At 37.1% G+C, this 72,089-nt stretch overlaps 1 protein-coding gene and 1 long non-coding RNA gene across 3 annotated transcripts; one reads left to right on the top strand and one right to left on the bottom strand.

Moving 5' to 3' along the window:
- Positions 1-9,917: 9,917 nt before the first annotated feature.
- LOC106880439 (uncharacterized) lies at positions 9,918-57,420 on the top strand. Its single transcript, XM_089362611.1, has 5 exons — positions 9,918-11,135; positions 31,264-31,282; positions 36,884-37,132; positions 41,872-42,111; positions 56,580-57,420. Exons 1-5 carry the CDS (start codon positions 11,085-11,087, stop codon positions 57,062-57,064), a joined length of 1,044 nt encoding a protein of 347 aa, XP_089218737.1. The 5' UTR covers positions 9,918-11,084; the 3' UTR covers positions 57,065-57,420.
- LOC106880440 (uncharacterized) lies at positions 11,532-46,280 on the bottom strand. 2 transcript variants are annotated; one of them, XR_016244271.1, is made up of 4 exons: positions 46,194-46,280; positions 42,604-42,692; positions 41,623-41,860; positions 11,532-12,578 (listed from the first exon to the last, which is right to left on the bottom strand). It is a non-coding gene; the product is annotated as an uncharacterized LOC106880440 (long non-coding RNA). The 2 variants fall into 2 exon arrangements; XR_001410747.3 differs by lacking the exon at positions 11,532-12,578 and having other exon boundaries at positions 40,875-41,860.
- Positions 57,421-72,089: the final 14,669 nt, after the last annotated feature.

The following is a 72,089-nucleotide window of genomic DNA, read 5'->3' on the forward strand; positions in this document are numbered from 1 at the left end:
GCTGTTCGGGTAGTGGAGGTATCAAGTTAAAATACATCATTATATTTGGAAAAATAGGAATAAATTTCAATGAGTATTACTTACTCGGGTATAGTCCAACCCTTTGTCAGCTATATTTGGGCTCCATGCGATGTCTTTATTTCCGATGTTTTTGGATAAGTTTCGGAGCAGTGATTTATCGTACTCACATGTTAAACTTCCCCGGTGTTCTCTCTTATTATTATTATTATTATTATTATTATTATTATTATTATTATTATTATTATTATTATTATTATTATTATTATTATTATTATTATTATTATTATTATTATTATTATTATTCTCTGATCAATTTGGATCAATCAAAAGCTTTTTACAGTCCATCTGCTGTCAACAGCCGCTGAGTGGAGGACTGAGAATGCCGTAACTAATGATGCACAGACACGCGTTGAGTCTGCAGTATCACCAGCGCTTTCTTAACGCTGAACAGGTCTGGTCGCTGTTTGTCAAGCAGGATTTTCCGCCGCTCGTCTCATTGACAGAGCTACAGTCTTGGATTAAGAGTAGACCAAGAAAGGGCGCTTGTCACCTGGAGTGTCGGCAAGCTCTCACAGATTTCTGTCAGTCGGGTAATGCGGTCGATGGAAGCTCCACCATGGGGTTCTATAGGGGATTAGTGGCGGATAAGAGCGACGACGTCTTGGGAGGAAACTCTTGGTGTCGGGAGGGATCAATTAACCTGTCTTTTCCGGAGGACTTTCTGGCCGGGGCCTATGGATAACTTCCAGAAATCCCTGTTCTAGACAAGCTCTACAGACATGGAAGTACTGTCAGACGGACGTGTTTGAGATGTGCGCAGGGGGACGAAACCGTCCTGCACGCACTTGTCCAATGTCCGTGCATTACTAAGCTGTGGAGCTTTGTCGAACAGCTGTTATCACGTGTAGGACGGATCCGGTTATCAACCGAGTCTACCGTGAAGATCGCCCCACCGTCTTCCTTTGGCCGGGAAAGGAAAAGCAATTTTCCTCCGTCTGGTGGCTGTTTTGGACGAGATTGAAAGAACTGAAGACAGATACTTTCCTCTTCGGCGAACCCCTCATTGACTCTTTCAAGTTACATTTGAAAAGGAATGTATGAGTAAAGAGGGAAATTCTGCCCACCCCCAGTAAATTTGTTGAAAGGTGGGTACGTGTGGCGAGGATGGCCCGTGTGAATGGGCCTACTCTGAACTTTCATTTGTAAACCGGAGGAGTTGAGAAGGAGGGAGGCGCCTACTGAGGTGAATCTGGCGGTCGGGATAACTAGAATGTGTGGGGTTCTTCGGTTGTCCCTGTGAGGAACTTGTCCCTTTTGGACAATTTTATTGCTTAATTGTATTGTTATTTTGTTTACTCTATTTTTGTGTTAAACCCCATGTGTCCCCAGTTTTGTATTGTCCCTATTTGTTTTGTGTTCGGCTCTTGTGGCCAATAAAGAAACGATTATTATTATTATTATTATTATTATTATTATTATTATTATTAAAAGAAGAGTGCTATTGTTATCTAGTGAACGATATTTCGACATCGTATTATTATTATTATTATTATTAATGTTCGGTAGTTTTATTTTTATAACGTGCTTTCACTTCACTACCGAGCGCAGCTCTGTGCGCCTTGGGTATGTGCTGTGGTTTGCTGTGGTGCTCTTATGGTTACTGTATTGAAAGTGTTTTGCGTAGGATGTGTGCAGTGCCCAGTAGTGCAATTTTCTGTATGTTATATATATTTGTAAGCCCTGGTGTTTTTGTTATGTATTTGTCTGAATATTTTTTTATTATACCTAAGGCACCTACTATGATAGGAATTGTTTCTGTTTTTAGATTCCACATTCGAGTTACCTCTATTTCCAGGTCTTTGTATTTTGAAAGTTTTTCCATTTCTTTGAGAGAAACGTTGTCATCTGCTGGTATTGATACATCAATTAGAAAGCATTTTTTTTCTTCATGGTCTTTGACAACTATATCTGGTCTATTTACCTTAATTTCTCTATCTGTGTGTATTGGCATATCCCAGAGTATGGTGGCTTTCTCGTTTTCTGTGACCTTTTCTGGCGTGTGTATATACCATCTATTTTCTGTTGTTATTCCATAGTGTTGGCATAGCTTCCAGTGTATATAGGTCCCAGCTCTGTCGCGTCTGTGAATATATTCCTTCTTAGCCAGAACTGGGCAGCCAGAGATAATATGATTTATTGTTTCTTGTCCATCTCCACATATTCTACAGTTACTTGTTATGTTTCTTTTCATTATATGTTTTTGGTAATTTCTGGTGGGGAGGCTTTGGTCTTGTGCAGCAATTAAAAATCCATCAGTCTCTGCTTTGAGTCCTGAGCTTCTCAACCATTGCTGGGATTTTTCTCTGTCTATTTCTTTTGCATTTAGTTTAGCCCAGTATTTACCATGTAGGGGCTTTTCTTGCCATCGTTTTATCATAGTCCGTTGCTGTTCTAGTTTTAGTTTGGATTTCATTTGTTTTATAGCTTTTCTTCTTCTTCTTCTTCTTCTTCTTCTTCTTCTTCTTCTTCTTCTTCTTCTTCTTCTTCTTCTTCTTCTTCTTCTTCTTCTTCTTCTTCTTCTTCTTCTTCTTCTTCTTCTTCTTCTTCTTCTTCTTCTTCTTCTTCTTCTTCTTCTTCTTCTTCTTTGTTAGGTAGATTGATTTCTTGTTTGTATTTGTCAGCTTCCTTAAATACTGAAAACAGTTTTTTGTTTTGCTCGTGATTTGTGGCTATTTGTATTAGTTTCCCTTGCTTCTGGAGTAGGGATTTTTGCAGTCCTATGGTGGTTATTTTATAATAGTTTTCCAGCTGTATAAGACCCCTGCCACCTTCTGTGCGTTGTATATATAGCCATTCTATGTCAGATTTTGGGTGGTGCATCCTATATCCTGTCATTATTTTTCTTGTTTTCCTGTCTATTTTAGATAGTTCGTTTAGTGTCCAGTTAAGGATGTTGTAGCTGTAGCTTATAACTGGGACAGCTGAAGTGTTGATACCCATTATCTTGTTTTTAGCATTGAGCTCTGTTTTTAGTATTGATCTAACTCGTCTATAGTACTCTTTCTTTATTTTTTCTTTCATTTGTGTATGTTGTATCCTATCTAGTTCATTGACTCCTAAATACTTGTATGGTTGGCTTTCGTCTAGTTCTCTTATTTCATTGGCTTTATCTAGTGTTATATTGCTACTTTTAACTAATTTTCCTCTTTTCAGGGTTGCTTTGGCACATTTTTCTAATCCGAATTTCATATCTATTTCCTTGATAAAGCCGTGTACTGTCTGTAGTAGTGTTTCTAGCTCTTTGTCATTTTTAGTATATAATTTTAGGTCATCCATATATAGAAGGTGGCTGACTGTTTTCCCATAGCATTTGTAACCGCATCCAGTTCTATTTAGCAATTCAGTTAAAGGTGTGAGTGCCAGGCAGAACAGGAGTGGAGAGAGCGTGTCTTCCTGAAATATTCTTCTTCTAATGGGGATGGCTTTCGTTTTCACAAGTCCCTCTTTTGTTTGGAGCTGTAGCACTGTCTGCCATTTGTTCATTGAGTGCCTTATGTATTTTATAATAATTGGTGCCACCTTGTTTATGGCTAGTGTTTCCAGAATCCACGTGTGGGGAACACTGTAGAAAGCCTTTTGGTAGTCCACCCAGGCCATACTGAGGCCTTTCTTCTTTCTGCGGCTGTCTTCAGTTATGGCTTTATTGATCAATAATTGATCTTTACAGCCGTATGAGCCCTTGCAGCATCCCTTCTGCTCTTCTGGAAACAGGTTGTTATTTTCCAGATGCTTACTCAATCTCTGCGATATTATTGCAGTAAAACTCAATCTCTGCGATATTATTGAAGTAAATTATTATTATTATTATTATTATTATTATTATTATTATTATTATTATTAGTCCTGACGGAATGCATGTATTTGTTCGCTCGTAAGCTTTTGCTCGAAAATTTTGTTTTCAAATGTTAATTGCTTATTTTGTTACCAAATGTTTATCCAAAGCACCACCTTTGCGTAGGGGGTTGCTTTGTGTTGTTAGTACCCCCTTTGGAGCCTGTAATATCAAAATAATTGTTCAAAAATTAATTTAAATAGAAAACAAACCATGCCGAAACAAGCCTTGTTGAAGAACATAGAAGAGGAGGTGAGAGGTGTTTCAGAAAGAGAGGTGCAAGACGCAGCAGTGCCCTCCATCCACTATAAACAAATAGAGGGTGAGGCAAGCACCCAACAGGTTTCAATTCTGGCACACTAAATTGCTGAGACACAAAAAAATAATAATGCCAACAACTTTAGCGACATCACAAACTACGAACCAGAATTCCCTCCAATTCAATGGAATACTCCAACACAAAACACAATTCAGAGCAGCAGTATCAAGATCTCAGACGACTCTGTCACCACCACAACTACAACGAATAAACAAAAGACAGCCCAAAGTGACAGTTTCTGGATCACAATCAACTCCCCCACTCACTACTACAATAAATAACATCGTTACAACAATATCAACCAAAATACGCTGCGAAAGTAGCGAGAAGCAAGGAATTTTTTTGTATGGCTCTGCTTCAGAAAGACATGTGACTAGCTGAGGCAGCTAAATTAATAAGACTGGAAAAGGCACAAGCCAGTATTGCCATCCTCCCCGAACTGTTGACAGAAGCAAAAAAGAAAACTGTGTTGTACAGATGCGTCTCCGTAAGCACGAAACGGCCAGAGATGGCGAGCCATGCGGATGTGGAAATGTCACTGAAAGAAATAATGACCGACATTCTGCATATTTCAAGATCAAAACATTTTGCGGGCATTTCAGTGCTCTTTAAATCTGAAGCTGTAGCCGCCAAACACTCCGTAGTTTCCTGTTGGAATGAAAAATATGCGTTCCATCCATCCTATTTAGGAAGGAGAATGGTGAGCATTAAGATCGCTGGGATACCACCAGAGGTAGACCTGTGGGGGATTCTAGCAGCGATCGTTTTAGAAGGAATTAACAACTTCTTGGAAGTGAAGAGGACACGACGTGAAAATTGGTCTGGGACCAGTGTGGAGGTTTTCTTCGGAACATCTCGCTCTTTAGTTTTAGTGGGAGATTGGAAAGCCATTTTGGATGCATGCCTGGATAGGTTGGGGCTAGCCGATAGGAGAGGAGGGTGCAAAAGCCTCACAAACCTGCTCATTCGTTTCCAATTGGCTGACAGATACCGACTGGATTTGCTGAATGCTCCAATGTGGACATGGGCAAACAACACCGGGTCTTCCAGATCGTATTTAAATAGGATATTCTGTAGGCCAGTAGATAGAAGTAGCATAGGTTGTCCACAATTCAAAGTCGTCAGTTACACAGACCACAAATTTGTGGTCTGCACGGTCGACATAGATAAGATCCATAGGCAAGGTCCCGGGTACTGGAAGTTGAACTCGTCTTTCCCAGCGCGTCAAGCATTACAAACTGGGTTAGCAAGCTAGTCCATCGGAAGTTGGCGGTTGGCGGGTGCAATCGTTAACAGCCGTTGGTAGATAGCCCTAAAAAGGGTATTAGAGCAGAGGCAGTAGGATTTGGTAAAGAAATAGCCTTAGAGGAATCTAGGATAGAGGGAGAGCTAGTTAGGAAGCTAGATGAGGCGCTTAGGAGTGGCATTGCGACTGAAGTGATGACGGCGAGATTGGCGTTTGATCAATTCTTCAATGCCAAGCGTGCTCTAAGACATGAGGGTACAAAAGCCGTTCGATGGGCCCGGGTGGCAGAGGTGCAACGTGGAAACAAAGCCACAATTCGGTCTTTGACTGACCGAGACGGGCGTATACTACACGAATCCAAGCAGATGTGTACGGAATTTCAGCGGCACTTCACTAAACTGCTCGGGCGTGCGGTGTGTCGGGGATGGAGGGGAATTTCACCTCCTACATCGATAGTATGCTGCGCCTTTCGGTCAGGGATGCGGAGTTCTGCGAAATGCCGATAACAGTCGAAGATATGCGGGACGCGATGACGAGCTGCACAAAAGAGAAGTCTCCGGGGATGGATGGTCTGCCCTTTGTGTTTTATCTTCATATGCCAGACTTGCTCGGTGATCTCTTGGTGGATGTCTACCGCAACTGACAACAGAACGGAAGAATACTCAGTGCTGTGAGCCGCGGCGTGGTGGTGCTGCCGAGAAAGGACCCGAACAAGGGGGATCAAATAGATAATTGTAGGCCCATAACTCTGCTGAATACAGATTATAAGATTTTGGCCACGGTGTTAGCCAAGAGGCTGGCGTTTGTCGTCAATAGGCTGGTCGGTGACGCGTAGACATGTGTTATCATGAAAAGGTCTATCCACAACTTCCAACTCATGCGCTACATCATAGAGAGGGTAGGGAAGAAACCAAGTATGAGTGGCGCCCTATTCAATTTGGATGAATCGAAAGCTTCTGACAGGATCGGCCATCAGCACTTTGAAGGTGACCTCGTAGCGGCCGACTTCTGTCCCGTTTTCAGAGGCTGGATCGTTGCAATGTATAGAGACATCTGTTCCGTGGTCAAAGTAAACGGCCGCCTATCGTAAATGTTTAGCATTGCTCGTTCGGTTCGTCAAGGATGCTCACTCTCTCTCCTTCTGTACGTGCTGGCTCTCGAGTCATTACTAAAGAAGTTGGATATTTCGAGGTGCATCTCGCGTGATCTAGGATGCAGAGGGTTCGTGTCGGCTTATGGGGACGACGCCACCGTAATAGTATCAGATAGCTCGGAAATCGAATTGATCGACACTACTTTAAGCGAATACGAAGCGGTGACAATAGCAAAGATTAATCAGGACATATCGGTGGGCCTGCAGCTCGGCACCTGGAGAAGCAGGTCTATGTCAACCGACGGACAGACCAGTTAAATTTCTCGAGGTGACGAGCAGGGTAGCCACTCTCACCCAAAAATGGGCAGAGAGGAAGCTATCTCTGAAGGGTCTGGCGGAGGTGGCGAATGCATACGTCGCTTCCGTCATCTACTATCGCCTGACCATCGTCCCTTGCCCTGTTTCGAGGCTGATCAAACTAGAGCGCTTGCTCTTCCGCTTTCTGTGGAAGGGACGTGTTCCACTCGGCAGACGACCCATCTGCTGTCAACAGCCACTGAGTGGAGAACTGGGTATGCCGTGACTAATGATGCACAGACACGCTCTGAGACCGCGACATCTCCAGCGCTTTCTTAACGGTGAGCAGGTGTGGTCGCTGTTTGTCAAGCAGGATTTTCCGCCGCTCGTCTCATTGACGGAGCTACAGTCTTGGATCAAGCGTAGACCAAGAAAGGGCGCTTGTCACATGGAGTGTCGGCAAGCTCTCACAGCTTTCTGCCAGTCGGGTAACGCGGTCGGTGGAAGTTTTACTATGGAGTTCTATAAGGGATTAATGGAGGGAGAGAGCGACGATGTCTTGGGGGAAAACTCTTGGTGTCGGGAGGGATCAATTAACTGCTTTTTTTCCGGAGGACTTTCGGGCTGTGGCCTTTGGATAACTACTAGAAATCGCTGGTCTGGCAGTGCTACCGGAGAGCTCTGCTGGCTCGAGTCAAGCTCTACAAACATGGAAGTGCTGCGAGACGGATCTGTTCGAGGTGTGCACAGTGCGACGAAACTGTCCTGTATACACTCGTCCAATGTCCGTGCATTAATAACTTGTAGAGCTTTGTCGAACTGCTGGTGTCGCGTGTAGGACGGATTCGGTTATCAGCCGAGTCCATCGTGAAAATCGCGTCGCCACCTTCCTTTGGCCGGGAAGGAAATGCAGTTTTCCTCTGTATGGTGGCTATGGCGAAGGAGATAGTGTGGTGGACTAGGTGGAAAGGACTGAAAACAGATACTTTCCTCGACTTTTTCAAGTTCCAGTTGAAAAGGAAAGTGAAAGTAAAGAGGGAAGTTCTGCTCCAGCCGGTAAAATTGTTGAATGGTAGGTGAATGTGGAAAGATGACTCCGAGCTTCAAAAACTTATCAATGGAGAAGAAAACTAAACTCCAGTATGATTCGATGTTGTGAGTTAATGGGCGAGAAGAACAACGTTGCTGTTAAACGAGGGTAAATTTGAACTCATGCACTTTGGGAAAGACAATGTACTCAAACAAGCATATTCCCTTCCTTCAAGAGAACTCATGGTATCCACTATCCAAAGCTTAGGAGTTGACAACAATCTCAGCTGGTGTGCTCACTTCAACAAGAAAGTCGATGTGGCTCCTCAGTTCTCAGAACTTTCCGGTCCAGAGAGCCAAATGTCATCATTTTCCTTTGCTGATCCTTTGTTCGGCCACATCTAGAATATTGCTGACCCTAATGATCTGTTTAAAAAGGAGTGTCAAACAGATCCACCGACGCAACTTACTAACGTTAGAATTAGATAAGTTCAGAATGTCCACAAGAAACGTTGTGGAAGACCATGTATGTCGATGAGCCCTACAAAACAAGAAAGGGTACTAGAAATTTATTTCCAGAGTTCAAGAAAAATTGTGAATCAAACATATCTTGAGACAGGAACTTCTAATATCAAGCATTGCATTGTGAAGTACTGTCATTGGAAAAGTTACATTCTAAGAATTGTCCATGCTCTCAATGAAGATCATCAGAACCGAAGATTGGAGCTTCGCGAGTGGTACTTAACAAAATGTGTAAATGATGCATACTTCCCAACAAATGTTGTATGCTGTGTTGAGGTTACAATTGAATTAAATGGTTCAATTCGCAGCCAGAATTTTATCTAGTGGGAATCTGAGAATCAGCATATTATAGAGGAACATCATGTTAATGTACCAAAAGTTGCAGTGTAGGCGGCTATACTGTGGCTTGTTCCATTTAGTCGAATTTGGTACAACAACCTATTATGCCAAGCAATCAAAAGAGGACTTTGAAGATATGGAGTTTTATTTCCAGCAAGATGAGGTACACCTCCAGTACGATAGCAATGCAAAGGCCTATCTTGATGAGATTTTTCCAATCGGACGAAGAGGTTCAGTAGAACACCTCTGGCATTCAACGAACCTCACACCATTATATTTTTATGAAGATGTCTAAAAGATAAAATTTACGGTACAAAACCGGCTATAATCGACGAATGAAGACAACCATTGAACGAAAATGTGTACATATATCAAACGAAAGGTTTATGTTTTGATGTTTTAGATCCCATTGCTCCTATCATTAGCTGAGCCTGGAGCAGAAGGGTCATTAGTATGGAACTAGGTGTTCATGAAAAATTAATTCTGTCTGGAGGCTCTATTAAATTTTAAAAATAAAGTGTATTTACATAATGTTTTATAATCAATGTGTGTCTATATTTTTGGGACACTCTGTGCATCCAGACACGTTTTGTTTTCTTTCTCTCCTTTGTTTCCCTCTTACCATGTTTTTTCTCCTTACTCTTTTCTGTAGAAGATCATGGGCTTCGAATATCAACAAATTCTTCCAGTTTTTTGAGCGTCAAACTAATACACATTGTATGTTTTCGTATTTTGTTTTTTTTTGTTGTACAATTTTGAACCATATATATATATATATATATATATATATATATATATATATATATACATATACAAACACACCCACACCCACATATTGATATTATCTTATCTTAACGATTTTGGTATCTGTATTATTGTCTACAATGCTTTCATGCAAACGCGCTAAGTCATGCATGCTCTTTTGTGTGGATGTTGTGTTTAAGTATCTCACTTTGTGTCTGATCTTTTTATCTGATGCGACTTTATTTGTATTTTTACTTTGTTTATTTTCTCTCCCATTATTTTATATACTAATCAAGTATTGGATTCAACTCAATCAATTACATCCTCTCCACATTCTTTTCTTCTCGAAAATATTTTTGTCGAATGTATCAACGTTAGCAACCATTTTAATTCATTTTTTTTTAGTGTAGCGAGCTAACAAAATCGTTAGAGTGTCGTAAAAATTGTCTAACAGAATGTATTTTAGCTCTTTACTAAGGTCGATTTCCCAAATATCCTGCCTTGTGTCTATGTTAGCTCTCATTATGCTCTTAACTGTTGCCTCACCTTTATCCAGTTCTGTTGACCGTAAAAAAAAAGAAACGGTTATGTTCAATTGGAACTTGTGATGGGTTGGATGCGAACAACAAACAAAGGTTGGTGAAAACAAGTGAATCTATAGAAATCAGAGAAGTGAACGTCGGAACTTCTTCCAGCTGTACTGAACTTGCGAGAAATAATAACCAAATGTTCTGCCTCAAATCACACATTGTTTTTTTTTTAACGAATAAATTAGATGATGTAGTCTTAGATTTTTTATATGTTTGGGGAAAGGATCGAACAGTTAGCTGAAAACACCCTTCCTTTATACAACTACAGACACACACACACACACACACACACACGCACGCACACACACACACACACACACACACACACACACACACACACACACACACACACACACACACACACACACACACACATGCATACTCGATGTAAAGCTATTCGCACCTGAATCCGAAAAAAAAAAAAGAAAAGCGAGAAAAACAACTATAATATCTTTGAGAATTCTCTCCACTACAAAACAAAACAAAATAATATAAAGACGGAAAAAAACTAGAAAAATACAAAACAAAAACAAAAAGATCTGATAACTCAGCAGCCAATAGGATAGTCAATCAATACTCCTTGAACCAACCATACATACATACATACATACATACATACACACACACACACACACACACACACACACACACACACACACACACACACACACACACACACACATATATTGATGAGATATGCAGAAACTGAGAAGTCCATAGCAACCAAGCCTTCAACCATTGTCCTCATATAAAAAGGAGTTCGATTCATAAAACTACAAAAATTATACATATATAGCCAAACTATTCACCCAGAAGAAGAGGAACAGCAAAGATAAAATTTAGGAAAAATAAATTTAAAAACTCGCTTTTGAATCGCAATTTTGAGTTGCAAGTTGCAGGAAATAAAATTACAAATTCAGATTTTGTTTCAAAAGATACGGAAAAAACCCAAGACAAGAACGAAACCAGAGAAATATCTTTTATTAAAAAAAATGGCACTTCATAGATTGTGTTTCCTGGCGATTATATTGATCTCTGTATTGGTAAGTTTAAGTAAAAATTGTTATATTTCATGTTTGCTCGATTGATTCTTACGTATTTTTGTGGTAGAAGGTGATTTGATTTTAAAACTTTGTTTTGTTAAACTGCATGACTTTTTACTTCTATTCACTGAACACGTACATAACTTGCCTCTCTCTTTCTCATATATATGATTATATATATATATATATATATATATATATATATATATATATATATATATATATATATATATATATATATATATATATATATATATATATATATATATATATGTGTGTGTGTGTGTGTGTGTGTGTGTGTGTGTGTACATGTGCGTGTATTTATATATATGTGTGTATGGTATAAAATGGTATGTATGTATATATCAGGTCATCCCATAAGTTCTGTCCGAATTTTGAATAAAGAGAACAAGTGATCAAATGTTATATTTCATTGAAATTTAATCGTCAATGCATCATCTATTTACAAGTTTTTTTAATCCCATCAATGTAAAACTCTTTTGGTTTCAAAGCGAAGAACTCTGAAATGTCAGTTTCGACCTCCTCCTGGCTTGCGAAAGTTATGTCCTCCAAATGATTCTGTAAACTATGAAACAAATGGTAGTCTGAAGGAGCAAGGTCGGGAGAATAAGGGGGATGAGGAATTTTTTCCAAACCAAGCTCTTCGATCTTCTGTGATGTGATCTTTGCAGTGTAGGGTCACGCATTGTCCTGATGAAATATCACTCCTTTTCGATTCACTAAAGCGGGTCTTTTTTTTTTTTTTTCAAAGCTTGGTTCAAACGCTCTAATTGCTGACAGTAGATTTGAGCATTGATTGTTGCATTAGGTGGTAACAATTCAAAGTGAATTACTCCTTTGCAATCCCACCAGATAGAGAGAAGAACCTGTTTCCCATGAAGTTCCCTTCTCGGTTGTGGTTGAGCTTTTTCCCTTTTACAAAGTCACTGTTTACGATGTTTAACATTTCGATAGATGATCCATTTTTCGTCACCAGTCACAACTCTATCCAAAAGGTGAAATGAGTTCGCGAGAATGGATAGAAGAGCAGATGTCAACTCGAGATTTGCGGCTGTTTTCGGACAATTCCTGAGGCACCCATTTTCCAAGTTTAGGAACCTTACCAAGTTGTTGAAGATGACGATGAACAGTTGTATGGTTTGAACTAAGCTTTATTGCCAATTCTTCAACTGATAATGCAGGATTTTCTCCAAGTAATGCCTCAAGGAGCTTATCATCAAACTCAACTAGACGTCCTGTTCGATCTTCATCTTCAAGGCTGAAATCTCCACTTCTGAATTTTGCAAACCATCTTCAGCAAGTTCTTTCATTCAAGCATTCTTTCCCATAAACTGAGTGTATGTTTCGAGTCGCTTCGGCTGCAGAGTTTCCTTTTTTTGTATTCATAAAGCATTATGTGCCTCAAATGCTCTTTGGATACTTCTATGTTAGAAAGGGTTTTAATCAAAGAAATTTTAATTCTGTAAAATAATATTTAATTAGTTTAAATGTACACAAATGCATAAAAATAATTTTAAATTCCATTAGACATTCTAAAATACTATTAAATTTCATTCAATTTTAAAAAAGGTAAAATCGGACAGAACTTATGGGATGACTTGATATATCACTAGGGGTCTGTCTCTCAACCCCGGTGGTTTTACTGCGCTCCCTGACACCAACCCAGGGTATTTCTGCATTCCCACGCTTAGATGATTTGTCATCATATTTGCTAGTTAAGCCATAGCTAGGACCCTGATAGGTGCTGCTACTCCGTGATAGAATACACTCCTCAAAACTTTGGAACTCCCGAACCAGAGCCCCGCTATCGGATACTCTGATGTAAAACCTGCGGTTTCACCTGATTACTGTTCATCTCGCTTCAGCCTGTCACTGGGTACTAATCACAGAAACTCAGATCGTAGTACACCTGTTGTCCAAGCGTTTATCACTACAATTCAATGACGTACAGATGTCTCTTTATGGTGATCTCATTTGTCAATCAATCTACTGAAAGTCCTATGGCAATGGAAGAGTGACGTGCTGATCTAATCAATTGAAAGCGCATAATAAATTACAGCTTTCGCCCGTTATGTATGCTTGAAACCACGCAGAACTGAAATGGGACTGAATAGTCATCTGAAAGGTTATGGACGGCAAGTCAGAAATGCCATTGACAATAAGGAAGGGCATCTGTGAAGATGGAGTGATCACCACACACACACACACACACACACACACACACACACACACACACACACACACGCACACGAACGCACGCACGCACACACACACACACACACACACACACACACACACACACACAGAGGGTGCGATGGATAAATTGTCGCCATTTTATATTTTTAATTTCGCGCATGCGCGTTGTTTTTGATTTTGTCGACTACACAGTATAGTAGGGTCAGTTGGGCATCGTCTGTGAGAAAAACAGCACCATGACGCAATTCACTCTGCCAGAATTTTAAAAACGATATGCTCTACCCAGGGACTTGTGAGTATCTGAGCTACTTATCAGGCAGGTATTGCATGAAGACATTCGGTATTCCTCATACAAGATGAGAAAGGGCGAATTTTTATCTCAAGCTATCAAAGATAAGAGGAAAGACCGCGTTACGAAGCTTTTCAACAAACTCAAGCATTCCCTCCAACCGAACATGATTTGGTTTTTCTCAGACGAGAAAAATTTCTGCCAGATCAGACAGTGAACACGCAGAACAACCGTTGGCTTGCCGTGTCCCCAAAACATGTACTGAGAGATATAAAAATCAATCATCTGGTCAATATCATGAATGCGAAAGAAATAATTGAATAACTGCAAACCTGCTTTTGGGCCACCCTATATATATATATATATATATATATATATATATATATATATATATATATATATATATATATATATATATATATATATATATATATATATATATATATATATATATATATATGTATATATATATATATATATATATATATATATGTATATATATATATATATATATATATATATATATATATGCATACATGCATACATATATACACAAAGTACGGATAAAACTGCGTCTAATGACGTAATGTAATAGGCATATACATTATGCTCGTGTTGGTTTGCAACTGAACCTCGTAACTTAAACTGCGACTAAAACAAAAGTGGTGTTGTAGAAGCTGCCGAGCAGGAATGGCTATAAGTGGTTCATTATTGAGTTGGAAGATATATATTAGAAAGTAAGAATGAACAGGAAAATCACGTGGTTTCACTTTGGTGCATAATTGTAGAGTTGTTATAATGGAGTTGTTGGAGTAAAAGGTATCATATAGATAAGAGAATAAGAATTTGTGATACTAAATGTTTTGGCTGTTCATTCTTTCTAATATAGTCGAAATCACGTGATTTGGTGGTCTCAGCGCTGGAGATAGCGGGGATTTATCTTCCTGCTGGTGATATAAACAAGTGGGCATTTTGTTCCAAAAGCCAATATGAGAGTTTTTCTCATGGCATCTACCTCTCGATATTAACACTGCCTCTGTCGCTAAAATATACATATTACATAAACGTAAGATAAACGCTTATGTATTTGTTTTGCAAGACTCCAGATGTGAAATCGTGTGTTGAAACAGATATTGTCATATTTGGAGATGGAAATTTTTTTTTTTCCAAATAACCATACCCAGCATAAACTCATTCTTCACTTCAGCTTTATTATTATTATTCCTATTTTAGTGTCCTTTGTCTGAAATCTTTCGCCACACATCCTGTGATCTCTTCAGCGACTCTCCATCCCACGTGTTTCCTCCTGTTCTGTTTAGCCCATTCTGTCTTTCTGTGGTGTGTACCTGTACATGCGTTTGTATCTGTAAATGTGTGTGTTTAGTATGTGGGTTGTGTGTGCGTGTATATGGGTTTGCTAACAACATTGTACCCGAGTCTTTTACTTTTTAAGTTTTTATTTTTTATTCGTTTATTTACTTGTTTCTTTATTTTTTTCTCATTTCGTCTTAAATATATAGGTGTCGTGTGTGTGTATGTGTGTGTGTGTATGAGTTTATGTATTATACTGTTTGCATTTCTTTCTTTTTTCTTGTGCCATTCTGTCTTTTATCGTCATGCTGCGCAGTGTAGTGGAGGTAGTGTTATTGTTTCATCCATGCTTTCTGTTGAGACTAGGTCTAGCTATAACTATGTGGATGGTCTCTGTGATCTGTTTCAGTGTCGTGTCTGTTATATATTCTTTTATTCTTTTACTTGTTTCAGTCATTTGACTGCGGCCATGCTGGAGCACCGCCTTTAGTCGAATCAAATCGACCCCAGGACTTATTCTTTGTAAGCCTAGTACTTATTCTATCGGTCTCTTTTTGCCGAACCGCTAAGTTACGGGGACCTAAGCACACCAGCATCGGTTGTCAAGCGATGTTGGTGGGGACGAACACAGATACACAACATATACACACATACATATACATATATACACATATACGACGGGCTTCTTTCAGTTTCCGTCTACCAAATCCACTCACAAGGCTTTGGTCGGCCCGAGGCTATAGTAGAAGACACTTGCCCAAGGTGCCACGCAGTGGGACTGAACACAGAACCATGTGGTTCGTAAGCAAGCTACTTACCACACAGCCACTCCTACGTCTTGTTGATAATATTTGTTGATAATATTTTAACATCTATGTTGTTAATGGAGCCTCTATGTTCTAATTGAGCATGTTGGCAGAGCACTGACAAGTATTTCTCTTGCTTGATCTCCCGCCAGTGTACGCCCATCCACTCCCCTATACTACGTGCTGTCTCTCTACTGTGTGTGGTCTTGTTTCTGCACCATCCCTCAGTACACAGCAATCTTACAGTTAACCTGTGGGTTCATCCTATGTACTATATAGTTGTTATCCGTATATAACATGAATGGAACAATAGCCCACATCAACAAAACTACGCAACATGACAACGAAAGATTGACTGAGAGAAGAAAAAATTAGTGACAATTATATTTTTCCTTTATGATCTTATTATGCCTTGTTGTTTATGTGGATTTTTAATATACACATTAGTATTTCATTAAATCAGCCATAGATTTATATTGTAAATATATATACTGACAGATCGATTTAGCCAAACCATCAAGCGACTGAACAGTCATTGTTGACGAGTCTACGACTGACAGACGAAACTATTCTAGTCCAGTGATCCTAGATTCGCTCATGGGGCAGTATCTCCTCTGTCAGTATATATATATATTGTGCGCTTCTAACAACATTAAGAGTTTGAACTATTATTTCTTGCAATATAGGTACTTCAGCTCCCTCAGTTGCAATTAGTGACGATTAAAGTTTTCCTTTATGGTCTTATATTACGCCTAGCTGTTTATATTAATTCTTAATACACACTCACACACACAGACACAGAGACACAGACACACAGAGATACAGACACACACAGACACACACACAGACACACACACACACACACACACAGACACACAGACACACACACACACACACACACACACACACACACACACACATCTGTCTGTGTAGTTAAGTATATAGACACTCTGGCGTATATGACCGTCTTATCTATCAATGCCCATTTTGTCTTCTCCACTTAACAAATTGCACAGACACACACACACACGGGTTGTTATCTTTACAATGTATCCTAATTCTTTCACATCCTCACCTCATTCCTTACCCCAAGTGGTCAATCAGGCTAAAGCTTTCGTCTAGAAAAGTTTTTAATGACCCTCATAAGCACTTTTATATTCGTTCTCCTTCTCTTTGCGTTCTTTCTTTTCTCTTTCTCTTTCTTTCATTGTTTCTGATCCTGCATATGTTATTCCATCTGTATCTCTTAGGACATGTGTTTGTATGTACGTATGCCATTGTCAGTTTTATTTCAAGATTTCTTGCCTATAGAGAAAGAGCCGGTTTCTAACCTAGATACAAGACCCCTTCATTGGAATTTCACCTCAACAGGGTGTTACATATCCCAGGACCCAAATAATTACAGGTATAAACTTGAACTTGTAATCTGGATAGAGTAACTGCAGATTTCTCAATATGTTAGCATCCGCTGAACAGCTAATTTCCACAACTGTACACAGTTTCTCTTCTCTATCCCAAATCATTATATCAGGTCTGTTGTGTTTACATTTTATTGAGGTCTTCACTAGGACTCCTTTTTATTATGAGTGGTTTTGGATTCTACCATACTGTGGGTTCTTATTTCTTTGTCCTCGGGGTTATCCTTCCGACGGATTTCATTATAGAGTGTCCTAGCTATAACATCATGCCTCATCGGTAGATAATACCGTGATGACATTTTCAGACAGCTGCTTATGATGTGGGTGTTATCTTTAGTGTTTACTCCACAAAGTCTGCATCAGTTATCAAATTTTACTGCTTTTCCTGCATATCTATCCCTTTTGTATATCAGGTACTTGGTCGATATTTCCTGTTCGTGGATTGCAAATGCATACCCTTCAAAGTGAGAAGTAGTGATCCGGCTATATGTATGTATGTATGTATGTATGTATGTGTGACACATATATACATATATATATATATATATATATATATATATATATATATATATTTATATAAAGGGCATTATTACAGAAAAATAATAACGCCACACAGTGGACTTCTCAAAATAGCCACATTTAGTACCTAATGCGAGGAAAAACAACCAACAGAAGACGACCAACTTTAAGTTGGTCGTCTTCTGTTGGTTGTTTTTCCTCGCATTAGGTACTAAATGTGGTTATTTTGAGAAGTCCACTGTGTGGCGTTATTATTTTTCTGTAATAATGCCCTTTATATAAATATAAACGAATAATTATATTCTTGGGAATAGAAATTTCCCTTATGAATTTTTTTACACACTGGCTTCTTGATAAAATTCTTGTAAAAGAGTTTTATCCCTTTTTGAATTTATTTATCATATATATGTATATATATATAAGTATAGTCGTCATTAAAGTGATTGAGGGTGTTAGTCAGCACCACCACTGCTAGAAATAAGAGTCAAAACAACTCTTAGCCACGTGAGAGCTCTTTTCTATCGACTGACAAGGGAGACAAGCTCCCTACGGCAAGCAAGATAGAATCATATCAACGTTGATTTCAGATTTGATTAATCTTCATGGTGCTGACTCACACTCTCAGTCACTTTAGTGACGACTGTACTTGTTGCCTTTCGGTTGTAAATTACGAATAGCCACCTTAATAATTTATAATTCTCACTTCATCATTTTCGAAAGCCGTCAATGTTTCATATGGTGTTCTCTGTAAGACTGACAAGGTGAGTTAAGTCTTTAACCGTCGGCGACGGAGTAATAGGTCATTGATGAAGATTAATCAAATCTGAAATCAGCGTTTTAGCCCTACTTTAATATAAATGATGTATCTAATGTAACAAAATAATGCTCCCAGGCTTTAGATAAACATTACCCTAAATCTAGCCCATATCAAGGGAACTTCAATAGACACACTGTCAAATCATCCTACTCTAACATGACTAATACTGTATATATAATATATCTAGATTTAATTATCGAAAACTAAGATATCTAGCTTCTAGTAATCAAACACATGATAATACATTCAATACAGCAATTAATACTAACGTAACTCATCCATCTATAATATCTAATCTAAATAATGATTATACTTAGGCTTCCAATTCCAGTAATAATAATGTCAATGTTAATGATTTAGCTGACCATATTATATAATAATTATGATAATAATAATAATAATAATAATAATAATAATAATAATAATAATAAGAAGAAGAAGAAGAAGAAAAAGAAGAAGAACAACAACAACAGCAGCAGCAGCAGTAACAACAACATCAACAACAACAACAACAACAACAACAATAATAATAATAATAATAACATTGTTTTGTCTTTGTATAAAAAGATGGGCTACAGCAAATATTCTGCTTAATTGCCCGGATGCAGTACCAGGCAATGGTTCACATGGTTTCTGATCTTAATTGATTGGAAGTGTTATCATGTACATTGTTTTGTCTTGGTATAAAAGATGGGCTACAGCAAATATTCTGCTTAATACCACAATTTTGCCTGTCAGTTATTTGACCTTAACCAGTTGAGCATGTCCCTTGGTGGCTGACGATGTGGGCATCTCTGATCATGAGCAGAAGTAGTGGGGGAGCATCATAGCCAAGTGTTGAGAGGAATTCTTTGGGGTTTGAATAATTCACCTTTGGAAACATAGGTGTTTTGCTCAACATCCTTAAACAAAACTTATTCAGGGACCTTTTGAGCAGGATGGGCTACTCGACTTGAAGAAAATTCTAACTGGGCCCCCACCTGCGAGGTTATGCGCTGCTTATCTTGATATGAGATCACTACGTCGCGCACATATGGTTGTGATGCATGTGCCTGGTGTACCCTTATCAGACGTGTAGTCATGATGGGTATACTGGGCTTCGTATATTTTACCCAGGTGTTACTTTGATGGCATGCACTGCTCTCTCACTCTCACTCAATAATAATAGAAAAAGCTAAGCGCATGAAAACCCGTGCTAAAACTGCTGCCTTAGATATTCTGACTGATAACTGGCAAGAAAAACCTCTCAATGGCAAATACCCAAAGAGAGCGAATAATGTCGATGTTGACAAAACCCTTACCCATCAATGGCTAATGGCTTCTGGCTTAAAATCAGAAACAGAAAGATCAATGCTTACTTACAAAGAACTACCAGGCCAACATATTAAAGTACAGCAGCTCCCCAGTATGTCGTGCATGTCAACAACAAAACGAGATCATTGATCATGCTGTCTCCATGTGCAGTTTTCTTGCGCCTACAGAGTATCTCAACAGGCATGATAGAGCTGCACAATATTTTCACTGGGTAATTTGCAAAAACCTGGATTTGCCCTATGATAGAAACTGGTGGGAACACAAACCAGCCCCACTGCTTGAAAATGATCACATCTCCCTCCTCTGGAACTTCACTATTCAAACTGACAGAAAGATAGATGGAAATAGGCCAGACATCATATTAAATGACTTCAGACAAAAATCACGCCTCCTCATTGATATGATTTTTCCCAATCGATATAAACGTATCTGTCAAGATCTACCAAAAACTGAGCAAGTATAAAGATCTTGAAATAGAAATTAGCAAAATGTGGAACCTGAAGATTAAAACAATACCTGTTGTCATAGGTGCCCTAAGAATGATAGCAAAAGGGGCTGATTGCTACCTAGCTCAGATACCAGGAAACCCCCAAATGGCAGAAATTCAAAAGATAGTGCTCACGAGAACTGCCCATATCCTACGTAAAATACTGTCTATGTAATCTCAAATTTTAAAACAAACTCACAATTCTCTTATGTTTTCTTAAACATTCTCTAGAACAACACTTTGTACAAAACCAAATATATGGTACCCTAGGCATAACACCTACATGAACTTCTAACTTGTTGTCTCTTGAGGTCTCTGGGTGAGACTTGGATCCAACTTGTACAAATGCAAAGCAAAAGTCAAACATAAAATAATAATAATAATTAATAATAATAACAACAACAACAACAACAACAACAACAACAACAACAACAACAACAACAACAACAATAATAATAATAATAATAATAATAATAATAATAATAATAACAAGAAGTGCGGAGTAATCTACATGGTGCTGCTGCTGCTGCTAATAATGATAAATGCGGCCCCTGTATGAAGATTAGTGGTAAAAAAAAAACATAAAAAAAAAGATTAATGAAAATTTAATAATAATTTAACTTTACTTAAAAAGAAAAGAAAATTTCAAACAGTACACCGAATCGCTTGTCCAATGGTTATACTGGAAGCGCGCCTGTCAGGAACCTGTCAGTCTGACGGCGAAAAATTTTCAAATAGCAGAATATCTTCTCCGAATACGAACCTGGAGGGTTACTTAAACGGTATTTGTCCCAAATTAAGCCCCCAAAGTTCACCACCACAACAACCACAAAATCAAAAATGTAAAAGAACTAAATGGAACCGGGAAGAATATAAAGAAGTAATATACGCTTATTACTTTGCATTAAGTAGGCCAACCCAAGAGAAACACACCGCAAACTCCTACAGAATTTGGAGGAGCCGGAATCCTGCAAGCAGACCAAATCTAGATGAAAACAGATTAGCAAATGTTAGAAGAGATATCTTCAGAAATACCAGACTCACAGATGCAGAATTAACCTCTATTAAAAAACTGGTAGAGAATGACCTAAATATAAGCCAGGAAAGAAATAACGAAGCAGAGGAGAGGAATGCAGGACCACAAGAATTGACTGAAAGGCGACCATCTGCCGAAACCACTCAAGAGCCTGAAGAAAAAGGAGAATATAATGACCCTAGGAAAAACAGCCAAGAAAATGATGTCGAAACAGAATTTGAAGACCACATATTTGCTGAACAACATAGAAAATCGATCATTGAAATGAAGCAGGAAGTTCTGAATGAGCTTGCAGTTGTAGGGCATACAAATATGAATGATAGGGAACCACTCCATAAACTCTCAAATGCACACCAACATAAAGCGCAAATAAGAATTGGCAACTGCGTTACACAAGAAATCATACAACTAAAACCCGATTTTAATAAGTTAAATGAAATTATTTACTCTGTTGCTAAAGTAATCGAAAGACGCTGTTTAACATGTTTGTGTACTACCTATAAGATTTTGACATCTATTCTAGTGGAGAAAACATATACGTGTATGGAAGAGAATAACCTCTTTCCCACTGAACAAAAATGATGCAGACGAGGCTCATATGGATGCAAAGATCAGCTCTTAATTAATCGCATGATCCTTGAGAACTGCCATAACAAGCGCAGAAATCTCAGCTCTTCATGGATTGATTATAAAAAAGCCTTTGATAGCATACCATATTCGTGGATTCTGAAATCGCTGGACATTTTCAAAATTTCTCCTGTGATTTCAGATTTTTTAAAGTATATATCACTATGGAACACGAAGCTGCAATTATATCATTCTAATGGAGTATTGCGCTCAAACAATATTAGCATAAACTGTGGGATTTTCCTAGGTGACTCACTTTCACCACTAATTTTTTGCATGGCACTAATACCACTCTCAAGTGAACTGAATAGAACAGGGTATGGCTATAAAATTGACAACAGGGAAATAAGCCATCTATTTTATATGGATGATTTAAAACTATATGGCAAAGATGATAAAGAGCTTGAAGGACTACTACATACTGTGAAAGGATTCAGTGATGCTATCGGGATGGAGTTTCGCCTTGAAAAGTGTGCCTTAGATGTCGAAACAGTAATAAAGGAACTTGAGCAGGAACAAACCTATAAATACCTAGGAATAAATGAAGGCTCTGGTATCCAGCATGCAATCATGAAAGAGAAGGTTAGGAAGGAGTGTTATAGAAGAGTTCGAGCAGTTCTGAAGTCCGAGCTGAATGCATACAGTAAGGTGTTAGCCATAAATTCCTTAGCAGTCCCAGTTGTTCTTTATAGCTTCAATGTGCTTAACTGGAATACCAGTGAAATAATGAAAATTGATAGAAAAATCCGCAAGTTACTGACTTATATAATACGATGCACCATCCAAAGGCAGACGTGGATCGCCTTTACCTTCCCAGAGCTCAGGGAGGTCGAGGCTTGTTCCAGCTTGAACTTACGTACAAAACCACCACAATCGGAATGGCCAAATACCTTGAAACAACCAACGATTGGATGCTAAAACTTGTTGAAAAACATGAAAGACCGAAAAAACTTCACTCTATTCTGAAAGCGAGCAAAAAATTCGCTACTGATCTCTTAGATACCCACCAGCTCGATCAGGTTGAAGGAAATGCGCCAACTGCTGCTGCAAAGAAAATAAAATTAATTGCAAAGACAAAAGCACATGAAAAATTAGCTTGCAGATGGGAACAGAAACCTCTGCATGACAAGTATGTGGCCCAGAAACACACGCATCAATGGTTACGAAGCTCATGGCTAAAAGCAGAGAGGGAAGATTTCATATTAACTGCTCAAGACCTAAACTTATTAACCCGGAACTACCAAGCCAATGTGATAAAAAATAGAGCTGACCCAAAATACCGATTCTGTAACGATGCGATTGAAACTATAGACCACCTAATCTCAGGGTGTAGAGTCTTAGCACCTGTAGAATATAAAGCAAGACATGACAGAGTCGGCCAGTATTTATACTGGACAATATGTCGGCATTATAAAATCAAAACCGCTGACAAATGGTATAAAGACCATCCTGAAGCTGTGACTGAGGGAGAAAATGTATCGATTCTCTGGGACTTCCCCGTATATACCGACAAACCTATAAAAGCTAATAAACCGGATATTATTACAATAGATCAGACAAAAAAGAAGTGTTTATTAATTGACATGAGTATTCCTTGTGATTATAATATAGCGGTGAAAGAATTTGACAAGATCAGTAAATATAAAGACTTGCTAATAGAAATTGAAAAAATGTGGCACCTCAAGGCGACTACCGTAACAGTGATTGTAGGATCTCTAGGAATGATAAAAAAAGGTACTGAAACCTATTTGAAAATGATACCAGGCTTACCATCCCTACAGGAAGTGAAAAAAATCGTGTTAACTGGAACGACTCATGTACTGAGAAGAGCATTATCGCTGTGAAAACAACATCCATTCTTGAATTTATTTATTAAGTTTTTTTAAATACATATTTCTCCTGTGGATTTGCGTGTGTAAACTGGGAATGCATACAATGAGCTTCTCTGCTCTAGGTGTACGGAAAACACTCGGCAAGAAAAAAAAACATAATAATAATTGCGAGGAATGTAACGTGTTTCCTGAAGAGAAGCATGGTGGGATGGAAGACTGAACTGACATCTTACAGAGAAAGCTTGGGCACTCTGGGTATCAACAGAGGGATTTTCCAGGGTGACAGCCTATCTCCGTTGCTTTTCGTTCTCTGCATGACACCTCTGACCTTGGCACTCAGGAAATGAACCTGGGGTATCAACTAAAGGTAAAATCCCAAACAATCAACCACCTCCTCTTCATGGATGATTTGAAACTGTATGGCAAAGATGGAACACTAGTGAATTCCTTGGTGAACACGGTCCACTGTTTTAGTACTGATATTAGAATGGAATTTGGACTCAAGAAGTGCGGAGTAATCTACCTAAAAAGAGGCAAGGTACAGTCCCTAGCAGGGATAGAATCACCGAAGAGAGACTTGATTAAACAAATTGAAACGGATGGATACAAATACCTTGGTGTACTAGAGTCCAATGAGATAATGAAAGAACAACTGAGGATGGAGTATTTCCGAAGACTGAGGTTGATGTTGCGCTTAAAATTAACTGGATGGAATAAAATCCAAGCAGTTAATACGTGAGCGATAACATCACTTCGGTATGGAGCGGGAATTATAAAATGGCAAAAAAGAGAAATGAAGAAAATGGAAACCAAGACTAGAAAAATGTTGACAGTACACGGAGCCTTCCACCCTACGAGTGACACCAATAGGCTGTACTTGTCCAGAAGAAAGGGTGGGCGAAGTTTGATCAGTTGCCAGAACTGTATCGAAGCAGAGAGAAACAGCCTAGGGTGGTATATAAGAAATGCCGTGGAGCCACTGTTGAAACACACGAAGAACGCCGGTGTCATCAAAACTGAATATTGTGTACCTAAAGAAAAATTTAAACAAGAAATAAACGAAAAAAAAAAAAAAGCATTGGAAGGAAAAAATGTACGGTCAGTTTGCAAGACATGTGAACGCCAAGACAGATACAGAGGACCGGTGGCTATGGATGAAGAGGAGGGACCTGAAGATAGAGACAGAAGCACTTATATGCGCAGCTCAGGAACAACTGCTAAAGACCAATTATATGAAATGCAAAATTGACAACACTACCGATAGTGACAAATGCAGAACGTGTGGTGAGAGGGGTGAAACGGTATGGCAGAACGTTAGCGAATGCCTGAAATTGGCACAATGCGAATACAAACGACACCATGACAATGTGGCAAGAACGATACATTGGGAGCTCTGTGGAAATCACGGCCTACAAAGAGCAAAGACGTGGTATGAGCAAACCTCAGAAGGAGTCACCGAAAATGAGAACTGCAAAATCCTGTGGGATGTAATGATCCAGTGCGATCACCTGACCGGACATAGGAAACCGGACATTGTTGTGGTGAATAAAATAGCAAGAACGTGCATGATAATCGACATAGTATGCCCCGGTGACAACAGGATCAATGTGAAAGAAGAAAAATAAACAGCTATGACGATTTAAAGTGGGAAATACGAAGGTTGTTGTCAATGAATAGAGTAGACGTGATAACAATAGCAATTGGTGCACTTGGAGATATCATTACTCAACTACCAACATGGCTGAAAAGATCGGTGCAAGTGTGAAGGTAGAGCACCTACAAAAACCAGCATTGCTTGGAACTGCAAAATTCTTCTCAGGGTTCTTGAAACACGACCAGTAAACAAGTGTCACCTTAGTCTGGTGGCTGTGGACAGCTGATACTGTCCATCATACCCAGCAAAATAAAGCTGTGAGTTTTCATATAATAATAATAATAATAATAATAATAATAATAATAATAATAATAATAATAATAATAATAATAATAATTTTACATTTTGTAACTGTTGTGATGAAGGTAAATGCCCTATTAATATCCAGTGTCTTAGGAAAAATATCGTACATAAATGTTCAATTATGGCTCTTGATAATGAACATGTATACATTGGTACATCTTCTTCACCATTTAAATTAAATAGAATAATCACTTATCTACATTTTGATATAAATAAAAGACTTATTATACATCCCCAGCAAATTTTGTACATTGATTAATAGATAATAATATTGAATATGAAATTTATTGGTCAATTCTAGATTGCGCACAACCTTATAATTATATTAATATTTAGCAGAGGTAATAGAGTGATTCAAGGTCTGGTGCCAACGTACTAAATTCTCGGACTCTGAGTCACTCTGTTACTTCTGCTAAATAGTAATAAAAAATTACATATACTAATTTTTTGAGTTTTGTTTTTCCTGTTTGCATCAACATGCATATACGCGCGCACACACACACACACACACACACACACACACACACACACACACACACACACACACACACACACACACTAGTAGAGACCCGATGTTGCTCGGGAATGAAATTGTTCCTTACATATTGGAAGAAAAAGACAAAATATGTTATATAAAAATTTGTTATTGTAAATTCAATTTATTCTTCAATTGGGAAATCAATTCTGAATTCATAATACAACAACCATAATAATAATAATAATAATAATAATAATAATAATAATAATAATAATAATAATAATAATAATAATAAAGCCATAACTGAAGACAACCGTAGAAAGAAGAAAGGCCTCAGTATGGCCTGGGTGGACTACCAAAAGGCTTTCAACAGTGTTCCCCACATGTGGATTCTGGAAACACTAGCCATAAACAAGGTAGCACCAATTATAATAAAATACATAAGGCACTCAATGAACAAATGGCAGACAGTGCTACAGCTCCAAACAAAAGAAGGACTTGTGAAAACGAAAGCCATCCCCATTAGAAGAGGAATATTCCAGGGAGACACGCTCTCTCCACTCCTGTTCTGCCTGACACTCACACCTTTAACTGAATTGCTAAATAGAACTGGATGCGGTTACAAATGCTATGGGAAAACAGTCAGCCACCTTTTATATATGGATGACCTAAAATTATACGCTAAAAATGATAAAGAGCTGGAAACACTACTACAGACAGTACACGGCTTTACCAAGGAAATAGATATGAAATTCGGATTAGAAAAATGTGCCAAAGCAACCCTGAAAAGAGGAAAATTAGTTAAAAGTAGCAACATCACACTAGATAAAGCCAATGAAATAAGAGAACTAGACGAAAGCCAACCATACAAATATTTAGGAGTCAATGAAGTAGATATGATACAACATACACAAATGAAAGAAAAAATAAAGAAAGAGTACTATAGACGAGTTTATCAATACTAAAAACAGAGCTCAATGCTAAAAACAAGATAATGGGTATCAACACTTTAGCTGTGCCAGTTATAAGCTACAGCTACAATATCCTTAACTGGACACTAAACGAACTATGTAAAATAGACAGGAAAACAAGAAAAATAATGACAGGATATAGGATGCACCACCCAAAATCTGACATAGAAAGGCTATATATACAACGCACAGAAGGTGGCAGGGGTCTTATACAGCTGGAAAAACTATTATAAAATAACCATCATAGGACTGCAAAAATACCTACTCCAGAAGCAAGGAAAACTAATACAAATAGCCACAAAACACGAGCAAAACAAAAAACTGTTTTCAGTATTTAAGGAAGCTGACAAATACAAACAAGAAATCATACTACCTAACAAATACGAAGAAGAAGAAGAAGAAGAAACAACAAAAGCTATAAAACAAATGAAATCCAAACTAAAACTAGAACAGCAACGGACCATGATAAAACGATGGCAAGAAAAGCCCCTACATGGTAAATACTGGGCTAAACTAAATACAAAAGAAATAGACAGAGAAAAATCCCAGCAATGGTTGAGAAGCTCAGGACTCAAAGCAGAGACTGAAGGATTTTTAATTGCTGCACAAGACCAAAGCCTCCCCACCAGAAATTACCAAAAACATATAATGAAAAGAAACATAACAAATAACTGTAGAATATGTGGAGATGGACAAGAAACAATAAATCATATTATCTCTGGCTGCCCAGTCCTGGCTAAGAAGGAATATATTCACAGACACGACAGAGCTGGAACCTATATACACTGGAAGCTATGCCAACACTATGGAATAACAACAGAAAAAAGATGGTATAAACACACGCCAGAAAAGGTCACAGAAAACGAGAAAGCAACCATACTCTGGGATATGCCAATACATACAGATAGAGAAATTAAGGCAAATAGACCAGATATAGTTGTCAAAGATCATGAAGAAAAAAAATGCTTTCCCGGTAGTGAAGTGAAAGCACGTTATAAAAATAAAACTTCTGAACAATAATAATAATAATAATGATAAACGAAAAATTTGATCATATGCACAGAAGTTTAGTTTCATGTTCATTCACAAATGCAGCCAAGTCTGTGATGTCATAATTTGTCTCCCTTGCTATGTCTCTTGAAGTTAAATGACTAATTTGACGGTTTGTTTTTGGCAGTCCAGAGTCAGACTCTTGAAAACTTTTGCCTCACATGACCAAAACTTGATCCTTGATCCAAAACTTGAAGCACAATCAGTGCTTCATTAAAGATTGTTTCAGAGAACTGAATATTGATATCTGGGTTTGCCTGTTGAACTGCATACTTTAAGTCCTCAGCCATCTCCTCACAATGTTTCATCCAAAGCTGCAGGGGACTGCCAAGTTGACACATGTTCAGTATAATTGCAAACTGTGTTTCCTGAGAGAATCTGATACTGATGCTTCAGTCAATGCAAGGTCCCAATGCTCATCATTTTCTGAAAAACCTTGTTGATAGCATCCTTTCCCATAAGTTTCACACACTCGACCATTTACCTTCCTAGAAACTTGGAATGATTTAGGACCGCATAACTTCATGCAAAAGGAGCCGTAAGTTGTAGCGTTCTGCTTGGCTTGGGGGTACACTGCGATCTCTTGCAAGAGCGTCAGCCCGTTTCCTCTTGTGTCATTTATTGTTTCTCCAGGTGTATTACTTTGGTAATTGTGGTAAAGGAGTTTTTTGCATTTTCATCTACTTGATACAACTTTAAAAAAGCTGTAAGCTTAGTTTCTTTTGAGGAAAGTGCTTGTTGCAAGGCTGTTTGTTTTGTAAAGATAACCCTGTGGCCATTTTCTAAGTGGACACTCAGAAGAATGATGGCTGGGTGCCTCTCATGAACGGGAAAATTAAAGATGCGCCAAAAGGTCTCATTGGTACTGATATATCTTCCTCTGTCATAAATTCTCGTCATTTATCTGTTGACTGCCATTCTGCATTAGAGTGTATGTTGCAGCATCTAAACCTTTGCTTATATATTTGCAAACATTCTTAATAGAGTTAACAGAGTTGCAGAATTCAACATTGATTCTAGCTACCTGTACTCGTCTTTGCTTCATTGTAGAATATGATCATCAACATCTACCCCGACTCTTCTCTACAAGAGGAGTCGGGGTACGCACTATGCACTACGCACGTACGCACTACGCACGTACGCACTACGCGCGCGCGCACGCACACACACACACACACAGAGTATGAAACAACTGATGAAATAGAGTGTGTATGTGTGTGTGTGTGAGAGAGAGAAGGGGTGTGTTGTCATGTATACGTACATACATAAATAAATATGCATACATCTTTTTTGTATGTATGTATGTGTGTGTGTGTGCACGTGAGAGAGAGTGAGTGTCACTTAGACATCACTTTCTCTGTCTGTCTTTGTCTCTCTCTCACACATACGCACACATACATACAAAAAATGTATACATATGTATTTATGTACGTATACATGACAACGCAGCCCTTGACTGACTTTTTCTCTCTATCTCTCTCTTTCTCTCTCAAACATGCACACATACATAAATGTATACAAACGTACATACAAAAACACACGTGTACGTGTGTGACTGACTTGTGTGTGTGTGCGAGAAAGATAGTGAGAAAACAATGAATGAAATAAATATGAAATGAAGAAATCGTATAAATAAAAGCTCTTGTACTAAATATTTAAACTTGTGAACTTAGTAGATATTTCTTTCAGTAATTTATCGTAGTTGTTTGCAAAAAGCGAATTAAAACTTGAAATGAAAACATTAAAATAATGAGTGAGAGGTTTTGCAAATGAAAACGGAAAATTTCGCCGTTGCTATGTCAATACCGGAAGCTGACACTGAGAAACCTTTTTAAAGTAGTGAATCATATATAGAAAACAATATTATTTAGAAATAATACATTTCTAAATCTCTCAGAGAGACTTAAGCAGTAGTGGTGCGATAAAGTAGTTGTATACTGCCAACTTAACGTGACAGTCCCAATAAGGGAATATACTACTGCTATTTAGCCCTAGGAAGCTGGACCGCTTCCTGTCGGCCTTGACACATTTCCTGTGTCCTTATGTTTGCGAGGGGGAGACAAAATCCTCCACCCAGCCCAGCCTACATTCAGGGACATGTTTTTGAGTTTTTGCTCGTCATCAGCCTGAAGTAGCATGACTAACTGGCTGAAGAAGCTTGTCAACCCTTCGCAAACATATACTATTTCAGTGAAACACATTCACTGATTACAAAAATTAGAAATAATACATTTCTAAACCTCTCAGAGAGACTTAAGCAGTAGTGATGCGATAAAGTAGTTGTATACTCAATAAAAAAATAAACTGATGACCCTATTAAGTATCCGAGGTCAAATTATTCACTCATCCCAAAAATGGAAGCATCCGTTTCTGCGTGAAGAGCGAATACACACACAGATGTCTATTTTATATAAGAAGAGACACACACACACACACACACACACACACACACACACACACACACACACACACAAACACACACATTTGTGTATGGGTGTATGTATCTATATGTATATGTATAATAATAATAATATTAGGGATAAAAATCCAAATTTACAGGTAAAAACTCAATTTAAATTCAATTTATTAAAAATTAAAATTAAATTAAGTTTCACAGTATAATATATATATATATATAGTTTTAGGGAAAAGAACCAAGGTTCATGAACTCATCGATGAACATCCACTGTCACATATAGAAAAATTAATAAGTAAAAGCACAATAAATAAGTATAATATAATACAAAGTAAATATCATAAGATAATGATAATAAAACGACTACACGTGTTCCATAACCAATTTTCAAATAGAAAGAATATTTAAATCGATTAAAACTATCGAAAATCAATTTTATTAAAAAATATAGCTAATCTTCAGGTCAAAATACAACAATGATAATAATAAAAGAATAAATAACAAATGAATGTATATAAAATACTTATCATATTAAGATATATATATATGGGTGCGTATATTTGTGTGTAATCCTCTTTTACAGGTACTAACAGATGGCAAATGTAAGTTCATTTTTCAATTATATCCTCGTTTTTTAAAAAAGGAACATTCACCTTGTCCTGCTTTTATGTTCTGGAAGCAAACTAATAAACTCTGATGCTTATTCTATCGGTCTTCATTTGCTGAAGTGCCTAGTTACAGCGACGCAAATAAACCAGCGTCAGACGTCGAGCGATGGCTGGGGGTGAACACAAAGACAAATACATGCACTTATAGATACATGCATATTATTCTTCTATTAATCCCGTTGTGCTAAATAGTGCACTTATATTTGCTAGGAAAAATTCTAACCTCAATTGAAGAGAAATTAAGTTACTTTGGAAGCAAGGAAGTCCCTTATTTGATTTGATAACAAGTATTGGGCCATAAAAAATATTAATGATTATTTTGATTCCGCCCAGGTTACAGACTTAGTAGGTATATACATATTATATCATTTTCATAATGAATTTGCAGACATTAAAGGTGTACTCTATAGAAATGATGCACTATTTTTGATTAATAGTCAATCCAATAGAAAACTGAATCTATATAAGAAAAAGATTCTATAGTTTGTTTTTAAAAGATTTAGTTTATCTACCTCTATAGAAAGTGAACATGATTCAGATAATTACCTGGATGTTAATCCGAACCTTGTTACTGGCCTATACAATCCACACACACACACACATACACATACATATATGATATTTTTGTATATATATATGCGGTATTATTATACCTTCTTGTATCCTTTAAGATTTTTTCATAACGTAGGAAATCTTTTTACGTAAGTTTATCTGTTATAGAACCAATTATCTCATTTTTTGCCTTTAATCTCTGGTTTTCAGTCAAGAGAAAATGTGTACCCCTTTCTCGTATAAAATCTGAATTTAATTATAGGTTCATTGTTGAATGGTTTTATCAGTACCACATTAGCAGTTTGCTAGGTTGAAGTATTAAGAAGCTTCTATTTTATGTAAAAGTACTCTACCTTTTTAGGGCTTAAATTAGTTTATATATCCTTCTTCTCTTACTAGCTCCTTATATCCATTTCTAAATTTTACTATTTATTATAGAGAATTTAATAATATATAAATTTTGCTAAATTTTGGATATACATTTTCCCGCTGTACCCTTAATGTTCATTTAAATCTCATTGTGACCTCCTTTGTTTTCTAATTTAGGCTCCTCTCAACTGATAATAATAAAATAGTTTACGTCACCCATACCCTCCCTCTTTCTGGGCATATACCACTATCTTACTGACATCTTCTGAGATTTGTTCCTTTATGTAGTCATAGCAAATTTATAGCCATAGTAAATTAGGGGTTTGGGAGAGTATCTGACATTAATTACTTTATCAATGTTTGCTTGGTTCCATTACTGGCTGCAAATTTTTAATTATAAAATAGCTCCGAGGTCACAGAAACACTTGTCGAACTCGCAACGCTCTCTCCTCTCAACTTCTTTGAGTGCATACAATTTAAGTAAGGTTGCTCTCTGTCTCTCTGTCTCTCTCTCTTTCCCGCTCTCTCCTCTCTCTCTCTATATATATTTACTTGATTGTTTATCAACTAAAAATTTTGAGTCTGCCTTCTCTTTTTACATGTATAATTGTATATATATTTTGTACATTAAAACGCAACGTTGTACCTTTTTATTTGAATCATTCTGTCTGCCTGTCACACACACACACACACACACACACACACACACACACACACACACACACTCTCTCTCTCTCTCTCTCTCTCTATATATATATATATATATACACACATATATATATATATATATATATATATATACACACATATATGTATATTGCCTTCATTCTTTCGTCATCAGTTTCTCTCACCCTCTCACTTCTATTCTAACCTTTCTACTAACTCCTTTTCTCTCTCTCCCTCTTGTATTCCTAGCCTTTCTCTTTCACCATCATCCCCTTCCCTTGTTTTGTTTTGTTTGCTCTTGTCCATAATTCTACGCACAAAGAATTTTTTTTGCGAGCACCACCAATTGGGAAGCACTCTGTCTTATCGTTAAAGGTGCGAAACTGAACAGTACCAATTGGTCGATAACTGATGAAGAATTACGGACCTTCTGTTTGTCTCTCGTTCGTTTTTACATTTAGTATACGTTATGTCATTTGTTTATACATTATTTCATTTATATATATATATATATATATATATATATATAAGACAAAAATAAAGAAATTATTGGTATTGTTTTAGATATTTAGGGTACGCTTAGGATAGAAAGAATGCCATTGTACCTATTTAAGGCATATACACAGTTAAATTCACTTTTTGTTTTCTAATATACCCTAATCATAATTCTTGTGAGGTTACCCTATATATACATCACTGAACGGTGAAGAATAGAAATATCAGTGATAAAACAGAAGAAATAAGCTTTGCTTTATAAATGAATTCCTTTGACATATTACTTTTGCATCAAATTATAGGCATTCCCATGTCATTCTATAAAATAATTTGACATTTTACAGCATGGTTGGCAAAGTCATTGCACACTAGCAAAGTCTCTAAAAACCTAAATGAAAAATTCATTTAAACGATTAGATTCAAATAGGAATTAAATGTTTTGAACACCTATGGACTTACGAAATAAATCAAAATATTTTTCACAGCATGGCTGTTATATCATAGATTCCACAGCAGATACAAAATTAAAGCCAAACTCACCGTGGTCATCCCATCATTTAAAAAAAATGTATCTAGCACTACATTAGTAAATGAGTTCTTCACGATTTTTTCTACTCTGCAGTAATAATTTAAAGTAGATTTTCTCTTTCGATAGCGCAACATTCTACCGTTACTTGATAGTTCGATCACCAAAGTTGATGGTGGCCAAGAGAAATGATAGATAAGTGCAAGATTATTGTTATAGGGAGAAAGAGCTGCACGCACATCAAACTCACTTTTTAGTTCTCATGCGACATGTTCAATCTCACGTCAAGACAAATGAGCTTGTCTGAGAATGCAGTAGCTTGCCAAAATGACTGCATAAACCCCTAGTTCTCATAATATCTTCAAACTAGCTACGAGTCCAGGCTAAACAGTGTGACTTCTAAGAACATGATGGTTGTTACTATTTGCGCTAGTTACACCCATTGACCTGCTGCCACCAGATTCGAAGATGTGGAAATAAATATTATTATTCATTCCTGGCATCATTTGAATGAAATGTAAACATTCCACTAAACATACAAAAATAGTTACCATGCCTATGTATACGTTATTGGATAGCCATTGATTCTCTTGAGTTCATTTGTATTTCGAAGTGTTTTGTCTTTAATCTTGTGTGGTAGACAAATTCACATAACAAGTTGTACTAGATTATGTTATTCGTAGCTCTCACAAGTGACTTATTATATATTTAAATAAAGATAAATAGAAAAGGGTAGCATTTTTGTGCTTTTTTCTGCTTATTTTAGTCAAAACAACTCACTATTACAGTTCTATATCTAAGAAATGAGGAATTATGTACATTATTTACATTATTTACATTTGACAGATATTTGTCTTCATATTGTTTGTTGTTAACATAACGTTTCGGCTGATATACCCTCCAGCCTTCATCAGGTGTCTTGGGGAAATTTCGAACCTGGGTTCTCATTCCTGAGGTATTTTTCGATGTTGTTGTTGTTATTATTATTATTATTATTATTATTATTATTATTATTATTATTATTATTATTATTATTATTATCATTCAGGTCACTGCCTGGAATCGAACTCGCAAACTTGGGGTTAGTATACCCACGGGCATATGGCGTTGTGGTTAAGAGCACGGGCTACTAACCCCAAGTTTCCGAGTTCGATTCCAGGCAGTGACCTGAATAATAATAATAATAATAATAATAATAATAATAATAATAATAATGATAATGATAATAAGTCAGGGACGTGTGAAAACGAAAGCCATCCCCATTAGAAGAGGAATATTCCAGGGAGACACCCTCTCTCCACTCCTGTTCTGCCTGGCACTCACACCTTTAACTGAATTGCTAAATATAACTGGATGCGGTTACAAATGCTACGGGAAAACAGTCAGCCACCATTTATATGTAGATGACCTAAAATTATACGCTAAAAATGAAAAGAGCTAGAAACACTACTACAGACAGTACATGGCTTTACCAAGGAAATAGATATGAAATTCGGATTAGAAAAATGTGCCAAAGCAACCCTGAAAAGAGGAAAATTAGTTAAAAGTAGCAATATAACACTAGATAAAGCCAATGAAATAAGAGAACTAGACGAAAGCCAACCATACAAATATTTAGGAGTCAATGAAGTAGATAGGATACAACATACACAAATGAAAGAAAAAATAAAGAAAGAGTACTATAGACGAGTTAGATCAATACTAAAAACAGAGCTCAATGCTAAAAACAAGATAATGGGTATCAACACTTTAGCTGTCCCAGTTATAAGCTACAGCTACAACATCCTTAACTGGACACTAAACGAACTATCTAAAATAGACAGGAAAACAAGAAAAATAATGACAGGATATAGGATGCACCACCCAAAATCTGACATAGAAAGGCTATATATACAACGCACAGAAGGTGGCAGGGGTCTTATACAGCTGGAAAAACTATTATAAAATAACCATCATAGGACTGCAAATAGACCAGATATAGTTGTCAAAGATCATGAAGAAAAAAAAATGCTTTCTAATTGATGTATCAATATCCGCAGATGACAACGTTTCTCTAAAAGAAATGGAAAAACTTTCAAAATACAAAGACCTGGAAATAGAGGTAACTCGAATGTGGAATCTAAAAACAGAAACAATTCCTATCATAGGAGGTGCCTTAGGTACAATAAAAAAATATTCAGACAAATACATAACAAAAACACCAGGACTTACAAATATATATAACATACAGAAAATTGCACTACTGGGCACTGCACACATCCTACGCAAAACACTTTCAATACAGTAACCATAAGAGCACCACAGCAAACCACAGCACATACCCAAGGCGCACAGAGCTGCGCTCGGTAGTGAAGTGAAAGCACGTTATAAGAATAAAACTACTGAACAATGATAATAATAATAATAATAATAATAATAATAATAATAATAATAATAATAATAATAATAATAATAATAGACCAGATATAGTTGTCAAAGATCATGAAGAAAAAAATGCTTTCTAATTGTTGTATCAATACCAGCAGATGACAACGTTTCCCTAAAAGAAATGGAAAAACTTTCAAAATACAAAGACCTGGAATTAGAGGTAACTCGGATGTGGAATCTAAAAACAGAAACAATTCCTATCATATAAAAATAAAACTACTGAACAATACTACTACTACTACTACTACTACTACTACTACTACTACTACTACTACTACTAATAATAATAATAATAATAATAATAATAATAATAATAATAACATCGAAAAATACCTCAGGAATGAGAACCCAGGTTCGAAATTTCCCCAAGACACCTGATGAAGGCTGGAGGGTGTATCAGCCAAAACGTTGTAACAACAAACAAGATGAGGACAAATATCTGTCAAATGTAAATAATGTAAATAACTCACTATTAATATTATTTATTTTTTCTTTTATAGGGGACATAATCTATGAAACAGTTATAAATAAAAATATAACTGGATTAAAACACATAAAGAAACAAAAACTGTTAATATCATGTGTGTATGCATGTAGAAAGAGTGAAAACTGTGACTGCTTATATTACCAACAGTTTAATTATTCATGCAGTTTATTGAATTTAAATGATTGTAATAACATTTTGAATTCTACATTACCGGAGATAAATGATACCTCTACCGTACTGATGGTTCGTCAATATTTGAATGGTAAGTGAATAACTTATTATATAGGGTTTCTCGACCTGATAGAAATTGCAGTCAAACCACTATCGAGATAACATGGAAGACACTATAGAATGTAGTTCTAGACTAGATGAGTATATGGTCATAATTGGAACGCCTTTGACCCTAGATTAGCTGCGGTCTTTATTTTAGGTGGCACGGTTTAATTTGTAGATAGTGGTACTATATTGGGGCACTCCATCAAAGGATCCTGAAACCATTTGATATCCGACATTCATATTCTACTTTATCACCCCTGCAATGTTCGAAGTAGTTTCTCTGTGGCTGCAATCGATTTTCCGATGGATATTGAAGAATATTTACAATTTAGAAGTTTTGTAAAACATTTGATAAATCAGCAGTCATATATTTCTTAATTGAATATCTCTGCCAACACAATCTATACTATAATGGAGAAAGCTGCTTATTAATTAGGTATGTAACAATTACTAAAAGTACTAAAAGAAAGCAATTAGTAAAGGGTTGACAGTCTGGAAATATTTTTATAAATTCATGTTCGAAGAAATTTCCTATAATTTCGATTTATCAAGTGTATTGAATTTTTTAACTCCAATTTCTCGCAAATTTAAATCTTAGTTGCATTCACTGTGTCCAATTCTTTACAAATTTAAATATTCCTTGCATTCACTGCGGAATATTCCATTTTCATCTGCAAAGTTATCTCACTTTCTCTTTTAAGTTTCAATATACTATTTGGAAAACCAACAGTTTATTCTATTAATGTATACGTAATGTAAAAACATTATTTATAGAATAAAAATTTTAAAATACCTGTATAATTTTTGAACGCGGGATAGCTGTGAGAAAGTTGGGTAATTACTATTAGAAGACGAGGAGAAAAAGGTCACCGACAAGTACTCGAAACTTGCACCTTCTTCACAGTTTCCAAACACTGTACCACTAACATTATTTACATTATTTACATTTGACGGATATTTGTCCTCATCTTGTTTGTTGTTAACACAACGTTTCGGCTGATATACCCTCCAGCCTTCGTCAGGTGTCTTGGGGAAATTTTGAACCTGGGTTCTCATTCCTAACGATGTTACTATTATTATATTATTATTATTATTACTATTATTAATCAGGTCGCTGCCGTGAATCGAACTCGGAATCTTGGGGTTAGTAGCTCGCGCTCTTAACCACTACGCCAGAAGATGGTTTAGCTATGGGTTCGCCATTATCACCAATATATACATGGAATACTTCGAGAATTTGGCTTTAGGATCAACACCACTAAAACCAACCCTATGGCTGCGATACGTTGATGACACCTTTATTCTCTGGCCCCACCAGCAAGATGTCCAAATGCTGTTAGATCATGTGAACTCAATAAATTCATCCATACAGTTCACCATGGAAAAGGAACAGAACAATCAGCTGGCATTCCTGGACGTATTAATAACACGCACCGAGTATGGATTCAGGACATCCGTATATCGCAAGCCAACCTTCACTGGACGATACCTTAACTTCAATTCCCACCATCCATACAGTGTAAAGAGAGGAATTGCTCAGTGCCTAAAACATCGAGCAAAGAATATAAGTAGCGATCGTGATACCCACCACGAAAAAATGATCAAGCTCAGTAACAATCTATTAAGAAACAACTACCCCAAAAACATACTATCTACTCCAATTATGAAGAAAAGAGAGGATGAAACCAATAAACTGTCTACAGTCTGTCTACCCTATGTGAAAGGCCTCTCCGAAAAGATACAAAAGATATGCGGCCCATATGACATGAGGGCAGTATTCATGTCATTTGGACATCTTGCTGGTGGGGCCAGAGAATAAAGGTGTCATCAACGTATCGCAGCCATAGGGTTGGTTTTAGTGGTGTTGATCCTAAAGCCAAATTCTCGAAGTATTCCATGTATATATTGGCTATTATCGGTGATAATGGCGAACCCATAGCTAAACCATCTTCTGGCGTAGTGGTTAAGAGCGCGAGCTACTAACCCCAAGATTCCGAGTTCGATTCACGGCAGCGACCTGATTAATAATAGTAATAATAATAATAATATAATAATAGTAACAAAACCACCAACAGAAGAGAATATGACCAAAAACTGCGTGTACTCCATCCCATGCAGCTGTGGTAGGTTATACAAATGCGAAACATGCCGCCCTCTCAAAATAAGGGTAGAAGAACATCGCAAAGCTGTGACACGAGGAGATATTGATAAATCGGGTATAGCTGATCATGTATGGCAAAATGGAGACCACCTCCCCCTGTGGGATGAAGTTAAAATAATAGACAGGGAACAACACTGGAAAATACGAAAACTAAAAGAAGCAGCACATATGCTAGGACACAACAACCTCCTAAGCAGACCGAGTGCAGATATGAATAGCATATGGGAACCGGTATTGAGGAAGGATAGAAAAATAATAGATTTATAAGCCCTAAAATTCACTCCATAATTGCCCACGGGAATATGGCGTAGTGGTTAAGAGCGCGAGCTACTAACCCCAAGATTCCGAGTTCTATTCACGGCAGCGACCTGATTAATAATAGTAATAATAATATAATAATAGTAACCCAGGTTCAAAATTTCCCCAAGACACCTGACGAAGGCTGGAGGGTATATCAGCCGAAACGTTGTGTTAACAACAAACAAGATGAGGACAAATATCCGTCAAATGTAAATAATGTAAATAATTCCTCATCTCTTAAATATAGAACTGTACTGTACCACTAAGCTAATATATACACAAACAAGTTGCACGAGCGACTTCAACAGTGACGCACACACACACACACGCACGCACACACGCTAACACACACACACACACACACACACACACACCAATACACACACGCGTGCACACATAGATACACATACACAATTGGCCAAAATAGGTCCGGAGTGGGGTGACAAGAGAGTGGAGTGTAAAAAAAGAGTTTTCAAAATTTTTTTCATACAAAAAGGCCCCCTCCTACTAACCCCATCATTTCGAAGGCTGTGGTTTTAAAAAATAGGGACAATCCCCGAAAAAATTTTCCCCACAAATTTCTTTATAATCGTAATCTATGTCGTTTGAAAGAGATTTGTATAAATTTTCATTAACGATATCCATCTTCCTGAAAGTTATGAGGGAAAAAATCAGATCGTGTAAATTTCCCGAAACTCCTCTCTCCACCCCCTCGCAAAACTTCTTTACCATAAATCCATATATACTCTGAAGCCACAACATCTAAGCGGTATTTGTAGAACAATTTTGTTAAAAAGTATCCAATTATATTGGTGTCATGAGGCAACAAAGTCGGGGGCGTATACATCTGTAGCAATGCCCTTTTATTTATGATTTTTTTCATTTCATGTTTATTTCATTCATTGTTTGCAATGTTCTCTCTCTCCCTCTCTCTTATACACACACACACACACACACACTGCAAAACTTACAGATGGGCTGCTCTATGTTGCTTTGAGGGGAAGGTAAAACTTGACAAACTGCTCCTTCCTCTATTGTTGGACTACCATGATGTTTGTTTAAAAAAGAGAGATTACGACTGATAAAATAATGAAAACGATATTTACTAAGCAAGTGATCACTATTATACAAAGAAATAATTAGATGTAGAATATAAAAAAATTATTAGAAATGGGAATCAAATGTGAAAATATTATCAAGGGACTAGCAGAAAACCGTCGGAGGGCGGTCTTTTTGCTAGTACTTCCAGTGTTTACTGAGTGATATTTCTGTAGTAAGAATTAACTGATGACGTTCGTCAGTTTTCGACTGAACTAAGATATATTATATTTGATACTTAAAAATATTTTGAGGACACAGATGGTGATTGGATGGCGTAGAGGACATTGAACTAGGAGTATGGCTATTCGCGTCTTGTTTTTATTAAAGTCAGGGGTGAAGGTTTAAGAATTTCACCTTCTAGTAATGAAACACCATTTTGGCTTCCTATCTACTACAACACCTTGAGTAAACGACTTATACTATGCCTTCGGGTCAACCTCTAAGTATAACCGGATTGGATCTGTGTGTAAGTACGTCAGACTGACTGTAGATGAAATTCAATGAACAGCCTTGTTACACACTGCGTTATGCTGATTCTGTTTGAACAAAATGTGTGGGAAGAAAATTCCAGAGGCTTGTTTGTTATGGGGATAAAGAAGGAAGCGAAACAATTCATGGGGTCACTGAGAAGAGTGAAACATAGGGGAGGTGAGGTGGGGAAGAGAAATAAGTGTGTCAAATAGGCTTGGTTGGTGGTGGAATGTCATTTGTTTGTTTAGAAGAGCAGCATTAGAAGAAGCAAAGAGAGAAGACAGCGTCTCAGTGGGTCAAAAGTTGTAACGTGTTCGTCGGAAGGTATTTTGGATGTTTTTGTATGTAGTAGCAACATTGTCCTAAATATGGGACTAGTTCTCTATTTTGGGTTTGTCGTTGGTTAGTAAGCAATCTGTGCTAAAGAACTTTTTGGTCCTTACCAAGAAAACTAGTCTTCGGGTGTTTAAGTTGTATAGTATATTTCTTTTACTTTCTTTTTACCTCTTCTTCCTTTCTTGATTTCTTCTTTTCTTCTTTTTCTTTCCCTCTCTCGTTTTCATTTTTCTTTTTCTGCTGTCTTACTTTCTAATATATTATTTCTTTTTCCTTTTTCCTGTCCATTTTTTGTCTCTATTTCTTTTCGGTTCTTGTCTGATGGTCCTTAATCTGTTTTCTGATCTTTATTGCAGGAAAAAGGAAGGATTACAGTGATTACCAAAAAATCAGCAACAGTGTAAAATATCCAAATATTACCATCAGGGTTTGGAATCAGAGGACTTGTGAAAATTTATGTTCTATGAGTTCCAACTGCTATGGTTATTCTTCTAAGTCTGACTGGTGTCAGTTACTTGTGATGAATGATTGTTGCAATTCCACACAAGTCCTCCTTTCCGATGGAAACTTTACTGACCTAACTAAACCCATAAGATGTAAGCGGTTAATTTTATGTTTATGCTTTTGTTTTTTTTTTAATGATTTTATAAGAAACGTCAGGGTAATACTTATGACCCTGCTCAGTGTATTTATGTCTGTTGACAAGGAACAGAGGAAGTTATTCTCAAACCAGAGACTTGGGTCAAAATGCTTGCAGCACACTAATCCCCAATAATGTTACCCAAGGACAAGGTGAAGGTGTAAAACTGGGTGATGGATTGTCTACTAGCCAACAATAGAATGTTCTCTTCGACAACTTGCACACATATTTCTGCTTAATAATTTCCACCTGTACGACATTTGCGTCTAGGATATGTGTGTGAGTGTGTATGTGTGTGTGTGTGTGTGATTGTGTGCGTGCGCGTACGTGCGTGTGTGTATGTATGATACGAGTAAAAAGATGAAGAAAGAATTTACCACAAATTTATTATTAGTTACAATTGTTTCAGTACCAGTTCGCTTCAAACGCCATTGCACGCAAAACTTACGTAGTATATGTGGTTGGTTGTAAAACTTCATCAGACGAGCATCATGTTCTGCGTTCTTATATTGTACGATGTACGTGCCTTTTACGTTCCTTATATGATGGGGAAACATGATAATAAATATAAAATAAGAATAAAAATCATGAATGAAAACATAAAAACAAGACAATAATAGTGAAGATAAAAAGAAGAAAATAAAGACGAGTAAACTGGAGAACAGTACAACTCCCAAAGAATAAAGTTAAATTAGAATAAGTTTCAATTAAAGTTAAGATTAGTTTATTAGTATGAATAAATATTAAGCGAACAAATGGCTTAATTGTTATCTAGTTAGTAGTTTAGTTAAAACCGCTGAGTTGAATAGAGAGTGGATGATAGTAACACTTGAATGATTGAAATGAGGCGATTTAAGAGGTCAAAGTGTGACGAAATTGAAAGTATTTTCTATGTTAGTCCGAAACGAGTGTCTCATCGATTGTTGTAAGTTAATAGAAGAAAGTGAAATGTAGCAGTAAAGCTGCATCTCAGTTATTTAACTTAGGAAGCAAGAAAATGTGAAGCTGCTACTGGATACAGTTGGAAGTGAGCTAAGTCGTGGAAGGGAATAATTGTGAATCAGCCGATTCTCTACTCCCTTTCGTATATACAAAACTCATGAGAGCGCTAGGGACTAAGAGTAAAGGAACCAAAATTTAGAGTGAAAGAGCAGAAAATGAGACCGTAGTGAGGAAATACATGAGTAGGATCCCCCCAAACATGTGCGTAATCCATCCACAGGTATTAAGAATGATACCTTAAATTTAAAGATAAAGTTTATGTATCGGGGTTAGAAATAAAAATTGCTGGATTGTGAGACGTTCTTTATAGAAAATTTGGTAGGGTGGATCGCCGAGGGTTGTGAAGACATTTGTTGAGAAACCTCTAAGTAAAGTATGGATTATATACTACTGTGGGGGAAATCCTGATACCCCTGTGCGATAGCAAGTCAAATGTCCTAAACCGTATAAAGGCGCATGCGCACTGTCAGCGAAGGACAGCGTACCATGTTTTTTTTCGCGCTGTTAGCATTATTGGTTAAATCACGTGTGAGTGAACCTAGGATCTGTTAAATTTGTTGAATTTTGAATTATTGTTGCTGTTTTGCTTGTTTTGATATTTGCTTTCTTCCCCAATTATGGGTGAAGTGGAGAAAAGAGGAGAGATGGAACATGAACCAACTGGAAGTTACGTATCAGCGATGAGTAAAAGAGTATCTACCAACGCCGTGGAAGTAAGAGAAATTAAGATAGAGCCCAGAAAGTGGAAGGAGGACAGTAAATTAATAGAAAGGGAAAGAGCCAGTTTGAGGCGAAGAGGACAGTGGTGTACAGAACGTTATCCACGTCCTCTAAAAAGATAGAGGTTGCCCCAGTAGACGCAATAGAGGAGTGCCTCAAGGACATAAAGAGGCTTACCACATTTTATACGCGTGGAAGGAAGTACGGCACAGTGGAAGTAAGGTTTGGCAACGAAGAAGACGCAATAAACCACTCCACTGTGCCGATAAGAACACCGGAATGGGTACTTCTGTCGACTTACTGTGGTAAACGCTTCGCCAGAGTAAGAATTGACAGAAACCCCCACGAGATTAAGGAAGCATGGCTGGTGGCAGCAGTCATGCACAAAATGAAAGATGAAGTAAAAATATTGAAGATTACGAGAACCAAAAAGGTTAATTAATGGGGGGGGGGGGGGTATGGCCTCGAGATGTCCATACAAGTGAGCTTTAAAGATTTGTACGAGATCACAGAGGAGATCATTCTCCCAGAAGACGTCAGACTAAGAGTGGTGGTGGAAGGAAGACCACCAACATGTTTCTTATGTGGTCAAAAGGGGCACATGAAAGCAAGGTGCCCCTAGAAAGAAAACGAAGAGGAGGAGCAGAAACATCATTGCAATACGATGTGGAAAGCTTAGACACTGAAAATCATTTTAGTGCACCACGAGAGGAACCAAGTGGAATGACTCGCTCGGACAGCCCATGTCCGTCGATGAAGCAAACGGATGTTAAAAAGAGAAAAACAAATGGCATATGGTCACATACGCCAAAAGTACGGCAATCGAGCGGAAGATCAAGTTTAAATCCATCATAAGAGTAAGGTTGCCACCGGAGAAATATTGAGAACACACCAAGGGAATAATTATTGACAAGGAGAGATACGAGAAATTGAAAGAACTGTTCGGAAGTAGTGAACCCTTTGGGGGTCGAAATTGAATTCGACGAATTACCATCTGTTATGGAGTACGAGGATTTGAAACCCTTGATGAACTGTTAAAAAGAGTAAAGTAAGTCAAATTATTCAAAAAAAAAAAAAAGAAATAAATAGACTTTCAAAAATTAAAAAATAAACGATGCTAAAAGGGGAAAAAAAAGAGTGTAAGAAGGACTTGTTAATTTGTATAATTTAACTGTTAAATAGTATTGCTTGAGAGTGGGGCTCAATGCAGGCATTTCATCCTCATTAATTTTATTATTTTTATACATCTTTCATTTTTCATTTTTCATTCGTTTTATGTTTTTGTCCCCACTGGGGTGTTCTGTCTGTTCTTGTGCTGTCCCCTCTATGTTATGGCCGTAGCGCCAAATAAAGAAATTCAGTGTTGTGTGTGCAGGCGCTTTGTGAAGACAATCGTAGAAGTCGTTGGGAAGTGATATTGTTTGTTACGTGTTGTTTCTGATTTATATTTGTATTGTTTTACGGAGATGTACTTGCAGAGCAAGCGGTCTGATCTGAGATCGTGTGCTGGAACGAAAACAATTGCAGCGTGGAAGGTGTTTATAAGTCATTTAAGAAACACACAAAATCCGTTAGATTCACTTCAACATTTAAATTTGATCTGCCAAAATATTTTCGTCGCTTTGAGACCGCGACCTGTTCACTGACAACACAGAATTTTGCCAGTGAACAGGTCGCGGTCTCAAAGCGACGAAAATATTTTGACACAAATTAAATTTAAATGTTGAAGTGAATCTAACGGTTTTTGTGTGTTTCTTAAATGGCTTATAAACACCTTCCACGCTACATTTATATTGTTATAACCTTGTTATAATTCCACGTTATAAAGTGGCATATACAATGAGTTCTAAGGACATAACAGTGTCAACGCTCTTCGGGTAAACTTATAGAAAATCGAGGAAACTAGAGGAAAGTTCGTGAGTTATAGAAGATAGCGTGACTGTGTGGTAAGAAGCTTGCTTCCCAACCACATGGTTCTGGGTTCAGTCCCACTGCCTGGCACCCTCGGCAAATGTTTTCTACTATAGCCTCGGGTCGATCAAAGTGAGTGGATTCGGTAGACGGAAACTGAAAGAAGACCGTTGAATACATACATACATCCATACATACATACATATATATATATATATATATATATATATATATATATATATATATATATATATATATATATATATATATATATACACGCGAGCACACACCCACACACACTCACACACACGTCTAATATATATGTGTGTGTGTATGTCTATGTTTGTCTCCCCACCATCGCCTGTAACTTAGCCGTTTTGCAAAAGTGCCCGATAGAATACGTACTAGGCTTAGAGACAAATTCTGGGGTCGATTTCTTCGATTAAAAAACCCTTTATGGCAGTGCTCCAGCATGGCCGCAGTCAAATGGCTGAAACAAGTAAGACAATAAAATAATGATAAAACGTGGTATGTGTCTTATCGGTCACGCTTGGGAAAGAAGTGTAAGACAACAAACGGAGTGGGAGTGAGTGACAGAGACACTAAAGCAGTTGAACAGCATTCAAATACTTTGCTCTGAATATGCTGGCATTTTAATCAAAATAAAACTGTCAATGTGTGTACATATATATATATGTGTGCATATATATATATATATATATATATATATATATATATATATATATATATATATATATATATATATATATATATATATATATATATATATATATATTTATTTATACACACACACACACACACACACACATATATATATATACAGTCTTAGAATTACTGCTAAGGAAACGAATGCGATTGGAATTTATATCAGAAATACTAATATTGTTGTTATTATTATTCAAAGGATGGTTTGTGTTAATATCAATGTTATTATTTTCAGTAAGTGGATTTGTATTTAGCAGCTTATTGTTATGCGAAGAGATGATTTGTGAAAGGTTTTTGTTCTTTGAAAACTCTATTCTAATTCGGTGTGAATTGATAATGGAATGGTATCTTGAATTTTTGGCGAAATTCGTATCTATAGCGTCACGAAACTGGTAGGGGAGGTTGGATTTGATCTGCTTACCATGTGGAATTTTCAACCAAACAGTTTTACTAGGACATACCTTGTTATTAGGTTAATTATCTTTAAAAGTCCTATATTTACTTTTATAACGTAAAAAAGTCTTAAATAACGGTTATCTCCCTCACGCTGCAAAATTACATTTTTCGATTTAGTGTTGTTATGACGTGTTTTCATGTTATGACGTGTTTTCATGTTCTGATTAATAGAGGTAGAATTGATGTCAATAGGGTTTAATATTGGTAATTTTTCCTTTATAGCCTGCTTTAAGTAAGGCAGAGTTATAAAATTCGGCTTTATCGTTGAAGATATAAACTTTGGCAGATAATCTACAAAGTCTAAGTGAAATATTTCCAACTAAATTCCTTGTAATGGATTTTGGATGATTACTGAAAGAGCTAATATATTTTAAATTAGTTGAATGTTTATGGTATGGGAAATATGAATCATTATATAAGTTAAGGGTAATATCCAAAAAGTTGGCTTTAGTTATATCATCATCGAAAATAACGTTTAAGCCCATGTTTCGGAAAAATTTAACCAATCTATTTTGAACCCTTTGTCATTTTTGGTTAGAAACATTTTGAAGGTAGAGTAGATAGCCGTCACGATACAAACCTCCATTGATGTTTGCGAATTGGTCAGCCATCTCATAAAGAATATATATACCGACCAAATCAGCCAATTGTGCTGAGTCAGAACTTCCCATCGTGACATCAAAACTGTCAGGCGTATATTTACGGATCCACATCTTGTTTTCAAATTTAATGATTGATCTTCTGGCGGCTGACACCACATTAATTTCATCCTGGGTGAGACCTGCTTTGCTGTGTACGAACCAGAGTGCCTTGTTGAGTACAATTGGGTTAATAGAGGAATAGGAACTAAAAATGTTGCATTTCTTGTTATTAATAGAATTAAACCAGTCGACTACTTGGAACGAATTAGACTATAAATAAATTAAGCTTTAATTTTTAAACTAAAGTAGGAATATATTTATCTAGAATATTTTTGCTAAGTACACCGATATCAGAGCGAGGAGGACAAATAATTCGTAAGGTTGAGTTATTAAAAAATTAGGTTTGTGATCTTTTGAAGTAAAACGAGTTTGTTTGAGGTCAAGAGGTTCAGTCTTCATCTGTAAGTCATATTTCTCCATACTTTTCTTAGCTTCAAGGTTGGCTTTCCTGATAGCACTTTTACCAGTAATCCTATAATCCTTTTGGATTTCTTTTCTAAGCAATTCTAGGTAATAATCCTTGGTAAGTCTGTATAAACACGTTTAAAGAACGCGTTTTAGTTCCTATAAGTAATTTCTATCAACCCCTAAAATTCGACTTTTAACTGTCTTACATTTCATTTCCTCTACATATATCTATTTCCACGCCCTTAAGCTTTATCTCCACCCATCTATCGCACTATATTTTCCACTCTTAATTTTCTGTTAATTTCTTTCTTTCTCCTCCTTCTCTTTCTCTAAATTACCTTTGACGTTAAATCTATTAACGCCTTTTTAAAAAAATAATCTACCAGCGTTCCCTCCATCATATACGCGGCAATCACATTCGGTTAAAATGGCTTATTGATGTGTTTTATTTCTCTTTTTTTCTTTGATGAGTTGATTACATTGTTTTATATCATTTTATTCCCCCAGGAATAATACCAATGTTTTCTTCGAAACATAATTCGGAAGTATAAAGATTTGATTAACACCTGCATTTAACTACATACATACATACATACATACATACATACATACATACATACATATAAATGGAAATAGAGCATTAATAATAAATTATATTAATGCTATATCTCCATTTTCTAAATTTTCTTTTGAATATTCATAAACCAAGATTTATATTTAGACCTATTATTTTATGAATATTACTATTCACAAAAAATAATAGGCAATGAATCAGTAATTCATTGGATATTACTATCCCTTAATGAGGCTATTTTAACCTCTAACTGAAGTTATATATATATATATATATATTCAGGATTAAATAAAAAGGCAACAAACGGAAAATATGACATGCCTATATATATAATTAAAAAAGTAACGTGTAGTAAATAAACAAACGAACATATACTAAATACACAGGCGAACAGAAAACACAGAAGGTCACCAATTCTTTATCAGTTATCGACCAGAGGATCAAACGCAATAATAGCCCTTATCGATAATATTGCTTCCACCCTGGAAGCACTGACAAGAAACTTTCCGGGAATGGGACCAAAACACAACAAAACGAGACGGGCTGGAGACGAGACCGTTAGTGGACGGACGAGGGACAAAACAATAAACAGAATAAAGGTTTATTGCCACACAAAGACAACAATTAATAATGATAATATATATACAACAAAAAGCCTTGGGGCTGCAAGACAAGACAAATGTGGGTAACGCGAAGGAAAAATGAAAACTGTCCTTAAGGACTATAGACACGGGAGAGGTAGAGCGAGGAGCTCAGAAAATCGTTTCCAATGCGGTCGAAGGCAACGCGTAAAAGAATGACACCGCCTTACGCCGTTATGAGTCACGTGATAGTGGGAGAAGGGCACTATTGCGAGAAGGAGAGAGAGAAAGCGAGAAGGAGAGAGAGAAAGAGAGAGAGAGAGAGAGAGAGAGAGAGAGAGAGAGAGAGAGAGAGAGGAAATTAAGAGAAGCAACGCAAACGAAAGAGACAGAATGGCACAAAAATATTCCAAGAATATTTCTACAAATGGGTAAAAAATTAATGAGTGCCTGCGTTACAGAAATATTTTCAGGATTAAATAAAAAGACAACAAACGGAAAATATGACATGCCTATATATGTAATTCACACACACACACATTACACACATGTATATATATATATATACATATGTGTATATAAATATGCATATATGCCGATATGTATGTATATGTATATATTCGTGTACACACACACACACACACACATACATTAGGTGGACGATGTTTTCAACTGAGACGGTACAAGCGTATCTGTTCCTTCAAGTGCTTCAATTCTTGGTATGTACATATGTTTACAAGAATGCTAACATTTATCAATGGTTTCTCCCATTGTGCTGATGTGCCATTTTCTATCATTAATAAAACTGCATGCATTTTTGACAACACAGTTATGCTAGTAGTATAATAATGTTATAGTTTAATAACTACAATACAGGCGTAGTATATGAAAATAAGGATCCAGCATATGCGGTTGAAATTGCAAACGGATGTAAATTTAAGAAATTGGGAAAGTTTATAAAGATACATCCAAAACATGAGTGTCCCAAAGTAGATATAAAGTTGACCTTTTAAAAATTATCCTAAATATAATAAAGTAAAGAGCAACGTCGAAATATAGCAATATGACACAAAAAATATGCACAAATATTGGTTTCAATACACTTTTCACTGTCCAATCACCAGTACTTGACTGGTACTTAATTTATCGACCCCGAAAGGATGAAAAGCAAAGTCGACCTCGGCGGAATTTGAACTCAGCAGGCGAAATACTGATTTTGCCAGTTCGCTGCCTTAGTAATTATAATAATAGTCCCCAGGTTAATCACCAAATAACTTATTTGGTAGCCTGCCTGGTGACTCATTGTTTATTTATGTCTTGCTAATAGTGAATTGTATGGAAACAATGAGCTAATCAAAATTCCCCAAAACTTCCATATGGGAAAAAGTGTGTAAATTACGAGCTTGATAAGTTATTTATTTTGTCGCATAGAGTCCATTCTTTGTTGTCTATAAAAGCCGCCTATTGCTTGAGGCTAACTTCTTACACTCGGATTCATAGATCATATATATATGTATATATATATATATATATATATATATATATATATATATATATATATATATATATATATATGGGAGAATATACAAATAATAACAACAGACGAGGACAGGTGGTGTAAATAACAAAAGTATATATTAGTATGACGCTCGGGAATACGGAAAGTCTTTGACGTTTCGAGCTACGCTCTTCAACAGAAAGAATACGGAGACAAGGAGAAAAACACGGAGAAAAAAAATTGAATAGTGTTCAGTCAACGGTCAATCATAATAATGGCCGATCATAATAATGGCCGATCATAACAATGACTGACCGGAAGTTAGAAATTCTTATTTCAGGAGAGCTAAGAAAGGGGGAGATAACAAACGGTGATCGGGAACGAGGGGCTGTGTGTGGGAGGTAGAATGCTGGTGATCTTGACGTATGTAGTGTGAAAATGGGGAAGGGAGAAAGGAAGAAAGGGAGTTAGTAGTTGGTCAGTTGTAGTGTGTGCGTGGTGTGATGCGAGGGTATTGGTGTGGTGTGCGTGGTGTGATGCGAAGGTATTGGTGTGGTGTGATGTGAGGGTGTTGGGAGGTGGGGAAGGCACGGGTGGAGTGTGGGTTAGGCTTAGGGTGGGGTAGAGGTAGGGGTCTGTGGGTAGGGGTGGGTGGTGGGTGTAAGGAATTGGATGGTGTGGAGTGGGAAGGTAGAGTAGGAGAGTAGGAGTGTGTTGGGGTGTGGTGGGATGAGCTTATGAGAGGGTGTTGACGAGGAGGGAGAAGGGGAAGGTGGATGTAAGAGAGGGGGAAGATGGGTATGGGAGGGGAGAGGAAGAGAGGAGAGAGGGTGGGTATAAGAGAGGGAAGGTGGATTAAGAGAGGGGGAAGGTGGGTATGGGGGGAGAGAAAGAGAGGAAGAGAAAGAGAGGAAGAGAAAGAGAGGAAGAGAAAGAGAGGAAGAGAAAGAGAGTGAGAGAGAGGGAAGAGGGGTATGGGGGGAGAAAGGGAGGAAGAGAAAGAGAGTGAGAGAGAGGGGAAGAGAGTGAGAGAGTAAGGGTGAGAGAGTAAGAGAGTAAGAGAGTAAGAGTGTAGAGAGTAGGAGAGTAAGAGTGTAGAGAGTAAGAGTGAGAGAGGGGGGAGTACGAGAGAAGAGAGTGAGAGAGAGTAAGAGAGAGGAGAGAAAGAGTAGGGGTGAAGAGAAGTGGGAGTGGAGAGAAGTATGAAGAGAGGTGAAGAGACGTACAAAGAAGTAGGAATCGGAGCAGGAGGTGGGGGAGGGGAGAGATGGGTGGTAGGAGGGAGGGTGGGGGAGAGAGACAGGAGGAGGGGGTTAGATGAAGAGTGGAGGGGAGTTGAGCCCATGTGGCGCAAAAGAGCGAAGATAGAAGATTAATCCCTGTTCACGGCGCAAACGGGAGTCCGGATGGCCCCTGTGCATGGACAATCCAAACACAGACAGGTGTTGCCGCAAGGAGTGGCCGGCAGAACGGAAGTGGCGTGACACCGGGGTGTCATTGCCGACGTTGATATCTCGGAGGTGTTCCGCGAATCGGTCGGCCAGGCGGCGCCCCGTTTGTCCGATGTACAGGGATTGGCAGAGAGAGCAGGAGAGGCAATATATGATGTTGGTAGACGTGCAGGTGAAGGAGTCGGTGATGGGTGCTGGTGAGGAGGGTGGTGTTGGAGAGGTAAGGGCAAGTGCGGCAGCGTGGGCGGGAGCAGGGGAACGAGCCAGGTTGGGAGGTTGGGTTGGGGAAGAAGCTGTGGACCAAGAGGTCCCGTAGGTTGTGGGCTCGTTTGAAGGAGGGGAGGGGTCGATTAGGGAAGATGTGGGAGGTGGAGGGGTCGGACTGGAGGCGCCGAAAAGCTCGGAGAATGGAGCGTTGGAGGGGTAGGGTGGTGGGATGGTAGGTAAGGGGAAAAGGGAGGCGGGAAACGGCAGGGCGGGTTCGGGGGGAGAGAGCAGATGCACGGTCCACAGAACGTGCTCTGGCAAGGGCGGTGTGGATGGTGGTGGGTGGATATATATATATATATATATATATATACACACACACATACCTAAGTCCCCGAGGCATCAGTAATGACGGTGCTATTGATGAAAACTGTACATGATGAAAATTGCTAATCAGAGTAGGAGGATATAAATAAAAATGGCAGGATAGTAGGAAATTATATTTACCACTTCCCAAATATTGTATAGATTTGATTACTTTTCATATGCACAATATTTTGTAGTCAATGATTTACTTGTTGTTCTACATTATATTATAGTCTACAATGAAGGTTCTAACGGTGTTCTCTAACGTTGTACATCTATATGTATTCAAAACTACCAAAATATATGCATATTGATACATGACAAACAGATTACATACATTTTCTAAGAGTTTCCAGGGGAGAACAGGTTTAGGTTATGCAAAAGCTGCGCATTTACAACAAATTTGACTCCCTCCGTGCAAAAGTAACAAATGTACATAATAAGCATTATTATTTACATTCATTGCAAAATTTCCTGAAGAACTATATTTCTTGTATGGACATGAGATGGTATCACCACATTTTTGGCCTTCTGAATTTTCAATGTGTAATTCCAAAGTATTTTTGTTTTTTCTTTTTTTTTTTTTTTGTTCTGCTTAAACCAAGTACTACATGTATGCAGTGTAAAACGGCTTAAGTTGAATACATGATGCCTTTTGTAAGTTGATTATAAAAACAATTGTGGAATATAGTGGAATAAATGGAGAAAAATGATTAATAGTGGAATACAGTGGAATATATAGTGAAACATATGAAGAATCTCATAATAATTCTGCTTGTCATTGCGTTACTTAGCCCGTCTGTAATGCTTTCATGTGATTAGAGAAAAAGAGGGAGAAAGAAAATAGGGAGAGAGTAAAAGAGGGAGGAAGAGAAAGGAGAGAGAAGCGTCCATGATGTGAGGTTGAGGGAATGTAATTGTAACGCTTTCACGTAATTAGTTGAAAGGAAAGAGAGGAGAAAGAAAAGGAAGAGAGAAAAAGAAGATAAGGTGAAGAGTGAGACAGAAAGAGGAGAAAGAAAAAGGGAGAAAAAGAAAAGGAGGGAGAAAAAAGCGTCCATGTGAGGTAGGAGGAGCATAATATTTATTATGGTTAAAGAAGTTATTAGAAGGTAGAGGAGGAGAGTTAAAATATAATTTTAGTAGAGAGGTGATGTTCTGGTGGCGAGGTTAATAAAAAGGCAGAGAGAGAGAGAGAGAGAGAGAGGAGGAGGAGGGAGAAAGAGAGAGAACAGTGAGACAGAGAGGGGAGAGAGAAACATGATGATGATGATGGTGGTGGAGATGGAAGTGGTGGTGATTGGATAGTGAAAAGTGTATTTTTTTAATTGAGCTAAGTTTTTTTTTATATCGCCTATCACTTAACGCATGCGCTTAAGTGCAATTGAGTGAAAAATCACGCTTATATACGTGGCAGATATATACAAAAGGTTGCATCATTGTACGGGATATAAATTTTGTTTTGTTTAGGGGGAAAATGGAAAAATAAGAGTTAATATTTATTTTATCGGTGCTGTGTCTATAAAATTGTGCATAAAGTAAATAATGTGTATATATAAAGTGCATTAAGTACTCATCGTATTCCAATTTCTTTCACTTTTCAATAAGTAGTAGATGAGCGACTATCCTTCGATACAGACACAACACACGCTACGTTTTCAGATTTTTTGGATAAAGCTTGCAGAAATAACCCAATAGGTTTACCATTAATTCCTTGAAATATTCATGGGCCCCGCTAGTAATAATTAATAGTGCAGTAAGTGTTAATGTAAATGTATAAAGTGTGTTGAATATAATTGATGACACAGCGTATTATATAGATTAATTAGATTTACTAATGATGAAAAGGAGAAAATTAATGTATTCACCAGGATTAATGAACATAAACACATTTGTTGTGCATTATGAAACAAAGAAGACAGCAGAATGAACTTTTGAATAAAAAAAAATGAACAGAAAGATTCTTGTCCGTGTTGAACAATTTAGAGTTCGTATCGAATGATTTAGAAAGTAAATCATATAAAGTGAACAAATTCAACAGCTTCAAATGGGTTTTACTCAGAAAAAAGCATTTGTACAAAGATGCGTAGCGTTGTCAACACGCACGCACACACACGCGCGCACACATATTGATGGATATATATATATATGTATATATATATATATATATATATATATATATATATATATATATATATATATATATATATATATATATATATATACTTACATACACGCATACAGTCACATGTTTATATGTCTGTTTTTATATGCGTGTTTCTCTCTCTCTCTCTCTCTCTCTCTCTCTCTCTCTCTCTCTCTCTCTCTCTCTCTCTCTCTCTCTCTCTATATATATATATATATATATATATATATATATATATATATATATATATATATATATATATATATATATAAGAATGAGATAAAGAGACCAATGGTATAAGTAAATTTATATTTTATGTAGAAAGTCTTACAGCTGTTTCAGGGAAAATTCAATGTATCCCTTCATCAGAGACGGTAAAAGTAGAAGAATGGATCATTACATCTATATGAGGAGATTTACAGTAAGAAATGAGAGCGATGCGTAGATAGAAAGAACAGAAGAAAAAAAGAAAAAGTACTTGGAGTATAATTCCATTCCAACAGTAAACATCCATGTAAAGAATCCGTGTGGGTATTTTCCAGAGATAATTATAGTTGCAATGGTGGATATATATCATATCCAGTTTACTCTGTGCGTTGTTTACTTAAAGGACAGTCCGAAGTGAGTGGAAGATGTGTGTAGGATTAAGAGGTCAAGCCTTAAGGCAGGAAGGAAAGGAGCAGGAAATAATTTAAGGTAAAAATGAAGGTACTGGTGCCAGCAGTAGGCGATTGAGAGGTCAGTTATACTGACAGGAAGGAAGTAAGAAGGAAAGAGAACAAAGGGAAGAAGATGGGGGTGGAAGCATAAGTTTAGTAAAGAAATGGATAGGTGGAGGAAAGGAGTGTGAGGAGGCAATGTGAAGAAGTAAGAGGGAGGTAGTTATAATTGTTTACAGGAACCTTGAGACAGGAACCTTGAGACAGGAACCTTGAGACAGATTAATAGTAACAGTGATTTTAAGGCCTAATTGACAAATAGTGTCAATGAAATTTTTCCTAAATCTATTGAGAGTCTTGACCATCCCAGCCATGAGATATTCCAAACCCATTGTCTTGAACATGTGGCACAGTAGCCTGTCACCGAGGAGTTGAAAATTCTTAAGGATAAGTTAAAAGAGCTTGCACTGGAAAAAAACTGTCCAAAACAATTCTTATTTTCTCACTGACCATCGTCCTTGTTTTTAAAAAATATATAATGCATCAACAGAGCCTGAAAGATTGCTTTAAGATACATGGCATATATATATATATATATATATATATATATATATATATATATATATATATATATATATCAATTTAATACACAACCGAAAGAGCTACTAATAGTTTCATGATTTTATGATACTTAAACAGGCATATTTATAAAATATGCCATGTATTTTAAAACAATCTTTTGCTGCTTTTTTAAGAAAGCATATTACTCTATCTCCGGTATTCGAGTACTATTTTTTACACCTTGTTTCGCATTTATGTCCTTTCTCTGGTATATATATATATATATATATATATATATATATATATATATATATATATATATATATATATATATATATATATATATATATATATATGAATTCAAGATTTGTAAACAAGCTGAAAATGTCTGTTCTCTGTTTCAATTTCAAGTTGTTTTCGGAGTTTGTATGTCTAAGTCTGTTTTCTTCCTTTGTAGGGTCATTTAACACTAACAGTTTTATACCTCAGAGTGGTGGAGAAGCACCCAACATTACTGATGATGACATTCCCGATGATGATTTAAATAGAACCAGTACTACAATAAATACCAGTGGTGTAACTGAAACAAGCACTAAGCCACAAACCAGTGACACAACAAAAACTACTGCAACACCGATGTGTCCTTGTGTTTGCGAAGATGTGACACAGCAGCCTCCCACTGAGAGGGAGTTGGAAATTCTTAAGGATAACTTAAAAAAAGAGCTTGCCGTGGATAAAAAGAAACTGTCCAAAACGATTCGAGCCAAAACCAGTGCCCCGGACGAACGACGATCGGCTCAAGGTATAGGATTTATTGGTGTGATACTTCTATCTGCTCTGCCTATCTTCATCTTCATTATAGACCTCCCACAACTCTATGCGGACATTAAGACTTTTTACGCGAATGTTTCTAGTTTGTGTTCCAATAGGACGCCACGCTAAACTTTCATCCGTCAATTTTCTAGACGTAACGAGGAACTATTGCACGAGATATTTGGTATATACATACCTACATAGCATGTACGTATGTATATGTGTATGTATAAATGTATATACGTATGATGCGTATATGTATAAATCATATATATATATATATATATATATATATATAACAAAAGAGGAGTGTATTTCCACGCAGGAAAAATTATAGGCAAATTTATTGTTGAAGATGCACCTAAATTTGAAAAGCTTGTGATTTTTAAAAATAAATTTATTTACATATATGGCATACTAGTTTCAACAATATTTTTTTGTTTATCAGTCGTAAAAATTAAGAATTACGCATTTTCAACAATAAATTTGCCTATATATATATATATATATATATATATATATATATATATATATATATATATATATATATATATATATATATATATATATGGCTATATTCATAAACATTTTGCGTGTGTGTGCGTATGAATGCAAGTGTATATGTATACATGTGTGTATATATGCACATATATATATTTGTATGCATGTGAGTATTATGTACGTGTGTAAATATATGTGTAAATACGCATCGATGTGTATTTGCTATTTATACCTATGCACGTTTCTATTTTTGCATTTATGCATTTGTGCATTCAACGATGTATGACACAGAATTTTCCTAGTTGTGGGGTCCCGGATTTGTTGCTTGTGTACCGTTAGTCTGTCCCTCAAGGTTAATCTAGTTTGACCTGTGTAGTCTTAACTTAGTATGACTGAAACTTTGATGATATTCATTTCTTGTCGATCACTACTAACACTAATGGACTTTGTACATTCAAACAATTAATGCACATATGTATATGTATGCATTTACGAATGAGTGCATGTATGAAAGCTTATATATGTATTTTTGTATCAATATATACACGCACATATATGCATTTATATAGACAATAAAAATACACCGAACTGGTCTATGAACGACGTCATCAAAATAAAATTCACGTCTTTTTGCGCGGAGAGCGTTCGTCAGTTGTAGCCACCGAATCGCTATTCATATTACATTAAGAACTGCTGACTTTTCATGTAAACTGCAAATAGCAAATTTCTTGAAATGCGCAAGGATTGGTCAAGTTGGAATTTATTAATTAAATGAACACGAAAAAGCAATTATGACCGTCGAATTCTATGCATGCTAGTGATAAAACGTGGCCTCGCAAAAACATGTATCTTTATAGCGAATGACATCATTAGTCACGCAATTGTATATGTTTTTACACATAGACTACAAAGAGAATTTCTTTTCCTAGATACTTACTGCAACAAAGATCTTTCCATTTTTTGAGCCTACACAAACGTATTAGATATAAAATTACACTGCTTAGTGGGCATTTAGTAACTGCTTCACTGCTGTAGTAACAGTGTCACAAGACATTGGGTAAGACAGCATATATACCTTTTACTGATTACATGACAGATCAGCAGTTCTTATCGAACTATGAACAGTTTCGGTGAATGTAAGTTATGAAGCATAATTACACAGAAACACATATCATACAGTTCGATGGCATCATTAATATTCCAGTCCGGTATATCAGTTCAGTATGTCTTTATGCATAGCAACAAAAAGAAATTTTGTTTACTTTGTTTTGTAATCACTTTTAGAACGACCGGTGTAAAATATTACCTTTCTATGATTCTGACTTAATCCTTATTGCTATAAACTTCCTTCTTTTCTTTGTTCTCTCTTATTCAATCCCCAACACTTCTTCACTATTTCTATTGATATGTGCTCTCATTTTAAAATGCCCTTTCATCCTTTATATATATATATATATATATATATATATATATATATATATATTCCTATTTTTTATATTTTAGATCAATAGTGGAAGCATTACTATTCAAAGGGCACACGTGTATGCATATACATATATATGTATGATAATATGTTGGTGTGTTTCAGTGTTTGTATGTGTGCGTATGTGTATGTGTGTGTATATATGAGTGTATATATATATATATATATATATATATATATATATATATATATATATATATATATATATATATATACATATATATATATATACATATGCATGTATATATGTATATATACATACGTGTGTGAATATAATATATATATATATATATATATATATATATATGTGTGTGTGTGTGTGTGTGTGTGTGTGTGTTTGTATGTGTGTGCATGCGTGTATATATGTGTGGATATAAATGTAGATGTGACTAAAATAAATAAAATCAATGATGAATGGTGTTCTTTGAGACTATAAATGTCCACTCCGTAAATTCTCATAGAAGTTAATGTATTCTCCGGCACCAATTCATACTATTACTTACTTTTATCTTAATGTCTATAGTTGTAAATTGTATTTTCACCGTCACCTTGTTCTGTACTATTCATTATTATTTTTTTTTAACACGCCCACTTTGTTCTTTTTATATCTCGGTAACTTCGACTACAGTTTCTCTCGCATGGGAAGCAATTGATTTTTCTACAAGTCATTGTTTAACTTTGAATAAAATATTGCCTGATGAGTGTGTGAATTGCATATTGTATGATGAAACCCAATATATTGTATTAGCTTGCATTAAAATAAAGATCCTCAGCGAAAAAAATGCTGCATAATTTAAAATCCATTCGTTTGTTTATTAATATTTCGCGCTACACCTAGGATTCAACTGTTCGCTGAGTTACTAGAAAACAATTTGAATTGTGAATTACTCACTAGCTGTGTCCAGTCTTCATCGTTCCTTCCTACGTTACCCTGTGGGATTCTATCTAGCCAATCGGTGGTTTACTACACGTTGAGGTGCCACGATCTTTTTATAAATCCTGTATAACTTAAATACACACACACAAACACACACACACACACACACACACACACACACACACACACACACACACATTAGATGTGTATGTGAGTGTGCGGGTGTGTACTCGCGTGTGTGGATCTGTATTTATGTTTGTAAGTATGTATATAGGTGTGTGTATGTTTCTCTTTCTTCCGGTCATTTCATCACGTTGAACCGTTAACCCCAACACATCTTTTCTCTTTTCGTTTTTTTCGTTCTCCACTTTTTCCCTTTCAATCTTTTCGATCGAAGAGCGTAGGTTCGAAACGCCAAAGACTTTTTCATTCATCCCGAACGTCAAACTAATACACCTGCTTGTAGTTTCCTCCCATGTACTCATACATATACACTCGCACAATATTACACGCATACATACAGATACACATACCCACATGTCCTCGGGTATCTGTTCATATAATAATATAATGGGCATGTAAGGCAGTGAGCTGGCAAAAATGTTAGCACGCCGGGCGAAATGCTTAGCGGTATTTCGTTTGTTTTTACGTTCTGAGTTCAAATTCCGCCGAGGTTGACTTTGCCTTTCATCCTTTCGGGGTCGATAAATTAAATATCAGTTGCATACAGGGATCGATCTAATCGACTGGTCCCCTCCCCCAAATTTCGGGCCTTGTGCCTAGAACAGAAAAGAATATAATGGGCATGTATACAAAATCATACGCACATTCAGATTGAAATGGATACAAAGATCTGTTGTTGTAGAACTTTGTACATACAATGCACACGCACACACGTGTTTATTTGGCCAAGCAAAAAGAATATTCTGTCATTGCATGCATGTATGAACATACAAGCTCTATGATAGATGATGCATATACATATATACACAGAGGTATACATACATACATATATACATACACACATATATATATACATACACATACACATACATATACGCATGAATACACATACACAAGAAATACTTCTATGCACACACACACACATATTCACTCTTATATATATACATAATGAACAATGTGTCCTCACTATGCAAATCCTATGAAACAAAGAAACATGTACAGAACCTCATGCACCGCATGCAATTCTCTGGATATGATCGGAAAGATAAGGTTCGGGTATACAGGGGTACAAGATAGCATTATATGTAATGAAACCAATGGTACCTGTCTAGATATAGAAGCAAAGACTGGAATAGGATACAAAGAGTTTGTGACAAAGCAAACAAAGTGTTGCTTTACATTTTTTGTCCCAATGAGGTAAGTGTCCGTATTTAAAATTGCTAGAAATGGTTAAGTTTTGGCTTATATTTTTCAATGAAGTAAGTTTCCTTATTTAATCTAACATGTGTTGGTGTTCCAATGGTACATTGATAAAATGGAAAGATTACAAATTGTGGTAGCAGTTGCTTTGCACATTTCTCAACGTGTTCGCTAAAGGGTATCATTCTGTATTCTGGGAATGCAATCTGCTGTCGGTGCAGTGTACCCTATATAGTTTTGGTGGCAGCTCGAGCATCTTATAATATAAATCAAGATTTCTGAGGCACAAGTAAAGTCAAATTTGATTTTTAATATTTGTCCCTCTGACATCTCATGTTAACGGATATATTTACCAAAATTACATAAAAGTATCTTGAAATACTAAAGAGTAAATTTATTCAACAATGATCACCATTGGTCTCCTTGTTCAAATTGGTGAATGGTGCCATAATCCTTGACTTCAGTTCATTTTTGGTGTTACAAGGAGGTTTGTTGGTCTCACGAGCAATTGTGCCCCCCCCCCCACACAATGATCAAGAGATTGCAGTCTGAAGAGTTAGGTGGCCAGATGTTAGGGGTGGCATGGCTGCAGAAATTGTCAGACAGCCATGACCGGGTTCTCCTACTTGTGTGACATGGTGCAGAATCTTGTTGCCAGACATAGGGTCTTCCAGTAGCCACCCTCTTGACCCAGGGTAGCACTACCTCCACCAGGCACTTGATGTAGGCCTCCGTGTTGAGTCTGATGCCGTGTGGGAAGATGAATGGAAGCACAACGTCGCCATCACTAGTGATCACTCCAAACACCGTGATGTTGACTGGATGTTTGGTTTTTATCACTCTCGGTACATATTTTGGGGATACTGCAAGCCAACGGTTGTTCTGTGTGTTCACCATCTGTTCGTATTGGTGCTTCCGGTGCGAATGCCAAGCAGTACAGCATATCGTTTCCTGGCAGAGTGAATTGCATCGTGCTGATGTTTTTTCTCATAGATGGTGCCCTGCTGACCCTACTAAACTGTGTAGTCGACAAAATTAAAAACAAACGATGCACATGTGAAAAAATTAAAAATAGAAAATGGCGACAATTTACCCATCGCACCCTGTATATATCTATCTATATATATATATAAAAATGAGAATGTATGTGTGTGTGCGTCTGTGTGCTTCCCTAAAACTCGAGAACTACACAACCAATTTCATTCAAATTTTACACATGCCTTACTTAGGGTTCCGGTTGTATTTTAGTCACAAAAATTTCAAAACTTCTTGCATAGTTCGAGCCCACAGCAACATCATATCTCCTCCACTATTTAAGTATTACGTGTCAAAAGTGAAACAAAAACACTCATGTCAAATACTTTCACTTTAAAAATGAAGCTATTCCACTAACTGAAACAATCACATTTCGATACTGTAATGACAGATACTTTCACTTTACTGGTTTCATTTTCATACTGAATCTACTACAGTGAAACTATACTCTCACATATATACATACATACATACATACATATATACATACATACATATATACATACATACATATATACATACATACATATATACATACATACATGCGTATATATATATATATATCTGCACAAATGTATACATATACATGTATATATATATATATGTATGTGTGTATATATATATATATATATATATATATATATATATATATATATATATATATATATATATATATATATATATATGTATGTGTGTGTGTGTGTGTGTGTGTGTGTGTGTGTGTGTGTGTGTGTGTGTGTGTGTATGTGTGTGTGTGCGCGCGCGTGTGTGTGTGTAAAGTGTTAGGTGTGATGTACAGAAGTAAATATTGAAAAAAAAAATCGTCAGAATTTTGGAATAACTTCTTTCATTTATTTTATACATATAATAGCGCTTTCGTTCGTGCTTCGAACTTGTCAAATACAATTCTGTGAAAATACAGAGATCTTGCTTATTTATATAAAAACAGGTGTTTTGGGGGGTTTTTAGTAATTCGATTTTTCAAATTTACAAATATTATACTAATATACTCTCATGCAGAACTACACCTTACCAAAAATAAATAAATAAATGAATGTATGACAGGAATATATTCTAAAAAGGACTCAAAGTATATAAAAAGAAAGGACAAAGAATATAAAAGGAAAGAACTAAAAGCAAAGAAAAAACAGGAAGACATTTTTTGTTTTCTTTATATTTTCTATTTATTATTCTCTTTTTTTTCTTCTCTCTTCTTTTCTCCCTTCTTCTACCATCCCTAGAAACCTTCTCAAAACAATACAGTAAGTAGTAAACAAGCTTTTAACTTTCTTTTTATTGACACTCCTTAAAAAGACCATTTCAATACAATGGCCCTTCTCTCTCTCGTTTACCCCATCCATCTCTCTATCTGTCTGACTACCAGTCTATATATCTACCTCTCTATCTGCCTGTCTATCTATCTATCTACTTATACATCTTCCATTGTCTCCAAAGCCTCACCCCAAAAAAGCAAAAAAACAAAACAATGTTCTATTATAAACAAAAACCCCTAAAACACCTGTTTTTTTATATAAATAAGCAAGATCTCTGTATTTTCACAGAATTGTATTTGACAAGTTCGAAAGACGAACGAAAGCGCTATTATATGTATAAAATAAATGAAAGAAGTTCTTCCAAAATTCTGACGACTTATTTTTTCAATATATATATATATATATATATATATATATATATATATATAGAGAGAGAGAGAGAGAGAGATGTATATGTATACATGTATACATATAGATGTATATGTACACGTATATGTATACATATATATATAGATATAGATCTATATGCATACATGTATATGTATACATACGTGTAGATGTATATATATATATAGATGTACATGTAATATGTACACATATATACACATATATACATGCATACAGATATCTATACATATATACACCCATACACACACACATACACATGCACACAAACACACACATTAGTCATTTGTTTTTTTTATCCAAAACTACGTCAAAAGTACTGAATGGATCTTTATGAAATTTTAACCATACATATTACACACAAATAAAGTAATATTTCTAAAATTTCTTCTTCTTAGAAGTTACAAAGACCCCTTCATGGGGACTTCACACCCACAATTTAGTCATTTTTCCTAAGCAAAGACGAATACAGTTGTACCATTGGAAGCTATAGGGGCACCCGAACATAACAGATGAGCATTATTTGTAATTTAACGATACAACAGTGTAAGACTATCCTTTCAGATATACTTACATTGTGATTTCTGCAATGTGATGCATAAATTGTCAAGTAAATGAGACGCATATTTGCCTCCACTGATTCACTTGCAAAGTGTTGAGTAAAATTATTTCCTTGCAGACCTCCTTTGAGTCTTAAGACATTTATTGATTGTAATTTTTTTCTGCACAGTTACCTATCGGTACAGGGGTCATTTGCAAACTCCAGAGGCGACACTTTTATTGACCTTTACTCCAAACGTCACACGTTGTTATTTCAATTGGGTCATACCCTTCCAATTGCTATAAATCGTAATGTATCTTACAACTGTGCCTGTCACCTGTATGGTGAGGAATCCTACATTGGGGAGTAGTAACGACTAGGCTGGGGTAGCAGACTGATTATCGTGATCATTCGTCTTTTAGTTTCCTGTTGCTTTGCTCTCTTTTACAAACCCAGTGAACATACATATATTTCTTATTTCAAAGAAATTCAAACAATACATATTACACACAAGTTAAAAAGATTCCCAACATTTCAACTTCTCTGGTTGACATTAACACACCCACCCACAATAGGGGCCTTAACTCCCACATTTTTCAGCTCCATGAGCTCCATTTTTCAGGAGCAAAATCCTTTTTACAGGGTCCATAACACTGGAATTTTGCAATGTGCGAATAAATATCAAATGTATAAAGATGACAATGTGTGTCTGTGTGAATCCCTAAAACTCAAGAACTACACAACCAATTTCATTCCAAATTATCACATGCCTTACTTAGGGTCCATGTAGTGTCTTAGGCCAAACAATTTTTAACTTCTTCCATAGTTCGAGCCCACAGCAATATCATATCTCCTCCACTATTTCAGTATTACGTGTCAAAAGTGAAACAATAACATCACTCTTCTGTAATCAGATACTTTCATTTAACACTGAAACTATTCCACTATTTCAGTATTACGTGTCAAAAGTGAAACAATAACATCACTCTTCTGTAATCAGATACTTTCATTTAACACTGAAACTATTCCACTATTTCAGTATTACCTGTCAAAAGTGAAACAATAACATGTCGCTACTGTAATTTCAAATACTTTCAATTTTATACTGAAACTTTTAAAGTGAGACTATACTCTCACATATATACAGACATACTATAAGACCCAAGTTAAAAACATTCCCAACAATTCAACTTCTCTGGTTGACATTAACACCCCCACCCCCAATAGGGGCCTTCATTCCCACATTTTAGAGCTCCATGAGCTCCATTTTTCAGGAGCAAAATCCTTTTTACAGGTTCCAGAAGACTGAAATTTTGGATTATGCGCATAAAGATCAATAGTATGGGATACATGTCTCATGATTAGAATTTTTTTAGGGTGTGTAAAGAGGGAAAGAACCCTCATGTGCAATTTTGATGAAATTCGAATCATATGTATTCCAGTTCCTTACAGAAAATATAACAGAAAAGTCTCATTCTTCAATTGTATGTAACACGGGCAACGCCGGGTAACAACAAAAAACAACAACGTGAGTACGTGATACAGATTGTGTTACTAGACGCTCGGGAAAGGAAAGAAAGAGAATATGACGTTTCGAGCGGAGCTCTTCGTCGGAAACAAAGAAAGTTCAAAGAGGGGAAAACAGAGGAAGGAAAAATCGCCACCGATATTCACGAGGTTATATATATATATATATATATATATATATATATATATATATATATATATATATATATATATATATATGTATAGGCGCAGGAATGGCCGTGTGGTAAGAAGTTTGCTTCTCCAGGAATGGTTTGTGTTGAGGGAAACTGAAAGAAGCCCGTCATATTCACACACACACACACACACACACACACAGACACACTGTCTATGGAACAGAGAAACTTACACAGTACAAAGAAAGAAAATTAAGAGTGGGGAGAGGTATGGTGTCACAGGTCCGACAGCTGTTTCTGGGGGTTAGGAGTTACTTCATAATGTTGGCAGATGTAGATCATAAAAATATGCAACCAGTAATGGAAGCATATGGACATTGGGTAGATCCGGTCGCCGCCTTCAGTGTGGAGGAATAGAAATCTAACATTTCAAAACATACTATAGGGAAATTTAAAGGTAGAATGGGTGAAGAGGAAGGCAATCAGTAGTGATAGGAGGGAGGAAGTAGGTAGCTCGATGAAGATGTGTGGAGTGTTGAAGCAAGGAAAAGAGATGAGTCAGATCAGGAAGAGAGAGTAGGTGAGTGATCAGGGTACTGAGAGAATTAGAAGTGGAGAGTTGGAAGATTAGAGGGAGGGATGAGATGAGTAGTATTTTGACAATAGACGTTAATAGTTAAGGATGGTGGGGATATAGAATTAAGAGAAGCTGGAATAGTGAGAGAAGGGAGGGAGAATATTAAAGGAAAGGAAAGGGTCCACTTATAGATGCTTGTAGGGTGGCAAAAGGGAAGTCGAAAAATGAAGGCGGGTTGGCGGTGGAGGGAGCATACTGCGATATGTAGACATATATGAGGGTAAATAGAGGGGGTGGACAAAGAAGGCGAAAGGGAGGGATAGGTTGAAGAAGAGGCTAGAAGATGGGGACAGAATTCGAAATATGAGGAGGGATGTGCAAAGATAATCTTAAGAAGAAATATTTAGTAGAGAGGGTGATATTAGTGGAAGGGATATGTTGCCAGTGCGATTAAGTTGTAACTTAACCTTTAACGGGTCGAAATCATACATTAAGGGCCGAAATGGGTTATTTTGACCTGTGGCTTTTTTTTTAATTCTACTGTGCACCAAATGATATTCATTGTTCTTTCATTGTCAAAAATGTTTGTTTCGAACACAGAAAGAAAGAAAAATGAACTGAAGCACACTTTATTATTTTTTATTCCACACAATCTTTGTAGGCTGGAAGTCCCTTGTGCTCGTTGCACATTGGTTTGGCACATTTTGAGTACGTATTTGTCTTTCATCTTTTCCGGCACATAATGCGCATCGAGATCGTCCATCTCTTGGGACACCTCCGTCAGAATGTACAGGAACTAATGGAACATCAATTCTCAATCTGGAAGCACAGGTCTGAATAGTCTTTTGCAGCTCCTGTATTCCAGTTCTAATTTGCAAGCGTATTTCAAGTTGTTCTCTCAGAAGTTCTTTTCCAAGTGATCTCAAAAGTTCTCTTCGGGATCGTAGACTATCCTTCTCGTTATTCCAAATGTATATCACGCAAACTTCTTTGTCCATGCGAGAATGGAACGACATCGTCCATCGGTTTGTGCGACTCGAACAAGATGTAGCAGCACAATTTTTGCCAGCGGTGTCCACACCACCTTTAGTGCCATTGTAGAATGTCACTACTGAAGGTTTCTGCTTGTGTCCCGTCAATTCGTCAATGCTTGCATCATGATGCATCGTAGACAGCAAAATAACTGCCTTTTTGGTTTAGGCACATATAAACCACCATCATATCTTTTCGGAATGCAAACTTGAAACTGTAAACCTCTCGATCTTTCTTCAGCATCATTTCTGGTGGAATATCCGGTTTGTTCTTCTTCATCGTTCCAACGAGACTTACTTTGTTTTTTAAGATATCTTCAGTCAATGGTACACTAGTATACCAATTGTCGGTTGTCAGATTGCGGCCTGTGCCAAAGACTGGTGCAGCCAGGCGCAGCGTAATGTCATGTGGTTTACTGAAAAGTTGAAACGGACCATCAGGCTGTTTTCCAGGGTACACTTGCATATTGCATATGTAATTAGTTTCGGCGTCACATAAACATTGCAGTTTTATTCATTCCATATTTAGCTGGTTTCAGAGGTATGTATTGGACAAATCCGCATATACCTCGAAATGCTTCTAGAGCTTCGTTGAGAGTCAAATGCTCTGTAGGATTGTACAGCTGACGAAAAGCTGTTACCATCCTTTCAAAAATGTCTCGAATTGGAGTTAGGTGGTCGGCTGCACACCGCTCATCTATTGTAGCAGTCATCGAAACGCATTTGACATAAGAGAAATTTGAAGCGTCTGAAAGACATCACAGATTGCAACAAGTTCATTTCAGTTCCATCCGAATTCCAGGTCTTCAATCTCGTGACGAGAAGCTTGCTGAACTCTAGAGATGACTATAATCCCCCCAAACAGCCAAAATTTCCGAACTAGTTGTTTCAACAGCAACGTATTTGGACTTGTATTGTTCCTTGACTATCTCAATTCTTTGGTTTGTATGATCTAATTTCGTTTATCAAGGCTCGGGGCAAAAATAAGCTAAAGACTTCCAAAGGAGTTTTTGGATTTCTTGCAACGTCAATCGGACCCTGTTTTTCTGTTACTATGGTCTTGGCTCCACGCCGCACATTGACACGAAATGGGGTTTCCTTCTACTCAACTCCTGACTTTGCACGCAGGACACCTTCTCAGCATCACTTTCACTATTCTCATCAGAACTTGATAACTCTTACTCTGACGCGGAGTCAAGGTCATCTTCCTCAATCAATTCTTCTTCAGATTCAGAATCATCGAACTCGTTCTCAAAGTCAGAAAGGTCTGAATTACTTTCCAGCAATTCCAGTACACGTTTTGATGCCAATTTTGAACCTGAGAAAGTAAAAAGTAAAAGTAAAATAATCTAACATTCAGAGTCTAAATGGGTCAAAATGACAGGCACATAAATCTTAGCTCACTGGAGAACAACTGACAGAAAAAAACTTTTCCAATTTACCACATCCTTATCCCTTTAAAAGAAGCAGCTATAGGAAACAGCAGACAATTTCAACTAACAGCGCAAAAATTATGGTGGAAAATGTACTTTCATGACTCAAAACGACTCATTTGACCCGATAAAGGTTAAAGTTAATAGTAACTAGGGAATTACATAAATTTAATATAATAGGCAAACGATGAGTAGAATCTCTGTTAACATGAGAGGATTACATCTAGGAATCTATTAAGTAATGAGGGGCTGTGGTTACGATGGATGGTCCATTTAGACCAATCAAAAGCGTTTGATAAGGTTGACCATCAGTATCTGGCAGCAATCCTTGCGGCGGCTGATTTTGGCTCGACCTTCCGTGGGTGGATCACCGTTTTATATAGCGACATCGAATCGATAGTTCGGGTAAACGGTTTCTTTTCGGAACCGTACTGCATTGAGCGATCGGTGGTGCGTCAAGGGCGTCCTGTCTCTCCGCTTCTGTACGTTTTGGCTCTCGAGACATTGCTGAGGAAGTTGGAGGCTATGAGGGGCACTCCGCGAGATCTAGGGTGCGCAAAGTCAGTTTCAGCGTATGCGGATGATATCACCGTCATCGTGTCTCGAGTCGAATACCTACAACGGGTAGGTGAGACCATAAGGGATTACGAAGCGGTGGCAGGAGCAAAAATTACCCGGGATAAATCGATTGGTTTGCAACTCGGCACCTGGAGGGGCAAGTCGATGCCGTCCGACTGCGTCGTGGGACGTTGGACGGACGGTCCGGTGAAAATGCTTGGAATCTGGTTAGGTCCAGATCTCCAGATAGAGAAGAATTGGAACGAGGTGGCGAGCAAGGATGCTCTTCTAACTCAGACCAGGTCTGAGTGGAAGCTATCCCTGAAAGAGAGGGCGGAGGTTGCAGGTGTGTTTATCGCATCTGTAATTATGTACCGCCTGACCGTCGTCCCTTATCCCGATTCGTGGCTGAACAAGTTGGAACGCATACTCTTCCGCTTTTTGTAGAGGGGCAGGGGACCTCTTGTAAGGCGCTTTATCTGCTGCCAAAAACCGCTAAATGGTGGGCTAGGTATGCCGTGGCTAAAAATGTGCAGATATGCGCTGTGGCTTAGGCACCTCAGGCTTTTCCTGGACGGTGAACAGATGTGGTCTCCGTTCATCAGACTTATTTCCATGGTCCTCATCTTTTACTGAACTGGACCCATGGATTAAGCGTAGATCGAGGTTGGGGGCTTGGCAAGCAGAGTCTCGTCAGGCACTCGTGCTTCTCTCCCAGTCAAGCAATGCCGGTGGCAGGGGTTCCACCTCCTCCTTCTATAGAGGGTTAGTAGATTTCAAGTGTGACGACGTCCTGAGAGAAACCCCGGGCTTCGATGACGGTCAGCTCGCCAGCCTGTACCGAAGAACATTCGGGCCAGGGCCTATGGACAATTACCAGAAGTCCCTGGCATGGCAGTGTTACAGAGGTGCCTTACCTGTTTGAGATAAGCTCTTTAGGCATGGTTCTTCGTCTTCGTCGACTCGTCCAAGATGCGAGCAGGACAGTGAAACTGTTCTGCACGCAATTGTACAATGTCTGAAGATTTCGGAGCTTTGGGCTTATGTCGAATACCTGATGTCATATCTGAGAAGATTACAACTGTCGACCGAGTCTATAATTAAGATTGTTCCGCCGCCCTCCCTGAATAGGGAAGAGCAGACTTGTTTTCTCTCGGTAGTAGCTATCGCGAAAGAGGTAGTGTGGAAGACGAGAATTAAATAGGATCGTGACAGGTATTTTTATCTCCAGCCCAGAGTTTGTTAACTTTTTCTTTTCCACATGAAAAGAAAAATAAGGCTGGAGAAGAAATGCCTGTCGTACGGTGTTTCGAAAAAATGGAAATCTATAGCAAGTGTGTTGAGAGTGAATGAACCTGTTTGAGCGAGAACACAAAAGGAAAAATAAAGTTTTCAGTGTGGGAATGTGGTTTGTGGGGTCGACAACGTCTTCCACTTTATTCTTGTTAATCATTAGTTTTTTTCTTTTACTTCATCGTTATTCATTTTTTGTAATGTTTAATGTTTATTATCACGTTGTTACTCCCATTCGATCCCCGGTCCCTTGTCTGTCTGCCTGTCCTTGTTTCGTCCTCTCTTCATTTGTAACCATTCTGGTGAATAAAGAAAAGTGTTTGAAAACGGCTATTTGAAGCTTGAAACGCATACCAGAGTCATTCACTGTACAAATTATTATGAGAATAAAACCGTCTATAAAACCGTCAAAAGCTTGTTTATTTTTATGTTGTTGAATTATTATTAGTGTTGCTTAATATGCTTTGCTAAAATTGCTGTTTCCTTTCAGATATCACCAGAAAAAGGTAATTAAAATTCATTAAAAAGATAGATCTATCGGACTTTCAAAAGTACAGCTCCCAAAATTACTGCAGAACTTATTGACCACTTCCACAAAAACTGTTCGCCGGGAGCTTCACAAAGCCGGATTTACACTGCATCGCGCTGATTCTGTTTGAACAAAATGAAAAGGAAGAGAATTCCAGAGGCTTTATTGTCATGGAGATAAAGAAAGAGGCGAAGGTGTGATGGGGTTCCTGAGAAGAGTGAAACAGTAGAGGTGGAGTGAGGAAGAGAGACAAGTGTGTCAGATGGGCTAGGCTGCTGGTGGACTGTCATTAGTTTGTTTAGAAGATTGGTAGCCATTGTGGTAACAATAGAATAGGCAAAGAGAGAAGACAGCGTCTCGGTTTGTCAAAGATTGTAACTTGTTCGTCGTAAGATATTTCGGATGTTTTCGTATTAGTAACAACAGTATTCTAAATATGGGATTAGCACTCCATTTGGGGTTTGTAGTTGGTTAGTAAACAATCGTTTTTGACCTTCTTCGAGAACCTATGCTGTATAGTGTGTCTCTTTTACTTTCTTTCTACTTTTTCTTCCTTTCCTCCTTTCGTGATTT

Source organism: Octopus bimaculoides, chromosome 14 (genome assembly GCF_046866305.1).
Source record: "Octopus bimaculoides isolate indiv1 chromosome 14, ASM4686630v1, whole genome shotgun sequence".
NCBI classification, from domain to species: Eukaryota; Metazoa; Mollusca; class Cephalopoda; order Octopoda; family Octopodidae; genus Octopus; species Octopus bimaculoides.

What these genes read in the sequence shown, in the direction of transcription:
- LOC106880439 (XM_089362611.1), top strand. Translation starts at nt 11,085, where the DNA reads ATGGCACTTCATAGATTGTGTTTCCTGGCGATTATATTGATCTCTGTA. An exon ending in GGTTCGTCAATATTTGAATG is followed by an intron (nt 37,133 to 41,871) that starts GTAAGTGAATAA and finishes TCTTTATTGCAG; the next exon opens with GAAAAAGGAAGGATTACAGT. An exon ending in CCTAACTAAACCCATAAGAT is followed by an intron (nt 42,112 to 56,579) that starts GTAAGCGGTTAA and finishes CTTCCTTTGTAG; the next exon opens with GGTCATTTAACACTAACAGT.